Source organism: Anopheles moucheti, chromosome X (genome assembly GCF_943734755.1).
Source record: "Anopheles moucheti chromosome X, idAnoMoucSN_F20_07, whole genome shotgun sequence".
NCBI classification, from domain to species: domain Eukaryota; kingdom Metazoa; phylum Arthropoda; class Insecta; order Diptera; family Culicidae; genus Anopheles; species Anopheles moucheti.
The window spans coordinates 2,240,045-2,311,325 of record NC_069142.1 but is presented as its reverse complement, the minus strand read 5'-3'; the positions used below and the strand labels follow the sequence as shown (position 1 = coordinate 2,311,325).

The 71,281-nt window shown below is 42.6% G+C and overlaps 5 protein-coding genes across 5 annotated transcripts; 4 read left to right on the top strand and 1 right to left on the bottom strand.

Moving 5' to 3' along the window:
* The first annotated feature begins 15,924 nt into the window (after positions 1-15,924).
* LOC128307052 (glutamate receptor-interacting protein 2) lies at positions 15,925-29,298 on the top strand. Its single transcript, XM_053044768.1, has 10 exons — positions 15,925-16,013; positions 17,452-17,930; positions 21,599-21,721; positions 21,807-22,004; positions 22,085-22,275; positions 22,359-22,660; positions 23,037-23,203; positions 26,692-27,499; positions 27,574-28,528; positions 28,858-29,298. The coding sequence occupies exons 2-10, from the start codon at positions 17,582-17,584 to the stop codon at positions 28,963-28,965; spliced, it is 3,201 nt and encodes a 1,066-aa protein (XP_052900728.1). The 5' UTR covers positions 15,925-16,013; positions 17,452-17,581; the 3' UTR covers positions 28,966-29,298.
* Positions 29,299-30,441: 1,143 nt separating this feature from the next.
* Positions 30,442-32,385, top strand: LOC128307130 (pancreatic triacylglycerol lipase-like). The gene is made up of 5 exons (XM_053044862.1): positions 30,442-30,511; positions 30,591-30,856; positions 30,940-31,095; positions 31,179-31,960; positions 32,029-32,385. Exons 1-5 carry the CDS (start codon positions 30,451-30,453, stop codon positions 32,330-32,332), a joined length of 1,569 nt encoding a protein of 522 aa, XP_052900822.1. The 5' UTR covers positions 30,442-30,450; the 3' UTR covers positions 32,333-32,385.
* A 1,829-nt stretch (positions 32,386-34,214) lies between these two features.
* On the top strand, positions 34,215-36,291 carry LOC128307222 (pancreatic triacylglycerol lipase). The gene is made up of 5 exons (XM_053044979.1): positions 34,215-34,344; positions 34,436-34,713; positions 34,791-34,952; positions 35,048-35,696; positions 35,885-36,291. The coding sequence occupies exons 1-5, from the start codon at positions 34,215-34,217 to the stop codon at positions 36,289-36,291; spliced, it is 1,626 nt and encodes a 541-aa protein (XP_052900939.1).
* A 571-nt stretch (positions 36,292-36,862) lies between these two features.
* LOC128306466 (guanylate cyclase soluble subunit beta-1) lies at positions 36,863-63,914 on the bottom strand. Its single transcript, XM_053043990.1, has 11 exons — positions 63,843-63,914; positions 45,644-45,717; positions 43,208-43,308; positions 42,596-43,135; positions 42,085-42,423; positions 41,907-42,018; positions 41,675-41,834; positions 41,512-41,594; positions 40,894-41,440; positions 40,675-40,832; positions 36,863-38,517 (listed from the first exon to the last, which is right to left on the bottom strand). Exons 1-11 carry the CDS (start codon positions 63,912-63,914, stop codon positions 38,385-38,387), a joined length of 2,319 nt encoding a protein of 772 aa, XP_052899950.1. The 3' UTR covers positions 36,863-38,384.
* On the top strand, positions 39,520-40,665 carry LOC128306472 (uncharacterized). Its single transcript, XM_053043999.1, has 3 exons — positions 39,520-39,841; positions 39,906-40,119; positions 40,185-40,665. The coding sequence occupies exons 1-3, from the start codon at positions 39,520-39,522 to the stop codon at positions 40,663-40,665; spliced, it is 1,017 nt and encodes a 338-aa protein (XP_052899959.1).
* Positions 63,915-71,281: the final 7,367 nt, after the last annotated feature.

Sequence of the window (71,281 nt, the reverse complement as noted above, 5' to 3'; positions counted from 1 at the left end):
TGTGACTATTTACACTGTATCGTTAACGCAACTGTCACTAATAAACATGAATTATCTTTTTCTTCATAAAGCCTCTCTCATGGAACACACAGAACAACTCATGGCTATATTTTGGATAAAATAAAACAACTATGAAACAAAATGGAAACACTGGACAACCATTTCCATCATAACAGCTCTCTATTATAATGCTTATGCATTCAACAACGGCGAATGGATTCGACGCAGGAGACAAATATACTTAAAGCTGGTAAGTGTTTATACCAGGAATAAGAAACACCTGGCAAGCTTGTACTCATTACAATTTGTTCTTATATTTTAGAGTCTGCCATGCGACAGTATCACATTTTTTTCAATTACTTTGGATAAACACCGGAAGCTGTAAAACTGGAAATTCCATAAAAACGTTAACTACCAACATGCAGAAGAAGACAACAAAATACGTACAACATAAATCGAAACGCGTTATCTTGCTGGTTCAGCAAAGAAAACTATTTTGTTAACATTTCTGTTACCACCGCATATAACAGAAAGGTAAACGAGCACAAGTGGGGCTCATTACAAACATAGTTGCATGCAGGACAAATGTAATCCAAAGGCAACACTAAAACCATTACTAATGGTTTAGCTAGATGTCTGCAACTTTAGATGTAGAAAAAATGTCTCATTTCTGTCTGCGCAGAAAAAGGTTCTATCCATAAATTTATATTCATTATGTTCTATCTGGTGTGAACGAAGCTGAAGCTATATTTACTCAATTTCACTCTGGTTGGGTTCATATCTTGAAGAACATTTAATAATACTTCTTCTGCGAGTAAAGGTTAAGAACATTTTTGATTGACGAGTTTCACCCGGCTAATTAAACCGGAAAGGCATGAGTTTCGATATTGCAAAATTTGCTACGTACAACCGCTTCCTGATATACAAAATAAAAAAGGAAAGGACGTGCGAAGTAAACTGCTTGAATACATGAAGCTTGCGTGCATATCGAAGAACTTTATAACAAAAATAAGAACGAAAATATTGGCAAGCTTGTAAGCTATCGAAGGCAAATACCTGGTCAAAAGACAGCAAACGTTTTCTTAATTTATGAATGCTACAAATTTAAAAAGAGTTACAGGAAATATTATTGCCTTTTTTCTTATAATAGAATTCGCTCCATCTAGAAAGGCTATAAAGGATCAATTGTTATTTAGAAGGAAGAGTAAGGAAATAACATAGAACAAACAAACATGACAATACTTCAAATTGTAACAGAGCTAGAGCACCTCATGATAATCAATAACGAGCAATTTTGATTGAAGTTTGTAAGAATAAGCAGTGGAAGATGAACTCCACTTCCAATCGAAAGATCAGTAGCAAAGAGAATGGCGCAAAGTATTCATGGGTTTCTTTCGACCACGATATCAACAACACTCCGGTATGCCATCACTTGTGTAGCTCGATTCAGATAATTATGAATGAATAAAATATGGAGATATGAATTATTTACTATTATTTAGTGAGATTTTTTATTACAACGAGAACTCATTTGATTGTGATATTTCATTTGTGATATTTATTCGATTTGAGATGAGCATTTTTATACAACTTTGAAAGCATCCCAAAACTAGTTTTTCGGAACAGTCTAAACTGTAGCACCATACTTTCGGATTTTACTACGATCCCATCGAGCAAAACCGTCATGCTTTCTCGCTTCGGCAGGTTTGCTTGTAGATCAGTTAGAACGAGAGAGTATGACAAATTTTGTTCCTGGGGATGTTTACGGAATGACAACAGCTTAGAAATTATGTTGAGGAAACTTTTTCATTTACTTCAACCATCCCATATCAATGTGCTTTACATAATATGGTAATATACTTCAGGTTTTTAAATTTAATAGTGGATGTGAAATGACGATGCGAATTCCTTCCTTCTGCTCTCGCGTACCGTAGGCTGTCCATGACATATTCAACACGGTAGCCTATCTACCTTCATTTACTCTCCCTCTGTCTCGTGATCCGCGTCCTCATCATCCTTACTTATTTTTCGTCCGCTTTGCATCGCCAGCACCGCCTGAAGCGTTGTCCTGCTTCCGTTTGGTAGTTCCCTCTGTCTGGTTCGGCAAAAACTCGGAGTCCTCAAAAAACTTAAACTGGAGATCTTCTGCCATCGGTGTCTTGGTATTGGGCTTGTAGTTTCCTATTACAAGAAAAGCATACGAAGCAATGTTATTACCGAGAATTGAACTATTGCACTTATTGCACATTGCGTACAAAGCATGATGGAAATACCATTTGCATGGTTTACGACCAAAATACCCACCATCCATTTTTAACTGCTTCTCGAGAAACTGTCACACTTAATATCAATTGCGGCAACTGCAGTGTTAGCTGCTGAGATGTTTTCACTTTAGAAGCCAATGAAGCAATGGACGGCACATTCGTCATCGCCATTGCTTTCGTCGTCACCAACACCATCACATCTCGCGACAACCGTTTGCGGGCTTCATATGTGTGTGTGTGTGTGTGCGCATATGTACTACTTCTGACTGGAGCATCAGCTTCAGGTGAGTTGGTGTGTTTTTGCCAGGTATGCTCAATTGCTTGATCTTGCGAGAGGAGCATTCCATTCTATTCCATAATGAGATAAACACTTTTATAGCGTACTAACCCAACCTTCGCTCCAACCATCTTATTTCGTCTGGGGAAGAGGCATGTGGGATGGGAAGCGATACGAGTATTTATGGCTGGTTACTAGTCACTCGGAAATACCGAACGCGAGATCGGAAATAAATGATTTGTCCCCGGTTTTGTGGTACCTCCGGTTATGGAGGCAATATTCCCTTCGCCCCTACTGCCACATGCTCTGGGAATGTTGCAGAATTGCGAACTAAGCATGGCGAAAGAAGAGCGTGTAGTTTCAACATTGGAGAATATTTGACAACTATTGCAAATTTGATCCAAACAATTGCTATTTTTTTTAAAGCTATTTGAGGTCGATTGTTGCACGAGTGGTGATGGAAAGTGATGTGACGTGCCGGAACGAATTCAACGACTTCAAACGACGAACAGATGATTCAGCATTTGCTCCGCGCATGTGCGAACCAGTTACAGTTCCAGTGTTTCTCAAATGATATTGTATTATCATTACCCTGTTTTTGTGAACGCTTAGTATGAAATTGCACATGAAATGAAATTACGCTTATATGATACTTGTTGGATTAATTAAGGGATGACAAACGAAATGATGTTCTCCCATTTATGCTTAAAGTGGCAAAATAAAGTAAATAAAATAAATGAATAAAGTTGCTCATTTTCTATCCACAAGAAGAGCGAAATTTCAAATGGTAGTGATTTTTTTTATACAAACGTTATCGTCACTGTGAGCTAGACGCATGTAATATTGTATTCAATGTTCTGTGATTAATCGTTGAATGTCGTACTGTTGAACCCAGATTAAATAGATGCGCAGCGAGTAAAAAACAAAAATTGCTAAAAATATATTAATCGTGGGAACGGGCAAGGTCGTATAGCCTTATTTTATCAGTTGGACAGTCAATCCTCCGATGAAACGATCCATAAGGGATTTTCCGCCAGTCCTGTGGTGTGAGATCGACGCCACTACCAAGTACACCGAAGAGATTTTATTTCAATTAATTTATTACGTTAGTTTGCCCTTGGCTATACTAGGTGTCTTCTAGTCTAGTTCTAGTCTTACAACAATATTTCATGCTTAAATTATCTTAATCCTAACCGCAACGCAGAACAGAAGAAATTAACAAAAAAAAAATAGATGGCTGAGGGAAGATTAGGAAGTGGATGACAAACAGGATCGAAAGGCAGACAGGGATATGTTATTATCAAAATGATGGGCCGAGGAATTAAAAATGTTGATGTCTAAAAGGAGGGAATCTTTAAAGCTCACCGCTGAGCGACGTGTGGCTATGTGGGGGACGGTTACGAAGTGAGTGGGAGGAAACATACAGTGGGATATTCGAGAGTAGAACTGGAGTGGAACAAATGAGGATTAGGAAATAGAAGGGCGATCTTAAAGTGATGCAAGGCCAAGTAACCGGCATCTGTCCTTGTAACAGCTCAGAGCAAAGGATCCAACACCATTGGTTTCCGGAAGGCAAATCTATTGAAGGACCTCTGCAGACGCTCTATATGATTCGGGGACCAGAGCACCGACCAAAACTCCAGAATAGACCTGAACGCTGAAGTAGACAGTCTAGACAATATACACCCGGCGCTCAAAAAAAGACGGAATGTCGGCCGCATGTAGCGCCTATATGCTGCCCCTCGTATCAAACGGTAGCTTAACGGGGTCAAACATATGTATCCACCATACAAACACGTGTGCCATCATTCATTTGTAAGAAGGTTACACATTTTTGAAAGGCGAATGTAGTTCCAGAAGCTCAAAGGCTCTATAAATAAATCTCCGGTGGTCCTTGTTTTTGCCTATTCTTTAACCCGTTAGTTCGTGCTAGACGCATACGGCTCTGGCTCCGGCTTGAGGATTACACAAAAATCCGCCAAGTAGGGCACAACGGAGCACTCGCCTTACACCAACTTCATCTTGCCCTGTCTGCCCCGTGACCTCACATTCGGGGAGACGGTAAGTAAACTCCAAACGGTTACCGAGCGCAACGAGGGGCTGCTTCCGTTGGTCTGTATGTTCGTCTGCGCTTCAAGAGAAAAGATAGCGTGCGACGAGACTCCTAGCAGGCAATGAGGATCAACCGGATCTCGCTGTTAGAGACGCTGCCAAACGAAGGTCAGCGTTTAATATTCCTGCAAGAAGAAAACAGTGAAATGTTTGCCACCAACAAGGACGAGAAGGTTAATGCGCTGCGCCGCGAGCGAGGCCAACGTTTGTCGCAGAGAGACCGACGAAGCGGCAACCAACAGCATCTCTAGCGAAGCGGCGCGGACCGAAGATCACCAGCATCGAAACCGCCAAGAGCGCGTTGGTTGTGTGGAGAATTACGTTGTTGCGAGAGACTGCCCGTACCGCTCGCATAAGTGTTAGGATTGTGGGAGATTTGGTCGTTGTGTAGTACCTCGGGCCGAAGGAAAAACGTTGCTAAATTCCGAAACCATGTCTGCGTTGCGACACGTGTAGGGTTTTTGTAAACTGCACGTAGAGACTTTTGTAACGAGGACATTGTAAAGTGCCACGCATGCGCGATAGCCGCAATATAACCTCATGAGGGTAAACCGGTATCCTGGCTGGCAGCGAGGTATCCATGGGGCAGCGTGGACCGATGGCGATGGTATATTTGGTAATAATAACGGATTGGGGATCGTAACCGGTTTTATTGGTCCTGATACCTTCTGGCAATTTCGTAATGCTGATCTTAACTTCCCCATGAAGTGAACGTACCTAATAAGCTTTTTTACGCGGGTCACATTCGCGACCAAAGGTCATCGACTCACTTACAGAGACCTGCTCATCTGCGGTAAGGACCTCCCGTGAGCCCTGACGCGGCTGCTTCTCACTCCTCGTTGCAGTTCTTCAAATATGCACCGGCATCACGTCTCCTGCGTCGGCGTTGAATGATATCAACCACCCAAAGTCCGACGACTCCGTCGACTCCTTCTGGCGGTGGTGAACCGCATAATTATATGTACCCCAATCGCAAGGTCTAGCCTCTAGTCCAGCATCTAGCGGTAGGATAATTTTTGATAAGATGGAAAAAATGAATATTTTTAGATGAAAATTAAACTATTGAGCTAATAAAAACACCTAGAAGTTCCAGGGATACAGCATATTTCGCTTGCATAGCCGTGTAACCGGGCCGATATAGCTAGTGCAGTATTTGATTTTTGCGAAGACGGTATTTGCGAATTATGGTTGGGGTTGCGAATTTACTTGGAGACGTCCTGAACCATTCGCACCATTCGGAAACAGCTCAAATCGAAACTTGACTTTTTTTTCCCCTCACAAAGCTGACAGACACAACCGTTTGCACCGTTTTCCCCCTTCCACTGTTTCGCAAATACGCTGTACAGGGTTTAACAACATGCAGGATATGGCGTGCTGCAACTTACTGCAACGCACACACGAAAAAGATTAACGGTTTCAACGGTGAAGAAGATGGAAAAAAAGGACTTTAAAAAAAAATTCGCATGTCAAAAAAACCCTTACTTGGGCTCGATGTAAAATGTCTGTTGTCAAACCCTGCAAAACGCTGCAAACGCACCGAAAATATTCCGACGACGAACTAGTGCATTGTTTATCTCTTGGTGTTTTTGCTCTCAGCGCATATTCGTCGTTTTGGTGTGCGTAGCATACGTCAAGACGCGAAGCAACGATCGAAGTCACCCATTCAAGATCAGTTGGCGGTGGTGAACGCGTTTGCAAAGAAAGGCTCTCGCTGTCTGGAGTGTTCGAGCGTGTGGAAAATTTTCCAAGCTTTAGAAATACTGAAAGGACGGTTTTTTTTCAGCCCAGTGTACGTGAAATAATTCTAATTCCTCGAAATGCCTGGTATGTTGTATTACTGCAGTGTGCTGGTTTGCATTTCCATTAACACTCTTCGTGGTTTAAAGGTGCCCCCAAAGAGAACGGTGTGCCGCGCTTTACGCCCCAGTGGAAGCCGGCAAAGCCGTATGAGCTGCAGTTTCAGTTCTTCGAAGATCAGGAACTGCGTAAACCTTTGCGGGTAACGATCGACGGCACGAACAAGCGGTCAAGCAATAGCCCCCCGGACATGGCGAGTTCACCGAAGAAGATGAAATTGTGAAGGTGATAGAGTACGGGATGCGGGATGGTGGTGCGCGCGGAGAGCTGCGAAGACGTCATGCTGGAAGGATGGAGGAAGCGTTTTGGTTGCCCTGCTACACAACCCCTAGCGAACGGAAGGAGTGAATGAACCGTGGTGGATGATTCATGTTGGAGTGTAAAGGGAATGCGTAGCGCCTAAATTAGTATGGCTGAGGTATTCATTCCTTTTGCATGCAGTTACGTCTTGTACCACCATAAACAAATAAATAAATAAAACTGCACCACCGTGTATGTACGTTTCCGGATTTATGTTTTTTTTTTGGGTTTGACCTTAACATCGCCATTGATGGGAATCGTCTGCGTGTCAATGATTTCTTATCTCGATTTTGTTCTTCATCTATTCTCACCCAAAGAGAATAAATGTTGGATCGAACGGGGAACGGGTTTTGCGAGACAGATAGAGCTTTCTAAGGTCGCGTTGGTTGTAAAGCTGGTACCACAATATGTGGATGGATAGTAAGTTCTGTGTGACGAAAGCACATACAAGAGTAATGAGAAATTTTTAATCTAGAAAAATCTAGCATTACCTCAGCCCGAAAACATCCTCCCACCACCACGTAGGTGGCGTTTTTTTTTGACACTTTGCCATACCCACAGTAGGCTTGTTTTAATTCGAACGTTGAACGTTAATTTTTTTCAAACGTTGTATTCTAACTATGAAGAACGGATGATTTAGTCATAAATAAAGATTGCTCCGCAAACATGTAGCGAACGAACTGCGAACTGTGTCGTTCGTCTGCCGATACGTTCGTGTGACGTGACAGTTTGTGGGCGATTCATTCATACGCTTAGCATAGCCTTTCTCTTTTCTTTCTTTTAAATGAGCAATTTCTTGGGGTGGCCCGGTGGTATGAAGGTAACGGAGCCGGTCTTCACACGAAGATGGTGTAAAGATAAGTCGATAGGCCGTTCTAACGAAACAAAAAAAAAAGAGCAATCTCAACTCGATGGACAATATTATGCAAGCTCTGTTCGAAATGGCTTGCTACACCCAACCTACACCTTCTCCTAGCTCAAGTGATGCTACTTTCTTAAAAATGTTCGACAATTGGCAGGAACAATTCTGTAATGAATTCTGTTGAATGAAAATGACGAGTCAATTAAAATGAAAATGGTTTATTAGAAATAAGTTTTGCGCTTTATTTTCGACTGCTCGGTCTCACTGGCCGAACTAGTGTTCGGAAGATTCGACGAACCGATAACTTGAAGGATTCGATAGGATCGGATCGAAAATGACAGATTCTTAAAGGATTCGATCCGATTGGAATCCAAAAAGGATTCGATTCGATTAGGGTTGTACAGGGATTGGATCCAATTGGGATCCAAAAAGGATTCAATCCGATTAGGGTTCAATGGGGGTTGGATCAGATTGGGATTATATAGGGGATGGATCCAAATGGCATTTTATAGGGATTTTGTTGGAGATAGACCTCAACCAAAGTGCTTTAGCGCAATGACAGAATTTACTGTTTGTTAGACAGAGTGAGATAGCATGCTGTTTTGCATTTTAGGATCCTATTGGGTTCCATTTGGGGGGGTCGATATTTGCTGGTTGGGAAAGGTCCTGTTTTTTGTGTTATTTTTTTTTTTGTTGGAACCAAGCAAGCGCATCTTCGGACTGACGTTGCTCTTGTATGGTGAAGCATTATTTTTCGGTAGCATTTTTTACATTATGTAATGTATGGCATGGACAGGAAAAATCTTTTGTTTTTATTTCCTTTTTATGCCAATTGATTGGCCAATAAAAAAATATATTAAACTCGTTTTATACACCTCTAATAATTGTCAAAAGCATTATGTTGTGGAATTTTCGTAAAGTACTTAAATAATTGTTTTTGATGTTTTGCAATTTTTTCGATAAAAATCATGTCAACTTTGAAGAGCTACAAGATGAAAACGGCTTTGAATTGAGTCGACCTATTAATACCTATAGAAACTAGAAGAGTTGAAATAATTTTCTTCCCAGCATTGCATCGATATTGGTTAAAGTATTTAAAATTTTAAATGTCAAACATGTTTCTGGATACTCTGGTAGCCGGTTGCCTGGAATATGATGTTTTTCTGGTTGCCAGTGACATGGTTAATACCTAGATACGCTCGTTTTCAAGATAAGCGCTCACGTTCCCTTTGCCAAACCCTCATACTCGCTGTACATTCATACGTACATCCCTACAATACACGAAACCACACTGCTGATGGCACAGCACATGTAAACGACTGTCTATGTGAAATGTGAATGTGAAAAACAGTTTGACTAAATTGACCAGATAGGAACAGGTTAACGTTCCAATTCTCGAAGCTTTAAAGCGGGGGTAAACCAAACACAGACAAAAAAAATACGCCCGACACGTGGAAGAATCAGGGAAGAGGGAGAGAAGAAGAAGCCGTGTGAGACGAAGCATAATTTCTTTCATTTTTTTTTACTGCTCTGCTAAGCAGCGCCAAAGAAGCGCTCATTATTTAGACTGTATAGACAAAATCGTTCTATATTTTCTTACTGCGATCGTACGTCATACATCCATCGCACACGATGTAGAGTTATATAAATAATAATAATAATCATTACACTTTGTCATAATTTTCGGAATCAATGCTAATTCCACCGAAACCACGAAAATGCACATACAGTACAAACAATGTCCGGACAACCTATTTTTTATGAATCCTTTCTGCTATTATACTGTATTCACTGCCGCTGTCGAACAGAAGCACGAAAAAAAACACGGAACTGCGAGAGTTGAATTGTCCTCTTGTGTTTTCGTCATGTATACGGTTGCATCTTTGTTTTTTTCCTTTTGTTCATTCTTTCGCAACGTGTCCTTACCCGAAACACTTCATTCCTTTTTGCTCCGTGCTTCTTGCTTTACACCCAGCAGGTCGATGCTCCGTCCTGCTGCACTGGAAACAGTTGCGTCCTTTGTTTTTAGTAGGACACCCAGCAAGTTTGTGTTCACTACTACCGCAATTAAAACAATCAATCCCTTCATTTGTTTTATCCTGCTTGATTGTTTCCTTCTTCGGCAGGTAAACGTTATTATTGGCTCGAGCTTGTTCTTCAACGTTCCTATATCCTTCGTTTCGTATAGCGACGCGTGTTCTCTGCCGAATTGTGCGAAATTCACAACGCCTTTGTGAAAATTTCACAACAATTGTTGTATAACGTTTCATCAAATTGACAACAGTTTTGTGACAACTAGTTAATTCAGCCCGGTCACAGGGCTACGCATGGAATCTCTGGGATGTATGTAAAGGTGTTTAATAGTTTTCAAATATGTCAAAATAAGTACCAACAATAAGTACAAATAACGAGGAAAGACAAATTCGAACCCGGTACATAATTATCAAATAATATGTACACTGTACTAATTAATGTTGCAATTCAAATATATTCTTCTACTACTACCACTGTTTCATAATTTCCTTTCCTGTTTAATTTGGGTTTTGTTTGTATTTTTTTTTTCTTTCCGATTCGCACGCCCTGATTGGGATGATCCAGAGTAGTGTGGTGATCATACCCACTAACTCTACTGTAGCGTGCTGTTGCTTTCACTGTGGCTACCACAATTGTCGCCACTTTTGCTGCTGCATGCATTTTTTGCGCACAGTGTAATGCACCAATGTGCTCGTTATCATTATCCTGTTTAGAGAATGAAAAGGAGCCTTATGGCTTCCCAGCATTGTCCAATTCGGAGACAGACAGGGGGCAAAGGAAGACTCTCCACATCTCAGGCTGTTCTGTGCCATTTCTGTTACCGCGGATCGTCAACGTGATGTAGAAGATGTTTACGTCGGCGATATTCAGCCTGGCACTTTCGGCTGAACCGTCTCCTCCGTTCAGCTGGCGTCTCGCCGGACGGACGTGGACGGTTCTATTCGAACTGATACGTGACGGATGGGATGTGAGAACGACGGCGACTGGGGTAGCATCCACAGCGCTGCAGCTACCTGCAACTTTCGAAAATGCATCGATGGGGTGGCACGTTCACGCTGATGATGTTCAGCCTTTTGGCCGGGTCTCTTGCTGCGGGGTACAGAACACGGCTTCACTTCCAGGCAATGAAACCATTCGCTTAAAAAATAATGCGATACAGAGTCCCGGAAAGCAAAGACACCGAAAAGCATACCTGTCTATGGAACCTCAACTACTCTGTACTGTAAATTGTAAAGTATATGGACTATAACTTTTTGCAATTTGCTTAACAATTTGGGGAAATAGTCAAATACAATGATAACATAATACGTATCGATATTACGGTAAAAGCCGTCATACTGGAGGAATAAGTAGAAATGAATAGCACATATAGCAAATACAATGATGCAATGATTTGTGTAGAATTAAATAATACGTCCTTGTATATTTGTTCATTTCTTTTTAACATTAATTAAATATTAAAAGGCGAATGGACTTGAAATATACAGATTTGACACCTTTGAAAAATTACGCATAGCAATTTGAAGTAGCCAAGACACATCAGTTAGCAAAACGTGTTCTGTAAAAAATCCATATGAATTTTAGATCATCCTAGACACGAACCACTTGGGATCAAAGTGAACTAAAGCAGTCAGGAGTAGAACGAGATAGAGAATTAGATGAGGAGTGGCGTGCCCAATCCATACACATCCAGTTATTTTTGTGATAATAAAAACTTCAGAAAGATCAGAAACTATCACAACATAAATTATCACCAAACCAAGGTTTTTTTTTATCGCACATTCGATTAGGTAAACAATGTAATTTAGAGAGAGTTCATCAAATTGCGCAGCACGACAACAGGAATTGCTACCAACATTAAAATATGTTAGAACGCACTTGTGAAAAATCACATACACGTGATACATGGGTTAGAAACGGATAATTAATTATATTCTTGCAAAACAGAACAGGGGGGCAAAATACGCTTATGAGGGTAATGGATTTTTTTTTTTCATTTTATTTTATTTATTTTTTGCCAGATCAGTTACAAAATTTAGTTCCGCGAGATACAGCACTCTTGCTTTTCAACGACTATATCTTCTTCATTATTTGTACCTTTAGGTATGTTAAATAAACATACCTTTATCCACTGTACATAACCTGTATATAACCTAAACTATCCTTTTCTAACCTTTCATTCGTTGATTTACGTTCAAAGGAGGAGGATTTTGTGGAACACGGCATCATGACATTACTATGGCTACAACTGCAAAGAGGTTTGATAAATTGGTTATTTAAATATATGTAACATCCTATACAAGCATCACTTACTTTTTATTTGCAGTGTCACTTCTACAGGGAAAGCATGAAATTAGCACTTCAAGTCTTCTTCACAACGACTGCAACTACAAATAGGTTTGTTTAATTCATAATTTTAAATGTATGTAACTTCCTTTACCAACACTACCAACCTTTTTTTCTTACTGCGTTACTTCTTCGCGCCACGTCATGATACTGTCACATCGGTTACTACTGCTAACAGGTATGTTTATCAAGTAGTTTTAAATGCTTTCGACTTCATTATCCATTCTTCATCAACATCTTGATTTTCGTCCACATGGTAAGGAAAAAATACGCACCAAGCCTTCATGACGTCACGCTTCAATACAGAATGAATTCGTTCCGCGTTGAGATAAAACATTTGGTTCGGAGTTATCGGGAGGAGATGGAAAAAGGTGGATTTTTCTTACCGATATTGGGGTTGGTCAGTGGAGGATCAATCCCCTTGGAGGCCCAGGGCGGAATTTTTAAAGGGGGGCCTATAATTTTGCTAAGACATTATCGGTGTTAGGGAGGTGTACTTAAAACATGATTTAACAACACCAGCAAAATCTCGAAAAGAAAGATCCCTTGCGTACACCTCAGAGTTCTGTTGCGTGGCCCTGTAAATGGGCCTAGTAAGCTAGTCTTTATATAAACGTTTGTATGCGCTAAGGAGAACTACAACGCCACATTTTTTACGATTTACGTACATTTACGAATCCTGATTAGTCCAACGCCTTCTACGATTTTTTGCCCAAGGTACAGTTTTCAATCGGTTTACTTTACGGTAACAATCAGAGAAATTTCTTAGAAACCTGTTTTGCTCATGTTGATGTTTTAGGCGATGAACAACACAATTGTTTTAGATTTGCGATACCAGAAAAACATGTTTTTCAAGAGGTGACACCTGCAGTGTGGAATAAATTAGCCTATCACTATTGCATTGCACACTATCAAACGCGTGAGAGCGATCGCTAGTGTAAGGAAGATGGATGAAACTGAAAGCATCCATCATCTCGCTCAAACTTCCCATCGACTGGTACGAAATTCCATACCAACCAGCTATTTCAGATTGCCGATACCAGGAGAGCATCCACGGAAGAGGTAGCACCTTGTACAGCAATTTTGCTCGAAAACCGCCGAAAGGTATGCAATGTTTAAACACTAACTTTCCCTTTGGTCGTGAAAAATTTCTTTGAAAACTACCAATTTCCGAATGTATAGTACCAGGAGAACATCCACGAAAGAGGTAGCACCTAGTATAGCAATTTTGGTCGAAAACCGCCGAAAGGTATGCAATGTTTAAGCACTAACTTTACCGTTGATGGAGAAAAATTTCTTCGAAAACTACCAGTTTCCGAATGTATGGTACCAGGAGAGCATCCACGGAAGAGGTAGCTCCTGGTACTGCGCCGTAAGGTATGCAATGTTTATACATTAACTTTGCAACCAACTTGCAATGCAATGCGCCGTAAGGTATGCAATGTTTGTACACTAACTTTGCAACCAACTTGCAATGCAAGTTTGGTGCATGCAAGAAACTTGCAAGATGGCGCCCAACTTTGTACTTGCATGCAACAAACTTGCATACAAACTTGCATGCAATCTTGCATGCAAGTTTTCGCATGCAATTTCTTGCATGCAAACTTGCATGCAAGTTTGCATGCAAGTTTGTATGCAAGTTTGTATGCAAGTTTGCATGCAAGTTTGCATGCAAGTTTGTATGCAAGTTTGCATGCAAGTTTGTATGCAAGTTTGCATGCAAGTTTGTATGCAAGTTTGCATGCAAGTTTGTATGCAAGTTTGCATGCAAGTTTGTATGCAAGTTTGTATGCAAGTTCTTGCATGCAAGTTTGCATGCAAGAAATTGCATGCGAAAACTTGCATGCAAGTTTGCATGCAAGAAATTGCATGCGAAAACTTGCATGCAAGATTGCATGCAAGTTTGTTGCATGCAAGTACAAAGTTGGGCGCCATCTTGCAAGTTTCTTGCATGCACCAAACTTGCATTGCAAGTTGGTTGCAAAGTTAGTGTACAAACATTGCATACCTTACGGCGCATTGCATTGCAAGTTGGTTGCAAAGTTAATGTATAAACATTGCATACCTTACGGCGCAGTACCAGGAGCTACCTCTTCCGTGGATGCTCTCCTGGTACTATACATTCGGAAACTGGTAGTTTTCGAAGAAATTATTCTCCACCAACGGGAAAGTTAGTGTTTAAATATTGCATACTTTTCGGCGGTTTTCGACCAAAAATTGCTGCACTAGGTGCTACCTCTTCCGTGGATGCTCTCCTGGTACTATACATTCGAATACTGCTAGTTTTTAAAGAAATTTTTCTCGATTAACGGGAAAATTAGTGCCCCGGTCCTGGTGTACTTTCGGTTATACTTTAAAGTCACAAAGTCGATTTTCTTCTTTGCATTTAATTAATTACATAGAAACAAATGTTTTGTATAACCAAGGAAGATATTTTTTATCAATTTTTTACCTTTTTGATTAATTTTTTTGCTATAAATTAACTCTGCTGTTAAATTCCCAAAAATCGCACAATTGGCAAAAATTGTTTGGGGCCCCCAACACGATAAGGCCCTAGGCGACCGCCTACTCCGCCTACCGTTTGATCCGCCGCTGGGGTTGGTAGTTGGTTTGGTTCCTTCTTGGAGCATTTTGTAGAGATTATGAGGAATTATGTCGGTAATGACAGCTTAGTTTGAATATTTTAAACAATGAAGATTTATATAAATGTTTAAGTGAAAACGCGTGTGAACGTTTCGTTTGAGGACTGAATTCTAATGTTCGAGCTCTCGCCTATATATATTTGAAGTTCAGTTTACTCTGCTATTGAAGTTTGCTCTCAGCAAATTACAGGGCTCTTCACATTACCCAGACGATATATTACAATGCTATTTGTGGAATATACAATTGTTAACAGCTTTTTCCATTACACATACGAAACAAAGCTATTCAATCTGGGATGTGAAAAATTCGAATGGTTTGATGTTTTAGGATTTTCTACAGTAAGTTTAAACATTTAACAGAACCGATGAGTTAAAGCTGTGCCCGATTAATGTACAGTTTGATAGATTTACCGCAGGAAAGACATTCTTATTATATCTGGTCACTGTGTAAGTCAACCCTGTATTCTCAAACAATTCTCTCGAGAAATTGATTACATTCCGCCTCGAGCAGCGATTCTCAAGCAAATTTTTATAGCTATAAATGTAACGAAGTATGGAAAAAATTAGAAGTCTTTCTGTGTCAAGAATGTGACCTATAAAGAGACATCACGAAGACGAGAGAGGCAGGAGGATTTACCGACCGTCGTGAAGGAAAGATCACAATAAATAAAAGCTCTCAACTCAGTTCAATGTCTCCCCTTTTACATAAATATTTATACAAAATAAGAAAAAATCTTCAATCAAGTGTGCTTTTCATTTAAAATATAAATAATAAAAATAATAATATAATTCTTTTTATTGAAGTTGAGTTACACACAGAGAACACAATAGAAGCATTATTTAATGTTTTGGTCAAATAACAGGAATATTTGTTCACATTATTTGACTTAGATAATCGAAACAAAATAAAAGTATAAAGTTTATACAGATAACACCTAAAAAGTATTTTACTGTTTTTATGATTGTATTACATTTCAATTTGTGGTAATATTATAATGGTTGAGTAACACAGGATTGCATTACTCTCTGCAAAGAGACTGCATCTCGACAATCATTATTTTGGGGGTTGAAAATCTCTAGCATCCAAAAATAACCCTCTATAGACCAATTCTCTCTCTCTAGGGCCCTTCGCCCGCTCGTGTTTTTTAAATGTTTCTCTCATTTGGTGTCTGGATGGCTGAAACAAACGGGAAAGAAGAGCATTGCAGTTCATTTGAAACTAAGCAACAGAAACTGCTGGACGCAAATTGCTCCGCATTCGTCTGGTTTTACGGGTACGCGCGTGCATGGGTGAATAATTTTTTTGGATCCAATAATTTGTGCGTAAATAGTACAACAAAACAAAAATAATACCACACCACTATCATTCGTTCGGATACGTTTAATTGCACTGGGTGAGCGTTAATTAATTGTTGCGTGTGTTCATTGTGGCGATCGTTGCCAGCGCGGTGATCGATTTCGTAAACCAGCAGTGTATTTTAGAGACGTTGAGTGTTATTGAGCGTATATGTGTTGTATATTTGTACCAAATGTAACAGCTGTAAGAGGCATGGATGTTGTTTTAAACCGGTGGAGGAAGATACACTCCCAGACACAGCAGGCAACACACAGTTGACAGCTGCAGCTAGGCATAACATCAGAACAATGTGCACAATCAAAGTCACCCATCAACCAGAACGCCGTTTAGTGTGCCGCTTCATACTTTTTTTTTCATTTGTTGGTTTCCGTGCAATGCGTGACGGTTATGCGTAATGTGCGTTTTTTTTTATTTTCCTGCGTCGGAGTTGGCTTGCCAGCGCGCACTGAGTCGTTACCAACAAGAATTATCCACGCTGCGTCAGTCTATTCCGTCGCATTTTAGCATTTCTCTTGTATGAATAAGGGGAAGATAAAAGTGTTGGGTAAATTTAGTCCAGATTAATTTTTGAACTAAAAAAAAAGAATTTGAATTTCTGTACCGAGGAGATACATTCGCCACTGCTCTGAGGATTCAGAATCTTTTGAAAGAAGACTCTTGATTTGAATCACTCCTCACTCAAGATTCATATGATTGACTCTTTTTAAAAGATTCATTAAACACTACACTAGAAAACGCAGTTCAATTTTAAGGGGGATCCATTAGACATATTCCCAAGAAATATCTCCAACACTTCCAATATACTTCTTTATAAAATAAAACAGAAGCATTATACAGAGTAACAAATCCACATGTAACATGGTGCTTGTGATTGTTCGCAGGAAGATCGGGTTTGGGGCTCCAAACATTGTTGTCTTGTTTCTGGCAGATTTGTCTATTTTAAACATATAAATTACTTCCCCCTCAATGTTCCAGACTTGAAACCCACTACACTCTGCTATTACCGCTCTGCGCACGTTTCGGTTTCGGCTCGAGGTATATACATTTTTCAAGCACTCTCCCCCCGCGATTCATTAGTAGTCTTCTGCCCTAGGTGTTACGTAGTTTTCAACACTGTAAATATTGTTTTTTTTTGGTTATGGCAAGGCAATCTGTTGAAATTTTTGCGTACGCTCACGTGTGACGTAGTCTACGCACTGCGAGTCTCGCGCACATGGCCTTTAGACGATCTTCTTTTACGAACACAGCTTCAGTGAGCACCGTCGTGGTGGAATTTGCATTATTTCCTTCGAATAAAGCGCTCGTCGACAAATTCGTTTCCACCTTTCGAATCGAACTGGGCTGAAGTGATTTTTGAAGAGTCAAAATTAGAAGAATGGTATTGCCGTCTCGTTGACCAGTGTTTGTGAAACGGCGCGCAGGACACAGGATGCGATAAATGCACAGTGAAACGTAGTTAGAAATCAGGCAAACATCATCCTTAGACAAGACGTTCTACCCCCCGGGAAGCAGTGCGCCGGTTCGAAAGCGATGAAGCTGTGGAAGTCGAAGAAAAGTGTCACCACCGCATCCAGCAACGGCACGACGAGCTGTGTATCCAGCTCGGGCAGCACGCTTAAGAATGGTGGCAGCATGCTATCGAAAACGTGCAAGTTTAGCAACAGCAGCAGCAACAGCAGCGGCGGCGGCAGCAATCAAAGTAGCGGTAGCAGCCACAGCAACGGGCACAGTGGCAGCGCGCTCGATGACAGCAGTGCCGAAACATCCTTCATCAACCAGGGCGGCAACATACAACTGGCCGGTGAGCCGCTGGCGGCGGGCGGTGGTATTGGTGTGGTTTCCGCCATGGTTCAGCACTCAACCGGAAACATGTTTTCGGGTAAGTTGAAGACAAATCGAATGCCTTTAATGCTTCAAGACCCTTCCGGACAATCGGCGGGAAGCGCGATTTACATAACCGTGCAGCACACGACGAATCTACACGAATTGGTTTAATTTTGTCGAATTTTGACCTTGGAATGATAGTAATGAACAAAAATCATTGGATACATTTAAAAAATTAAAAGAGCGTGTGAAATATTAAATTAGCGTGTCAAAAGAGATGAAATTGAAATTAGGCAAATTTATTTGTTTATTTTTATAGTTTATAATTTATTTATGTATTATTTTTTGATATTTTTATTTATTATTTATTTATTTTTTATTTTCATTTATTTATTGAAATCGAATAAACTAAAGGCATGAATAAATACATCAAAATTGTGTTTTAGTAACTAATAATGAACAAAAAGCGATAGATACATTTATAAAATTATTATACTTGCGTGTCAAAAGAGATGAAAATGAAATTAGGCAAACATTAATTTGTTGATCAAATAATAGTGTTGTCGATGTAAACACCCGCATTGAACGGTTAACGTTTGCGTTCGATAAAAATTACACACATATTTAAGTGTTCATCACAAAGCGGAAGCTAATTGAGCAACGAGGGGCAGCAAACAGGCATATTGCAAGCAGTCAATTGAAAGACAAACCAACATAGACCTTCGTTGTGCAGAGGAATCGGTCCCAGCATAACGTGCTTCCGCCGATCGTGCACGACAGCCGGTTGTGGCTCATAAATGCGTAGGTGTTGGCCCACTACCCACGTTGTTTTTATTTCCTCTGCTTTCCCCCTGCTATGTTCTCGTGACCAGCGGTAGCGCAACAGAACTCTCCCGCGATGCAGGGGGTAGGCGTTTGTAGGGGTGGAAATACGGTAGCATCATCCCGTGCCGCACTAATGTCACATTATAAATAATATGATCGAGCCAAGGAGGAAGCATGAAAAAGCGTAAAACAAACCCACCCTCTCGGTGGCGCACCACCCGAATCGTTCAGACGCTTCCATCTTACCCCGTGGTTCTGATGAATTCGTGTCCGCGCGCAAAGATTGCGTTCGGTGGCGTTCGAATTGGGTTGAAGTATTTTTACCCCCTGTGTGTGGCGACTTTCGCCTCGCCCCGGTATAGGGCGCGCTGTTGCCGAGGAAGAGCACCCTGGCGAGGTGCATGTGATGTGGCTGCTGCTGAGCGATAATTTATCGGTTCGAAACACCACTTTGCTGGCGGTGTGCGTGTGAGTAAACGGATGAGTCAAATGTTTTCTATCTGTCGTCAGGGTCGAACCCCGGTTGTGCCGCCAAGACATTGTTTTTTGTTTTTCGGTGAGGGATCGATACTTAGATAGGTTATTAGGAGAATGTTGTTCACCAATTTCTCTGAATTCTAATTTTTTGTTGATGAAAATCTTAGTTTGCATTTTTTTCTTATTTGAAATAATTATAAATTAATATAGACTATAACATCTCTAAAAGGCCAGTAGCTTCTATAGAATACTATATGAAGAAGATAAATTGTATAGCAGAAGCCACTAGACGTTTAAAAAAAGTTCAATGACTTGTATGGAACTGTTCCAGGCGCCTTAAAACTACTAACTATAACTTTTAAACTGATACGAATTGCAATTAAACTGATTTCATCTCATGCAAGTAAAGATATGAATACTTTACTTAAAAAATCGTTTACAATTTCTTTACAAATTTGAGTTTTGTTACTTTAGACTATATCTCTAATTTCTTTTATTTCGAAATAAAAAATAAAGAAGTGTTATAGTTTTTTGGTAAGCACTGTATACTTATTGCAAGTATCAGCGTTATCTGACGGAGTTTCCCCCACCATATTAAAGTGTGAATTTAAATACTAAATTGAATCTGTTTCTAACATCAATTAGGTCTGTTGTTACACTAGATTAATCAACTATTTAATTGCAAGAAATTCTAGTGAAGTCTGGACGGCAAAATATCATCAATGCTGCCCAGTGATAACATCACCCAAGCGAGAACTTTTAACAAATACTCGTCTTTGGCACATTTCCATCTCATCGTGGCTCGTCTGGACGCCTGCTGTGGCTCCTAGAAGGCATGGCGCCAGTTGCCTCCCGGCACACTCGGCGGTTGCTCTCATAACGCCCGTCCAGTATTGTCGCCAGCTGGACGACGTACCACTCAGCCCAGTGTTTTCATGCTGTGTTTGGCCCTTTTTTTTTAAAAAGCAATGACCGAACCGGAATGATATGTCCCGGTCTTCGGGCTCCAGTACAGTAGGTTTTTTGTTCCGTCTTCATTCCCCCGCCACTGTCGGCATCGGTGGAAAGCGGAAAAACTCTTTCGTAAGTGTGCGCGTATTGCGCTCCGGAGAAAGGGTTACACTTTCCATAAAGATATTGCTTTATTCGCATTGCTCATACAGTTGTGTGTGTTTTTTTTTGTGTCTTGCGATTTGGAAAGAGTACATCTACCAACGATTTATGTTGCCCGCGGTTAGAAGCTGCTAGAAGGTCCCCGGGATAAGGAGTTACTCTTTGGCGTACTCTCTTCCAGCTTACGCCGAGAACGACGCCGTCCGTCAGTTTGGGATGGGACGCGTAACGGGAGGGATGCATAATTATAAATAAATGGCTGGTGCGGTTGCAGATTATACTGCACTGCTGCTTCCCTTCCTTACGACGGGTCAATGCACTGGCATTAATCACCCGATCTAATGATACGAACTGCACACAGAGGGAAGTTGCTTGGATATTGACTGGAAGTGATGTGGATGTTTGGGTGGATGTCTATTGCTTTTATCTTGATGTTTATTTACTCGCACAAACTCTGAGACGAGTGCACCGAACGGAACTAAACTGAAAGGGTGCTTAAGAGCGCTAGCTTGAAGCAAATTGTATCAAAATTTTAGTATTGTGTTTGGTAATGTGTAACACATATTATTTAATTTTAACGAGGGACTTCTCAAGGTACCTAAGTTTTGTTATTTTTTCTTATTATTTAAAAGATCTAAAAACCGCCAAACTAAGAGAAACTGCTTGTTAAATACCCAGTCAAACAGCAAATTCCTCCACAACGTCATTAAATTATCAACTACTGAATCGTCAAGAAGAGGGGGGGGTTTTCGAAAATAACACATTCAGTTTCTTCCCCCATTTGATTTGTTTGGATGGGCGTGTTGGAATGCACGATCCGAGGAAAGCCATCAATGCGTTGGCCTCAATTTCCTTACACCAAAATCACAAATTCAGACGTAAGCGTCAACAACCCAACCTCGTGTGCATCGTGCTTGTTGGGTGGACCACATTTAAGTCAACAATAACGATAATTAACTTCACAATGTCACTCGCCAGAACATTGACGAAAACGCAGTTTTCCTACATAAAGAGGAAACCTACTGGAATTGGCATAAACAACAAAACCACTGTTGGGTCCAAAATACAATATTGAAACGTTTGTTTGTGTACTCTCAAAACCACAAGTGTTTATTTAATTACGCAGTCACGTAGTGCAGATGCCACCCAGATTCTTCTGTTTTATTCTAAGCATGATATTGTTACGTTTTTTTAAGACCACCCTTTTCAACATCCCACATGAAAATAATGTAGAAATTTTAAGTTCATAGAAAGTCATATAACTCTCATGGCGTTACAACACTTGTATTTCATTCTTCAATTTTTCAGCAAGTGATCGCGCTATGAGTCCAGCACAATCGGAAGATTCGGGACTGGCTGCGGATCGTGGCACAACGTACGCAACGATTTCGGTACCGCGCGACAATGGACAGATCGGAATCGTTTTAGCAGGTAACGCATAACTACCCGTAACGCACGGCTCGAAATATGATTCATTCCAGCACCTTCTGGTCTATAATGTTGGCCACTTTTACAGAGCGCAGTGATCTCTCATTTCCACCGATGGTGGAATCTATCAATGGTCCGGTAGCCGACCTGCTAGCACCGGGCGATCGCATCCACCAGGTCGACGGTGTATCAACAATCGGGCTGACGAACCAGCACATCTTCAGCATACTGTGTCACGGCGATGGTCCAGCAATCATCGAGATAGAGTATTCGTTCCCGGAGTACAGTGAGTAGCAGCCTGTGGCCAGTGATTGCGAAAAACGGACCCGAGTACGCAATTTGCTAACTAACCGTTCCCGCTGCCAGTTTCACAGAACAGTCTCTGCGTGACGACGAAGATCGCCCAGATTACGGTGGAGCGGGAGAATGGATGCCTGGGTTTGACGCTTCGTGGTGGCGGCGAGTACCCGCTGGTCGTGACGAACGTGCGCATGAATGGGCCAGTGTTCAAGACGGGTCAAATCAAACCGGGCGATCGTGTGCTGCGCGTGGATAATGTGAGTTCGTCAGGGATCGTCTATAACGCTTTGCCGCTTACGTGGTGGTCGCCTATCTTACTCACTGCGCGCTGTATTGACAGGTTTCCCTGCTTAACAAGAGCCTTGCAGAGGCGCAACACATACTGAAGGATGTGCACGTGTCGGGCTACACAAACCTCACGATCGAGTACGACGTGTCGGTAATGCAGACGGTCGAGCTGAGCATGGGACCGTTGCTGTTGGAGATCGAACGACCGCTCAATGAAAAGCTGGGCTTGATACTGAGCAACTACTCTAGCGCGGTCAACCTGAACGATATCTACCACAGCAGCTACAAACTGAATGATGTGCAACCGGATGGCATCTTCATAGCCAGTATATTACCCGCTAGCATTGCCGATAGGTAAGTAATGTTGAGAGTAGAGGTACTATGGTAATAGAAGTTTAGATTAGTTACAAGAATTGCCCCTTAATTTTATCCTTCTTCTAGGACCTATTATTAAAAAGTCGTCTTATTGTTTAAATTCTTCCCAACATTTGTTTAAAGATTTAGAGTTGAATAACTTCAGTATATTAGTATCACTAAAAGCCCCTCATTAGATAGGTCAATCAGATACCAAGAACATCAAAATCATTTCATCAGAACAGAATCAGATTAGGTAGAGCATCAAAAACATTTTCGAATAACATAAAAAAGTATGATAAAGTTCGGGATTCCTTGAAGATATCTATCTTGAATATTTTAAGCTTAATCTCACCTTGAACTGTTTAATTTGCAGATGTGGTGCCCTAACCGTTGGAGATCAAATACTATCGATAGACGAAAATGTGGTCGATAATGGTGTATGCTCGCTGGAGGAGGCCACCGCACTGTTGGATGCGAACTGCATCAAGGGATACACCCAATTGCACATACTTCCTGCCCATATGTTTGTTCGGCGTCGAGGTACGTATATGAGAAACTGTGCAGGCGTGAAACAAATATCAGCGAGAAAGAGAGAGAGAGATCTGTTCGTGGTTCCGGTGTGTTTTGCAAACCTCCGTTAAAAGAATCATTTTAATTAATGCGAACCGTTTGTGATCTTCGCTAGAACTGCACTGCGTTTTGACGGGATTTCACTGACATACTCCATCCTACCGGGTTCAGCGTCTCATTTCATTGCGTGCCGTACAGTTCAGGTTCTGTTTTCACTTTCGTTTCGTGACGTTCCCCCCGTTCGCTGGGGGTGAAAAACGAACTGTAAGAAGATCGTTCACTGCTGCATTCGCAGAACGGCAGAACATACACGACCGGAAATATAAAGATACGATGACACTTACAATTTGCCATATGTGGGAAGTCTCCTGCAATTCTATTAGTACTTTTTTAGGTTAGGCCAATGAGTCACACATTCCAAAGATCCCTGAAGATGTCTCCAAGTTTTATTACCCACCCTAAAACAGCAATGCTTGGAAATTGCATTAGAATATCGGTGTTAGTGCTCAGTTTCAAGCCAAATTTGATTGGAAGAAGCGACTACAACACAACCACCATTTCATTGACATAATATTTCTGTGCCACATTCACGGGCATTTACGATGGCCATAAAACGGCCGTATGTATATTACGCAATTAAAACGAGAAAAGAACGGCTCATTAGAAAGTGAAAACGAACCATCGAATGCTGGCCGAAATGGTTTATGTGTCATAATTTTACGACCCGCACCGGGATGGGTCAAACCAGTTTCCAAGCGAAAATATGGAACCCGATCAGGGTCAATGTGTGCCGTTTGGTTGTTGTTGTGCTTCCCACGACGATATGACGCGGTTATTATTTAATATTGTTGTTGCCATTACCCAACACACAAAAAGGCTTACAAAAAGACGACACTCTCCAGAATTGTTTGGTGTGCGATTTTTTAACCACAGTAGAGTGATTGAGTAAAAAAAATATAATACAGAGAGAGAGAGAGAGAGAGAGAGAAAGAGAGAGAGAGAGAAAGAGAGAGAAAGAGAGAGAGTGATAGTAAAGGGACATCCGCGTGTAGGATGTCGTGCCCAAGATCATAAACGCACTTTGATGTAGACGAGCATCGTTTGTGCGCGCATCTCAGTGGGTTTTTTCTTCTTTTTTTTTTTGGTGGGACAGCTTCGTCGTCCCTTTCGGGACAGCACGCCACATTACGCTACGGTGCGATGTTATTTTTAGACTCATTATAATTTGTTTTCTTCCACTAGCGTGATATTTTCTTTCCACTCCGTCTCGGGCGCTCGGGTGTCGCTTTTCCTTCTTTTCCCTGCGGTGCGAATGTGGAAGCCCTCCCCTCCCCCCCTCTTCTTCCCTCACCATCACCTCTTGTCTCTTGGGACTGTCAAACGTAGGATGTAGGAGTCCAATGTTTGCCCCCGCTAAATGATCGCGGCAGACAAACGCCACAACATACGATTCCGTATTGTACGTTGGCAAGTAAAAGAAGCGAGAAAGATGGCTCAGGAAGAAAAAAAAACCTCCGTGGAAAGCGGCATGAAAAGCGAAACCCCCTACGGCAGGGAGGGTGGGTTGTCGAAGGCGAGACCCACACTCGCGCCACTTACCGCGGAGCGTGCGCGCCCGCGTTGATGCTGCGTCACACTGGCGGGGACCTTTTATTTAGCCCGACATTTTCCGAGAACGCCAGCGCGATTTGGTATTGCGCACTGTCACCGGCCGCCGTTGGTGCGTAGGGGACTCAAGAAGAGAAGGGCGGATGGGGGAAAAAAAAACTATCTATCCATGAACCACTCATCGCATCGATTTAGATGAAACGGCAGGCCGGGGGGGGGGGGGGGGGGGGGGCAGAAATGGTAGGCTGTTGCGATGGAAGTTGCGTCGTCGTATGACGAAGAGATCACTCGGAGTGACAGCTGCACGGTTAAGGGCTCCTTAATGCGCTTGACGAGGAATGACATCGCCCCCGGGTCCTTTATGAGAAGGCGTCTCGGCGGGATCCCGTTTGGGGCAATAAAAATGGTAGTTTGGAGTGCGAGCGGGCCGCAGCTAGTAGGTGGGGAGAGGCCCCCAGAACGTTACGAACTGGTATACGCTGCTAATTTTATCTTTCGGTCGGTGTATACCGCCACGACTCCATGTGCTCACCCATGGTGAAGGTGAATCTGAGCGATACTTCAGGCGTGTGTTCTGTACGGCTGCGTTGCCTTCGAATGTTATTAATTATTTGCTATTAATTAGACGCGGGAATGGCATTAAGTCAGAGAGAAAGTTAATGCTGCCAGCATGATTTAATACACTGTCGCTAGTTCCTGTAGGGACGCGCTCACCTTTATGGTCTCACTCGTCGTTGCGGGTTTAGATTGTGTGTAGAGAAAATACTGCGTTGGAGATTTAAAACACAACACTAATGTCTAATGTTATGTGGATGATGATTATGATTATGATGCTCACCACTCACCCCTACATTGTATAGAGAGGGTGGAGAATTATCTGTTGTTATTCAACCATTCCTCGCACAGAGAGATAAGGTTTAGAAGACTCTCTGCTTCTCTAACTCTACAAATGGTTGGCAAACCTGGTGCAAAACTATTCCACTCAATGCAGTCAATAAGGTCGATGTAAACCCTTCCGGCGGGGTTCTGAAATCCCAGAGCAGTACTTCAACATTGTCCCAAACGATGAGCCGAATAGCTTTCCAGATTTAAGAAAGTCTTCAGATATAACATTACAGTCCATCTTAAGACAATCTTTACGCGTTTGTCTTTGTATGGTGACATAATTGGAATAATACGATTACAACTATAATCTGGAGAGTTACTAGAACAGCAAGTAGTAAACAGGTCGAGAATACCTCTACAGCGAGATGTAGCGGTAAAAGCAAAGAATATTTTTAGATTGTCAACATACTCAACGATCCAGAGCACGCAGAAGGTAGAAAAGTATGAACGACCCGACCGTATATCTTATAGCCTACACATAAACGCTAATAGTTTAACAATTTATTATGCTATGTGTTAGTTTTATGTGGTAGGGAGACATTTCCTTCTCCCACTATTAGGATGCACCTTATGCCGGGAGAATTCGGTATGCATGTTTTTGTTCTTTCGGGATCTCGTAGAATTCTCCCTCTTTTCATTCGGACTCTATGTGACTATGTAGGTCGGTGACTTCAGCGTCCCGATGATATGCGGTGGCACACATTCCCTCTCGCTTTTCCAGTGTTCGGAGAATGATAGTCGGCGTCATGACGTGGTTGCCTGATATTTGCTTGGTGATCTCGTCTTCGTCGCCGTGAGGGTTGATAAGTTTCTAAGTTTGTGGACACTGTTCAATTATGGTAGGTTTATTCTCTTAAAATCTCTCGAGAATTCTTCAAGCTATTTGCACGACTGTTTAAATTAACGGTTCAAGGTACTACGCTATCTGCAGAATTAAACTCCCGATGTAATTTTGTTAATTTCAGGCATTTCGTGCTCCAGCCCCCGTTACGGCTTCAACACGGTAGACTCGCGTAAAAACCTCGCAAGCAACAAGCACAGACGATTGCTGCGTAAGAGCTCACTGCCGCAAACCACCGAAGATGGACTGCTGCATTCGACCGTTGGCCTCTGCCGGGCGGAAAAGATCCACATCATACTGGACTGTTCGCAAGGGTCCGGCATCTGTCTCGGTCCGAAAAGCCCGTGCGGACGGGGTTTCGTGATCGCCCAGATCATGCCCGACTCCGTAGCGGAGCGGTCCGGCTGCCTGCAGAAAGGTGACCGCATCATCGCAATCAACAAGATGTGCAACCTGGACGTGAACGCGGTGCGGCAGGTATTGGGCGACTTTGGCCCGATAACGGTGGCGAACCATTATCACAACCAGGCGCAAACATCGAACTGGGTGGAGCTGGAGATTGAGTTCGATATGGCTGATTCGGTTGTGCCTGCTAGTGGTGTGTTTAACATAAAGCTGCTGAAGCAAAGCCGCTGCGGGCTCGGAATCACCGTGAACGGTAATGCGCACGGTTCGTTTATTATTTCGGAGGTAAAGCCGGGCAGTGCGGCCCACCGGACGGGTTCACTGCGGGCCGGCGATCTATTGATGGCCGTCGATAACCGCCCGCTGCAGCATTACAACCTTGATCTGCTGCTAAAGGAAAGCAAGAACGAGTTTATAACGCTGACGGTAAAGCGCAACTCGTTGCCAGATTTCTTATTCGACGCTCAGCAAAAGTCAACCGGCATCTACGGAAATACGGAGGACAGTGCTTTTACGTATGCAAATAGGTAGCTAATGTGAAGCAGGGGTGTTGCATCTAGAAGATATTGTTAACATTCCTTGGTTGGGCTTTTTCTTGTAGGTACACCGATGCGACTATGCTAAAGATGAACAACAATACAGAGTCATACCAGATGGATGATCAGCTTCGGCGTCCTGTGTGGTCTAATACGCCTTCCTACGATGGAGTTGGCACGAGCCAAAGTACCGGTACGCTGAAAGCTCCTGCACAGTCGGGCGGAAGCACAGAACATCTACCGCTGCCACCGGCCCACCTGCTCAGCGTGGATAGTGAACCTGCCGAGGAGCGGTATGACGACATCATGCACTACAAGATGGTTTCGATGAATATTAGCAACACAAACTACGTCGGTTTTGGCAGTGCCTCCACTGCGTCACCCGACAATACAATCTCCTATGCTAACGAACAACCACCACCACCACCACCGCTACCAGCAGCGACGGAGGAACCAAGGCAACATGTTTTCACCGTCCGCTTAGAACCCAACGGTGGTCCACTCGGTATCACACTCGCCGCTAGTGAAGATCTGCAAAAGCCCATCAAGATCAGTGCCGTGGCGGATGGTGGAGTCGCGCACAGTGTTGGCCAGCTGCAGGTGGGCGACTGTCTGCTGGCAGTCAATGGTGAAAGTGTGAGCGGGTTGCCACTCACGACCGCCACCAAACTGCTGCAAAAGTTTGAAAATGTCGTCGATCTGCAGATAGCGCGATCGGAACCGGCGAGTGGGCTAAACACACCGGAACGTACGGCTTCGACGGCGGTGTACGCGAAGGTGCAGCGCAGACCGCGCAGTCCGTCGATCAACGATGCCGCATCGAGCAACTCGTTCGGGCAGGGTTCGCACGCCAACTTCCAAACGATGCATGTGACGCTGTTCAAGGATCGCGTGTACGACGATTATGGCTTTTCGGTGTCGGATGGGCTTTACGAGCGGGGCGTCTACATCAACCGCATACGGTCCGGCGGACCGGCAGATTTGGCCGGTCTATTGAGACCTTTCGATCGTATTATACAGGTAAAAGGGGAGGCAGAACCATGCGGTATCTTACAGGGTATCCCTCAATTTTTTGACAGTTTCCTAAGGTTTTTTGATTACGTCCCAGGTATTTTTGAATCGGTCACGAGATTTTTGACCGGCGCCGATACCAATACACCAACGGACCGCCCCAATCAAAAAACCTCGTGACGAATTCAAAAATGGTGGGACGGATTCAAAAATATATGAGACGCAATCAAAAAATTGTGGGACGGATTCAAAAATTGATGGGAAACTGTCAAAAAATTGCGGGATACCCTGTAACTGGAGAATACTTAGTCACTTATGCTTTCCCCACACGCACACAGGTAAACGGAACAAAAACGCAGGATTTTGACTGCTGTCTCACGGTGCCATTAATAGCTGCAGCAGGTGACAAGATAGAGCTGGCCATACAGCGTACCCACTCGGAGTAGGCGACTACACTGGGTGTAGAACAACGGGAACAAACTGTATGCCACCCTGTGGTTCACGCACTGTAACGCAGTTTTGCTCCTTTTAATCCTTCCATTAAACGGTGTTTATTCCTTCTTCTCATCTTCCTCTTCCACTCTTTAACTCTCTTGCTCTTCTCCCTCGCTCTCATACACAACCCGTTACTTATACACTCATTCTCTGTCACCGCAATACATGTTTCCAAACACTAAAACGACAAAAAAAAAATACATTCAGCTTTTGACTAATATGGCGTATTAATTTAAATCTCTTTAGTCACCACTAACGTATTTAGTGTTACAATTTAATTTAACAACCAAATGAACAATTGACAATAAAAAAAACCGAGCAAAAAGACTAAACCTGAAAGGAAAGATTGCTGTTTGTTTGTTGTTTAGAACGGCACTGTGCAAAGTGCATCTCGCTCCGTACCGGATGTACAAAGGGTTCTATTGACGTCACTGGGGGTGTGTTTAACACTTTCTTATCAAACGTATCCCAGGAGTTCGTTTACAAATACGCCGCAGGCGCCAAAGGCCTAATTATATTGCCAGCCGTGCTTTGCATAATACTTCTCTGAAGAATATAGTTTGTGGAACGATTTTAAAAATAGTTCCTCGATTGACTCGCGTGTATTAAAAACACACACACACACAAAATGTTAATCCGCTTTGCTGTTTTTGTGGCTTTCGGTTCTAGTTTTTACCGGCCTGGTGAAAGAATTGTCACAATTAGTGCGGACACGTATCATTAAACAATTTCTTCCAATTAAAAGAAAAGCGCACAATTTCTGGTAAGGTTCAAAACCGCGTGCTCCGCTCCGGTTTGGCTTCGACAGCATCTTCAGTCAGTGGGGCATCTTTCTTCATCGTCTGTTTATCGCTCTCTGCGTCTGCCTCTCCCATCGAACAGAATCTCTACAGTCGCTTTTCAACATGCGCAGAATGCCTCAACCAAACGAATTCGGATGAGCGTAAGTATAAATGCTCCTGTTGCGTTCGGTCGTTCAAAGCTATTTAAATCGCTCTCGTCCGCCGACGGATCAGTAACAGAAATCATCTCCGGCTCGGTGCAATACCCTGCAAAAGGGCTAGTGCAAAGTAACCAGTGGAACGGGCAACGCGGAAGTTACTGTTTTGGGATTTCATACAGAACGGAACGTATAAAGCAGCATTAAGTGTGGAACTGGCTGGTCAGTAGTCAGTAGGTCGCTCCGCGTGTAAATGTTCGAAATCATTGTGCTGTGAAGAACACTAATCGCCGATTCGATCATCAATCAATCAAACCGGTTGGGAAATAATTAATCGTTAACGCAAGGTGGAACAGTGCATCACCGCACTCAACGGGCGTGGTACTTTTATGTACAAAATATCCCTATAGTATACTCTGTGCGGAATTATCTAGTGTTACAGTTTCTCCAAAGATCGTATGATATATAAGACGACTGCCTAAAGATGTCGTTACGGATGGGGTATTTGATTCATACTATGTTACTAATAGGCAACTTTACCAATGAGAATGACGAAGGTATAGCTGTTGTTTTATAAAAATGCCTACGAGTTGCAATAGTATAGTGAAAATTTTATAACTTTCATGGAAATTCCAGGATGTTTTGGAATGTTTGGATGCTACCCGGTCAACTCACCCTGGACCAGTGAACGACGACCTATAGCATTGCTTCCGCAGCATCCAGAAGAGCTCGGTGTTCGGTTTGTGTTCTTCAATACACGAAACAGAGGGATACCTCAGCATCTGAACAAGTACTCCTACTATCTAGACATACCGGAGATCATAAAGGAGGCGAATATCAACAAGGACGAAATGGTTTATTTCATCTCGCACGGATTCCTGGAGAAAGGCGCTACGAAATGGGTAAGGGACGGCACTATGACGCATTACATGGTTTCTGCTCATTTGTGAGATTGTTTTCAAAATGACTTCATTTCTCGCGCTAGATTGAAAAAATGATGAACCGACTGTTGGACAAGGATCCGGGATCTACCGTAATTGTAATAGATTGGGGCCAAGGGTCCAATCCACCCTACAATCAAGCGGTTGCTAACATAAGATTGGTGGGAAACATTGCTGCGCACTTCATTAAAACGATGAAGGTAGGCTTGGAATATGGCTAGATGGTGAAGAGATCGTTTGACAATGTTTTTAATTAAACTGCTGGTTTGCGGTTCTTCCCCAGGATCAACTACAAATGGACAATCTGGATAATGTGCACATGATTGGCCATTCGCTAGGCGCTCATCTGTCGGGATACGCCGGCTCTACGTTGAAGAATAATCCCAACCTCAACCTAACGATCGGCAGAATAACGGGTCTGGATCCGGCCGAACTGGCCTTCACCGAGACGGACGTGATGGTTCGCTTGGATCCGAGCGATGCGAAGTTCGTAGACATTGTGCACAGTGACGCAACACCGTTCGTGCCCAACATTGGGCTCGGACTGTTCGAACCGATCGGGCACGTCGATTTCTATCCGAACGGGGGCTTCAATCAACCCGGATGTGAGCGGCCGTTCTTCAAGCAGAACAATCGCTTCGTCTCGGATATGTTTCACTTCTTCAGCTGTAGCCATTCGCGAGCGTACGAGTATTTCACGGAAAGTATTATCAACCCGATGAAGGTGGTGTCCTGCGGGTCGTACGATAGCTACAACGCGGGCGAATGTTTCGACTGCGGTGCGGACGGTGCCCATTGTCTCGACTTTGGCATGAACAGTATTGGCGGGTACAGCAAGCTAGTGTCGCAAGGGAAGATCAACCCGGACAGTGATATGCCGGTACAGCTGTACTTCAAAACGGACACGAAAGCACCGTACCTGAAGCGAAATGTGAAGTTTACTATTAAAATCTCCGGCACGAAAGAAAGCGTAGAGCATGGGGCTGAGATCGGGAAGATCTTTTTGTATTTTGATGGAGACGATAGTACGGAACCCAAGCGGATCTACTTCAATGAAGCTCCGGTGTAAGTATGGTAGACAAAACAGCACTAAACGTTGACGATCTCACGTTGTACTTCACCTCTGCCCACAGATTGTTCGAACCAGGATTCAGCTACTCCAGTGTCATCGCGGTCCACAGCAACAGCAAACCAATAAAGGTCAAAATGGGCTGGGAGTATGTGACGAATCTGTTTAATCCGCTCACCTGGCGGCTCTTGAGCGCGCCGCGCGTTTACGTCGATCATGTGGATATACAGTTTCTAACACACCACACACCACTGAAGCTGTGCCAAGCGCACAATGTGCCCATCTCTACCAACGAAGTGAGCATATTATCCTTGGAGAAATGCACAAAGCAACAAAGCACTGAACAGTCAGACTGGATAAAACCGTAGCTACTAGAGCGTCGGATTACGTTTAACCTAATTTTAATTTAGCCACTGCTCGTCCACCCTTATCAATGCAATGTATTGTAATTAACAAATGTATATAAAACATATAAATATACACCGTATATATCAATCGCTTCAATCTAACCAAACCGGTCTTGTTTGTAGCGTGCCGCGGTCGCGACGCGTTTCAAGGTAATCTGAGCGTGTTGCGCACTTGATAAGCAGCCAACATACACGAGGCGGGCAAATGTCAAAATCCGGCTGCTGCCCTGGTTTGGTCGCGCATCCACCGACCGATCGCACCGGGTGCGAAGGGCAACTCGCGTGTGTTTGCAGGAATCGCTCTGCTTATCCGTTTAAAGCCGTGTTTACGAATCTGCTTCGCGGTTTGAACTTTGTGTCTTTAGAACGCCTTGCCACGCTATCAGTGACGTGAATGGCTGCGGCCATGCGTACGCGAACGCCGAAGAACATGAAGGCAGCACGGCATAGCGACGCTTTTGAGTGCAGATGTTCTTAGATTTGCGACGGAACGTGTGGTATGTGCGACAGCGTCATCAGCATCCTTTATGGTCGGCCGTTTTTAGACCTCTGCTAGTATTGATTAACAGCTGATATAAATGGGGTTACACGTGTATGATGTGTTGCAGTATCACTTAAAGTTCCAATGTCCATACTAAATGTTTTGTAGTGTCAGTATAACTTAATGCCGCAGGGAATAGTTGGCTGGGATGCCATATGACCAAGCCATATCTGAAGTCGAAAACATCGGAGATCTGAAACATGAAGGAATGTCAGTGTCTAGGATCCTCCATATACAAACCGTACAGAAGAATGAAGATCTTTCAATCTCTTTTAAGTTGTGGATGAGATGATGCGAAGATATCAGACTTCAGCTAAGATATAAACTCAGGTTCTAGATAGGGAGAAATTCTTGAAGTTGTTTACTTAAGTCTTCTTAAGCTATTGGCTGGTGGATTCATAATAAGCAATAAATATAAAATCTTCTGCTGAATAGTTGTCGTCCAATTGTCCAATAGTTCGTCTTCTTCATCATCAAGCATCTTAATGGAATTGAAATCGTTATTTTTAGACATTAACGGTTCACACTGTACAAGGCTCTTCCAGAATAGACGTAGACGTAGACTAGTTGACGGTAATAAAAAAAACTCATTTCAAAATCGATAAGAAACAGTTCACCAGATGTGGTGCCTTGTTGTGGTTGCGTACTTGACACCATTGTTGACATCGAGCTACTAGATTACATGCATTTATAAGACGCTTGTTTTGTTTGATCCGGATGCATGCTCACGCCTCGTCAAATGGTAATCGCATGGAACTAGCTGGAAGAAGCTGGTTCCTGTTGCAGTACATAGTTTGAAGATTGCATACAATTTTAACTCCGTTTACGTGTGTAGCAGGTTGCGTGTTCGTTTTTCAAACTCGTCACTCTCTCTCTCTCTCTCTCACTTCCATTGGAAGCTGCCGCTGTTTCCAGGACTTGGACACCAACGGGTCGTCCGTTCGCTGAAGCTATCCTTATCAGTGATTCTTTGTCTCCGAGACGTCGAGTGATGCGGAATCTTCCATGTGTTTTATTCGAGTGAATCTCTCTGTCAGCATTATTTCCTTCGGAATCGGAACAGCTCAATAGGCTTTTTTTTGCTGAGACTTAGCTTGCTTGGCGGAGGCAATGTACATTTGGTAAACGGTATGGTAAACGCCCTTCGCCTTTAGTCGGGCGGAAGCCATTCATGTGGTCGGTATTAATAACGAGTACAGTTTGTGTGTCGAGTGTTCAATTTACACTAAGCAGCGATCAACCGAAGCAGAGGTGTTGTTTACCGATGACAGTGTTTGCAAACGCTTCGCAACACAATCAACCATGGAGATGAGTAATAGTACCGGGATTTTACTCCAAACGATACTGTTCATGGCCAATCATGAGTATAACAACTCGTTGATAAACCTTATCCACAACAAAACGCTCAGCGCGGATAGCAATTTGACAAGCGGTAGGTGTCGGAACAAGTGAGATCAACTGTGAAACGCTCTGTATCAGTACAATGTGTCTTAAAACCTCATCTTTGCTTCTTGAAACCAAAGGAGAATTCTCGCTGGCCGAGGATGTGCGCTGTTTCGGTGTGTATGGGTGTTTCCCGATCACCTATCCATGGATCGATGAAAAGCGCCCGGTCGCTTACCATCCACAATCACCCTCGCAGGTCGACGTACGATATCCTGTGTTCGTAAAATCCAACACCGATCATCCAAAGTTCATCGATATCAACAATCCAGCAGGCGTACGTCATCTCGGCATTAATCCGAACGGACGTATCTATTTCATTACACACGGCTATATTGAGTCCGGTGATCGACCCTGGGTAAGGAATTCCTTAGACTTCTGGAAGAATTCCTGAGTTTAGAAGATTTTACCGTGATTTTTTTAATATGCAAACAGATTCAGCAGATGGTGAACGCACTGATCGACAATGATCCGGACCGTACGGCTAGCTGCGTGGTGATTGATTGGCGGAAGGCATCGAATCCTCCATATACTCAGACCTGCGCCAATATTCGGCTAATCGGCGCAATAACGGCGCATGTGATCTACTTGCTTTATGTAGGCTGAAGACTGTAGGCTTTCGTCTACAGTTGAGACCAAACATACGTTCCTTCCGCGTTACATATGCACATTGTTGTTTACTCTGATTACAGGAAGAACTTAACTTGAAGAACTTGGACAAGGTGCACCTGCTGGGCCATTCGCTTGGTTCCCATCTGTGCGGTTACGCTGGGTATCATTTGCAGAAGGACTTCGGCATAAAGCTGGGCCGAATCACGGGTCTTGATCCGGCCGAACCGCTGTTCTCCGACACGGATCCGTTGGTGCGGCTGGACCGGAGTGATGCAAAGTTTGTGGACATTATCCATTCGGATGGGTCCGAGTGGGTGAGCAAGGGTGGTCTAGGGATGTACCAGCCGATCGGACACGTGGACTTCTATCCAAACGGTGGTTACAATCAACCCGGATGCAGCGATCCGATGAACAAGTTCATTCGCAAGCACGATGAGTCATTTTTCTGGGGCTTCCAGGAGTTCTTCGGCTGCAACCATCTTCGGTGTCACCAGTTTTTCACGGACAGTGTTCAGCACAGCTGCCCGTTCATTGGTATCGGGTGTGAATCGTTCGCTCAGTTTCTGCGCGGTGAATGTTTCGAATGCGATCGTGACGGTCACTACTGCATCGAGTTCGGCCTGAAGGCTCAAGAGAGCTATACCAGGCTGATCGAGAATGGTGTTATTACGAACCCGAATGCTCCGCTGAGTGTGTACATGATTACGGGTGCAGATCCACCATATTGCCGTAAGTACCTTAAAACGTCGATATTCTTGGAATTCTTGGACCAATCCCTCGTAGCAACTTTCCGGCTACGTAGTATAACTATGTCCAGTAAGCCAGAAATGGCAGGCATGACCTAGAAGGTCGTTATACCAAGAAGAGAGATAAAGAGAGAGAATATTATAGGAAATCTCACGTGCTCTTCTTCGCAGGATCCCATTACCGAATTACGATGAGTGTTTCCAATGAAGAGGAGAGTCTTATACACGGCGGAGAAATAGGCAAGATGTCAATCGAGCTTCACGGTGAGGGAGGTGTACGGTCGGGAAAGATGGACTTCTCCAAGGATCCGGTATACTTCGAGCCGGGCGGTAACTATTCGGCCATCTTGGCGGGCACGCATGTGGGCAAACCGCTAAAGGTGCTCCTTACATGGGAGTACCGCACCAATCCGCTCAATCCCCTGACGTGGCGTTTATTAGTGGTACCGCGCGTATACGTACAGCGTATCCACGTACAGATGATGGAAATGCGTTCTAGCATACTGGTGTGTCCGCTTAACAGTGCTCCGGTGCGTGCCGACCAGGAGAATGAGTTTAAAAGTGAATATTGCTCGTAGAACCACATCTCCCAGCCAGATGTTTATCTAACAAGGATTAAGGCAAATAGCTCTAAGGTTGGCTTTATTTTATTCTAATAAAGAGAAATACCCATGAACCATCTTAATACAGTTGTTAACAATTTAACAAATAAGATGAGATTACTAATTGTAAAGAGATAATTTAGTAAAAACTTATTGCTCAAAAGCAAATCTTGATACTTTTATTTTCAAGCTTCAAAGCAGTGAATGAAGCTATAGCAAAGTAAAGCTTATAATGGAGCTTCCGTCACTTTGAACGAATAGCTTTGGAACTAAGGCATGGGAGCGGTCAGAATAAAACAACACCAAAAGAAATCTTAATGATTTTTGTTCAGATATTTATTTTTGTTAATAATTCGAAAGCTCAACTGCAGTTAAAACACTCAAAAATTGAAAATAATATTCAGTAAAAGAAATCCATTCCATCATATTAATCCTTTATTCTAATAAAAGTCCATGAAAAGAGAAAATTAGGATTATAAATGTAAGCTCTAAGTGATTTCAAACAAGTACTTGAAAAGGTATACACTTTAAGAAATAATGTGACAACAGAAAACTGCAATTTGACATTGGTTTGAAATAATATAAGATGATGGCGTTAACATTATGGTTTTAAAATTGTTTTGTATTAATTTGAAATAAAAACATTTTAAATCATTTTCCGCTATGTTGTCTCTATTATCATAATTTAAAGAGTTTAAGATACCGTGAACATTAAATATTGCTTTAAGTTTGCTCTGCTTTATGGGATTGAAAACACTTAAAATTGATATCAAAAAGGTCGTAAAATGATGAATAAAACCAAAACCGAGACGTTTTGCTCTTTTTTTTTGTTTGTTTTGTTTACTACCGGCTGTTAGTTAGGCATGTTGGATTATATTATCAATGACGCTTGTGCTAACATACAATCCGTCGGTGCTACACCACGAAAGAATGTAGAGAGGGGGTTATTTAGACTTTATTTGTGTTTTGCTCTGGTCATAAACATCATTTGTTTTGCTTTACGTTAGGAATCATTTCACAATGAAGCATGACTCGTTTGTTCGTGATGGCGTACCGCTTCACGCACAATTCACATCTCGATTGCTATAGCGTATTCATCAATTTTCATGTGTGTATGTGTGTGTATGATGATAGGAGTGGATGCCAATGAGGAATTATTTTTTAATGAAATTTATTACTAGACATCAGAGTTCGCTTGTGTTACGGGGGGTTATTATTTTTTTGGTTTGTTACGATGCATTAGATTTTTTTGTTCTCTCACGCGAATGTTAGCTTTTTTGCTGGTTTGTTTTGTTTCGGGTTGGCACCGATGTTGCATTCCACTAGTTGTACATCTATCACGATTGGCCCAAATTCTATTAGCTAAATGTTCTGTGTCAATCTACTAAATCTTTAGAAGACTACCATTGGTACCTACATGCTACACTGTTCAACGTCAAAACGATACCGTTTTATAAATACTCTCATTGTACAGCTATCTAAAAAGGCTACAAAAGTACGCACCAAGGCTGTGTAATAGGAGATTTAAATTAAAAAGACGAAAAAAAGAACATATTCTGACTCTAGTCTTCCTCAAGGAAACGTTGTTCACATTATGCCTTCTTCAATAATGCTTCCTGCAGCAAAAGAGTGATAGGAAGGGTAGACAGAGAGCAAAGAGAACTGTAACAGTGACGCCTTTTAAATGTTCCACTTTTTTCTCGCCTTTCAAATGTTCAGTAGCGTGGAGTTGCACAAAAATCTAAGATTGCTTTTTGGCAGAAGGTACAAAACATACATCCCTACACTATAGCATACACACTAAAGCATACGGAAAATGGATTCCTCTGCCGGTTTAGTCGGTTGCTTTACACGATTTTGTCACGATCATTACAACAAACAGGCCGTGAGACAGGCATTGGTTCATCAAAACATCTATAAACACACCGCTGAGAAGTAAAAAGCTATCAGGTTTCGCTATCGGCGATCTTTTACATCGTTAGTTTGGTTTGGTTCCAGCACACATTATGGTTGTATTTTTTTTTGTTTGTTTGTCTCACAGAAAGGAATGTTGGACAGTTTGGGGAAAATTATTTTGCTGCCGGTGTCCCTTTGCGTGTTAAAAACCAACAGTCCATCGGTTCCGGCTTTCCCTTCATTACCACAGGGCCACGGTACTCCAGATTGAACGATGGGTCGTGATTGACAGGGTCACAAAGCAGCCTGCAAAGATTAATATAGAATACAGAGGGAATAAGAGTCTACCGTAGGTGTTGGCATTTTATTGTGAAGATACGTCTAAATGGCGAAAAACAAAAATTAGATGTTATAGTTATGTGCACATAAATACTTAAGGCCATCCAGGACACGAATTAATGAAAAAGTTAATAAATCTTCATTCAGGTGTCAAAGTTCACCTGTCAGAGCTGCAAATTTATAACTTAAATCCTCAGAATGAGAGACGTCTCTGAAGCAAGGCGCTATCCAAAGTTGACAAAATCATCTTGAAGTCACTGTTGATTCCAACTCTAGTGCAACGAATTAGACTTGCCAGATTCAGGTAGTCTGGAGAAAAGATTTGGAGATAGCTCAGTGACCAGAATGACTCCGGACGATAAAGCCCGCAAAATAGATCTGGATATTGCAAATACCAACCAATAACATGGAGATCTATTGAACATAATATTATTCAGGAGATACTTTAGATTCCTAGTCTATCTTTGTCACATCTGTTACGACTATATGTGAGGACATGTTTTAAAGTTATATCATCTATAGGCTACACCCACACATCGTGTCAAACTGTTCAGAATCGATTTTCCATCCGAAGGCCATCCACGCATGATGTAAGAAATGCGTTCCCATTGCTAGACCGCTCCTGTAACCGTCAGACACGAACTGCTGCAATCAAGTGCCTAGTTCAATAAGTCTGGAACCGTTGGAAATTTCCCAAGGGGGATGCCAATTCCTTGCGCTGGCGTATAAGTAACACCTGTGCCGAAGAAGCCATAGAGTTGTCTAAGCACTTTTTGGATATTTCCTGCATCGTTGTGTTGGTGCGATAGGTTGCAGGGCTTCACGGTGTTGTGGCTGGTTTCCAATTGTTGGAGCCATTGGTACGGTTCTAGCCGGTCAGTTTCCACCAGTCAAACACCAAACGCTACACGGCACACACTGCATCCTAGTCTTTTCTGAATGAATTATTGATTCGCGCGCGCAGTTTCGATGGAGTACGTTTTTGATGTCTTTTTCGAGGAGTGCTTCGACAAGATGGCGCGCAGTGGACTGATGTCGCGTGCCGGTCGGCGCGATATCATCAGCCATCTGAACTCGGTCATATCCGGCTGCATCCAGGGACGTCAAACAGCCTCCACGCAGCTAGCGGTCGGTTTGGCAGTGACGTCCGCTATCGATTACCACAACCGGATGAAGGGTGACAACTATGAGGTGTGCATGATGGGCAAATACCACAACGTACTGTACATCGCGCTACGCATCACCTGGGACTGGGGTTTGGAGGATTCGTACATTGTGAGGAATTTGTTAGGTATGTGCGCGGTGTTGTTTTGCTAGTTTGGTCCAAGAATTCTTACACAATTCCTCGCCTTTAGATGAAATTTTCAAATGCGAAAAAACCTTCGAGCGGCTATTTCTGGGTGCACTGTTTGGTTGCAATGCGCCTCACTTCATCGCCGGGTGGAAAAGTGATTTTAACGATCAGGACGAAAACCTGCGTGCGGTAGTGTTCTTCCTCCATCACTCAGCGAAGGCACGAGCTACATATCCAACCTACTCGTACGCCTACCAACGGTTGCGCCAAACGAAGTAAGTCGTCTACTGCTCTAGATCATTGCAATCAGCTTCATAACGTAGAACTCCTACTTTTGCAGATTTATCGACGTGCCCATCGATTCGTGCGGCAAAGCCACTCCGTTGCGTGTGGCTTTACAAGCATCCGCGCCGGATATTGTGCTGATACTGTTGCGTCACGGTGCAAACCCCTGTCCGGATGATGGTGGCGCTAGTCCGGTGCTCAGCTTGCTGGAGAAGCTGTCCGAGAGCGAGGACCGCTGCTATCCGTTCCAGCTGGTGTCCTGCTTGAAGTTGCTGCTGCGCACGATCGTAATGGTGGAATTGCCCTACAAGCCCCACCTGTATGCCGTGCGGAAGGAGATGTTTCACTGCAAGTACACCGCCTTGCTGGAGGATGGTTTGCTGCCGGCGGAACAGGTTTACGGTATACCATCCCTGAAGCACACCTGCCGCTGCATCATACGGGATGTACTGCGGGAAAACTTTCAACTACCCGGTAGCATTGTGAAGTTGCCGCTGCCACGCAAACTTCAGAAATATATAGACCTGCTCGATTGATCAACTTACTTGTACGTGGTTTCGCTGATGTTGATGTGACCCGGCACGCCCGTCGTCTCCGTACGGCTGGTTAGGTTGACAGTGTTGCCAAACAGACAGTAACGTGGCATTCGGTTGCCGATGACACCAGTCACGACCTCCCCGGAATGGATACCGATGGTGATTTTCTACATAATGAGCACAGAGTAGAGGTTCTTGCCAGGAGAGTTTTATGTTTGATGCACTTACCATCGCTTCCGTGCCCATCATAACGTTCTTCGCCATATCCAGCATATCTAATGCAAGCCGCGCGATACACTTGGCATGGTTTTCGCACTCATCCGGCAACCCGGACACGGCCATGTACTTGTCACCGACCGTTTCCACCTTGTAGATGTTCGAGTTACTCTTCGAGTCGGTCAGCTCGTCGAAGATCGTGTACAGCTCGTTCAGCATCTTCACTATCTTCATCGCACCCTCGGCATCCGTGTTCGCTGCACAGTACTGGCCGAAGCCGACAATGCCGGAAAACATGAGCGTCACCGAGTCGTACCGTTTCGGTGCGACTGGCCGCTGATGTCGCAGCTCGTTCGCGACCGTTTTCGGCAGGACGGAGTAGAGCAGTCGATCCGTCTTCTGCTTTTCGCTCTCGAGATCGCGGTACGTTTGCTGGAGTCGGTCGGTTAGTATTTCCAGGTTGGTGGTGAGCTTGTACTCCGCTTCGAATTTCTCACTCAGCAGCACCAGATCACGCGAGGCATCGTGTAGTGGGATGTCGGAGATGTGTAGACCCTTCCTGCAAAAGGCGTAAGGAGTGCGGGATGGGTGATGAGCATATCAAAGCGAAGTTCCTTTCCACGTACTTACTTGGTTAAATCATCGAGATTCATTACACTAGGGTAACATTGAAATAGTATCAGATCAGATCCCGGAATATACATCATTTGTCCCTGAGGAGTAAGTAATAACGGTATGTAAAGCGTAAGTGCATTAAAAGACATCTGCTGCCTGTAGATATCTCTAACACTACCTTCAGTCTTAGATATCTCTCGCTTTTGGACATAACGCCCGCCTTTGTCTTTAGGACGTAGATTGTGTTAATGTGGGCCAGAATATTTTCAAAGCTCAGCTGAAGATGGGGCCGAACTGCTTCGAACAGTGCTAGCAGAGGACAATTCTTTTCGTAGATTCTATAAAGGTATAGAGGAAGGTAAGGCGCATATTCCATTTAACATCTGGTTCATTCACCCATTTACACCTACCTGGGAATGACTCTGGAAACCGAACGTCCTGCCTGTACGATGTGCATGTTTCGGTCGAACATCAGGTGGAATGGAAAGATTTTGCAGAACGTCATCGGCGAGATCATTGGTTCTGGAAGTGTTTTACAAAACGAGCGTTAGTGTCGTTAGACGTCCCAGCTGTACTAAATCCTGGTACCTTTTGCCACCAGCTGGCACACCGCCTGCTGATCCTTCTCGTCCGAACGGCGTGTCGGCGTCTTCGGACCGGATATCTCCGTTATTAGAAATTGAAAATGGTCCGACCGCTCGACGGTCGCGCTCGGGCCCTTGCTCGCCTTCTTCCACTCCTCGTGACCGTGCGTTTGGCTGCTATCACAATTGGTATTGGTGTCTTTACTAGCTTTGCTAACCGCACCGCAAAGCGGTATACTATTGCTTCCATTTTGACTACTGCTTATGCTAAGTTTATTGCCATGACTGGACGCCGTTTCGGTAGGTTGCTTGAGCGCAGAGTTGCTCTTGGAGGTGGCTAGATCTAGCGATGAGCGATGGTGCACGGTTCGGGGTTCGGGCATACAATAGGGTGGATGAGCGGGATTGCGCGGAGATGAAAGTAGATGCGTACAGAGAAATGGGCTATGCATTAATAGGTGGTTCTTCCGGGTTATGTACAAGTACTAGCGGGCGAAACCGCCGTTGAAACCTACTATTAAGTCTATTCGAAAAATAAGATTCACCGTACGTTTTGGAGGCTAGAATTCGCTTGCACAGTCCCAGGTTAGCTAGTTCCGGTACGGCCGGATCGAGGGACGTTATAGGAACTGGTTGGACCGGTGCCGCCATTGGGATCGAGTGCCGGGATTTCGGGGCGGCCCCTTGCACCGCGGTCGGTTTGCTCGGTTCCACCTCGATCGGGTCGCCCTTGCGGCGTATAATTTTGATCTCCACGTCCACACCGTGCAGTTTGGAGGCGACGGCTTTCACGATCCCGATCACGATGTGTTCTAGCCCCGGACGTTCGGAGTAGTAGTGCAGCACGAGCTGACCGTTCGTTTCGGTACAGCGGAACGACGGTGCCCGCATGCCGGGGTACAGCGTGCCGAGATGGTCGTGCAACGCGTCCAAATTCTGTAGGAAATCGCGTGGCGTCGCGCCGAGCACCTGCAGTATCTTGTCATAGCCCGAGTCTTGGCAAAACTCGAAGAACGTTTTGCCAAACAGCTCCAGTATGTCACCGGCTGGGATGTCTGCAGGTAGAAAGAACGGTCAAACGGTCGGGCAGACAGGTGCCTAATCGAGATCAGCTACTAAATACTCACTGAGTATATCCACAGCGGCTTCTATCAGATTGTACGTTATGTCATCTTCGTAGATCTGTCTTACCAAAAATTGGCCTTCCATATTTACCTGCGCCTTTTTCCTGGTATTGGAGGACAAAACAAAATCAGGTTTTGATTGTTGAATCTAACGAGAGTTAATGCTTGCTGTCGCACTGTAACATACAGCCTTAGCTTGATACTTAATGATTCTTAATGAAGAAGAGCCGGTCTAATAGATTCGTTAAACTTTAAGGAATCATCAACCGTTGAGTATTCACGAATGTTCAGAATATAGACTCATAGTCTTTCATTAAGTTGAAAAGTTCATTAAAATTCATGATACTTAATTAGATTCACCCAAAACTTCACAAAATCGAATCGATATTATTGACGTAAAACAAATAAATAATTAAAAACGTAACATAACATAATGAGTTGAAACACATTCTGTGCAGCTCAATGTTAAATTACGGTTTAATGGAATTATGTCCCGATGATCTAGTCTGAGGTTCCAAAGGACTTGGATTTTATCTTGAAAGATAATCACTCGTTTTCATCTCGTTAATCAAATTAATATTGTTTTTTTATTGTCAATTAGTTAAACACAAGGAAGGGTGTTGATGTAGCAGTGTAAAATCCGGTGCCCACTACCATGGAACTTCTCAGCCGTTCCATCATTGGACAATTAAGTGAACATAAAAATCCAACCCTCTCATAATGGGCGATGGTATGAATTTTTATGTAAATAGAGAAAATTTACGATTATGATGAAAAGCATAGTTCGCACCATGACCATGTTTGCCCATCCTACGATAAAGAATTTTTATGTGAGGCTTTGGGCCACTCAACACCACTAACGGGCGTTCGTGCTGCTTTATCATAACATAGATAATAAAAAATAGTATCGGTCATTGTGTTTTACTGTCATCGTGAGCATCGTCGTTTAATTACGACAAGTCGGTGAGGTATAATTTAAATAATGAGCTTTGGGCATTGAATAACTCTGCAGCTAAAAATCATTGCAGTGCGAAAGACAACCCGGAGGGGGGTGAGTTTATGGTGTGCAAGTATAATTAACAAACGGAACGATACTATAATTGACCACAAATGAAGTGTTGTTCTGTGAATGTAGAGGAAAAAAAGGATGTACAGTACAACACTGGTCCGACTGTAACAACCCGTGTTCGTTGGCTCATTTCGGCGTTAATATAAAAGGTACTAGTTTATTAATTAATGGATATGGCAACGTTGTTCGAGGATGTAAGCATCAATGCTTCCATCACGTCGCTTGGCCCTTGTTATTGTGCCAGAACAATGCGAATTATAACCAGCGCTTGCCGGATATTTAATTCTTGGACCATGACCATAAAATTGCATCAGCTTTGGTCGGGGTTTTGCTCGCTATAGCGTGTTGGGCGAACCATTACGCGGCGAGGGTTAAGTTTTCGGCGTGCAGATTCTATTTCAACCCGGGACGAACGCAGTTTGATGCGTTGCCAACATATGAAATCGACCCGCAAGGCCTGAGATACCGGTGCAGGCACCAGCGCGTCGAATAGCTTTGTCCACACTTTGGCGCAGCGAAGTTTTTGCAACTCATCAACCATCACCATGCGAATAGTCATCCAAGTTGGGCTGGTGCCAAGTATTGCACTTTTCGTATACGAGTGGTGTATTCCACTTTCAGGCCCAATGGATGGAATGAATCACAGCTCTGCTCGGGCACAGTTAAGCGACATCCACACCAAGAAGGGGGGAAAAAAACCTTGAGAGAAGGTTTCGGTTCCCCAAACAAAAAAGACTAATAAAGTAAAAAGGAGAAGAATAAAAAACATTGAAAAAGATACAGATTGCGTGAGAGGGGAAAGGAAATGATTGGGACATCTTTCCAAACTAGGTCAGCTGGATTTGCAAGGAATCCAATTAACTCCTGATGGCAAAGAATCATACAGACACGCCAGCAACAAAAAAACAGTCCGGTTGCACTGTTATTAACAATTTCTTCACATTATTTGTACATCTGCTTTGAGCCAGCTTTCCGAGCAGAAGAAGTAGCTGGGTAATAAAAAGTGATTCCATCCTTAAAACCCGGTTCAAGCCATTTTTTTTACTGCACCACGCTTGACCGTCAACGCCAGCCAGAGATGCCAGCAGAGCAGGTTGGGAATAGAAGATGGATTAAAATAAAAAAAATAAAAAACACCCCTCCAAAGAAACTACAAAAATATTCAAGAAGGAACGACAGAACAAAAAAAATCGGTAACAAAACTTTCAGTATAACCAGAATTCAATTGAAAAGTTTGCGTATGTTCGTGCACGCGCAGGGGGTTGCGAGCAGAAGGAAAATGAAGTGTTATCTAACAATAGACTTCGACCACCCCCACATGGGAGGGGTGACCATCCATCGCTGTAACTCGGCGTTTTTCATGCACTTACTTTATTTGTTCCCATATATTTAGACCGAAGTTTTTTAAAACTAGTAGCTCAAGCGCGTAGTTCACGAATCCGTACTAGTGTTGTTTGCCGAGGACGTCGTGTCGTGAGACATGTGGAGAGAAAAGAACAGCAGTGAGGTTAGCAATGAGGTACCGAGCGGCACACGCACCAGCACCACTGTCTTATCAGCTCGCATGTGGAATGAGGGGTTCGCAACCAGCGAGAAGACTTTTCCGATATGTCGACACACATGTATATATGCAAGCAATTTGATGTTGCAGGATTAATGGGTTGAGCGCCCATCTCTGCCTTTTTGACATCTATTGGTGCTGGAGTCGCTCGGACCATTGTGTGCACCATGTGCACTATGGAGCCGTTTGCTTACCATTTTGACTGTAGAATATTATGCGTCGATGTGTGGTTGGGTATGGGTGTGTGTATGTGTGTGTGGTGGACAGTTGTCGTTCGCTCTACGGGGTTGTCCCTCTCTCTCTCTTCTCCACCTTTGCAGACAAATTACGATTTAACGCCGTGCTCAGGTGACGTGGGTCATTTATCCGATGGGTAGTCGCTCGGCGTAGTTCGACACGCTGCTCCAGTTATACGCCTCGCAGCAGGAACGTTGCCGTGGCGTACGGTGTGCGTACATCTAACTGGGCGATCTAACTGCTGCACCTGATGGTACCACGCGGCCGAAACCTGACCTGCGTCAGCCTGCGTGCCTGGTGTAGCTGCTAGTGGACACCGGATTTTTTTTTGTTCACCCTCTTCGCACCTTCACTGATCAAACACCATTTGTTCGTTACTCGCTGTGGACAGAGACAGTGCGGTAAGTTAATTTGATTGATCTGCGTGTGTTGCAGAGGGCGGGGAATAGGAGGAAGGAAGGCAAGGATGTGTTAGACTGCTGATATGACAACGTTCCAACGTTTGGCCCGGTGCCTTCGAATGCCGATACACTTGTTTACATACACTGCCACCAGCGGTATTAGCGGCCCCAGGTGTTGGGCACCGCCATTGTTACTCAACCGACCGGCTTCACTGGCGAGGACAGGCCGTCGCATACGTGTATCGATTCGAGAACCGAAACACACGACCCGCTGGTGGTAAGCCTTTGCTGTTCTAGCTCACCATCACCCGCACACCCGGATAGTACTCTAATGGTGATCGATCTATCGGACTGTCCCCTTCCCTACACGCAACAAAACGACCCGAGTGATGGTGCAAAATAGCAAAGTGGGTAGGTACGGTTCACAGAAAACCTTGGAATGGGCGAGAGATCTCCACCAATAGTCGCATCACAACGACAGGCGGATGTCTCCATCTATTGATTGCGTTGTAGTTTGATTGACGAAAACTGTGGAATGACTCGGATGGCATGGACTCGCGCGGAGCCCTCCTGGGCAAGAACGTGGACCTTGTTGATCGGTGTGCCTGATATACTCGTGAGCCTGCTTCTCAAACTCAACCCGAGGTGTGAAGGAGGAAGGAAGTAGTCCCATTTCCTTGATTTTTTAATTTCCTTCTAGACACACCTTCATGCACCACTTTGCCTTCGGTTCTCCTATCTTTAAACAGTGCAGACGTTGATTAACCGCCCACCAAATCAAGAAACTCGTCGGATGTGAGAACTCCCATGAGGAGACGATGATATGCAGGTAGAGCGCGGAACATTATTATTCCCCAACAAAAAAAAAAAAGAGCACACCAATCACTAAACGATTATCCTAACCTAGAGTACATTGCGAATATCGTACACCGAATATCCCACACCAGGTAACAGTGCTCCAGTGTATCCAGCTGGTTTGGTACTGTGGTTTAGCGCGGCAGCACTACCTGGTCGCCGTTGCTTGGGTGTTGATTGACGTTTTCGCCCCCGGGGTGTCACTAATCCGAGGCGAGGTTTATCTGTATCAAACAGTTTCTTCGCCTTTTTGTGGTCTATTTAGCGCAAGGACAAACAGGTTTTCCAGATGTAAAAACCCAAACAAAACCAAAAACCACTGCAGTTATTGTAATTCTTGTTTGTCACTTGCTTTGATTAGAACGTATTGTACCGGAGCACAAGGAACTGACTTCGTCCGTGGTTTAATCTGGTAAGGAGATTCTCTGTAACGTTTAACGTGATTCGATTTTTATCTTCCAATATCTTCCCTCCCGAGAGATGCTAGATTTAGATGGTTTCGTTCCAAGGAATTCCAAGTCTTTTTTTGTTTCGTCGTTCTCATCGTTCATCCACCAACACTCACATTACCACTGTCGTGTTTGCACTCATTCCACGCTGTCTGTGATTTTCCGCTTTCATTTTCCTCATGCTAGCTGCCTTTTGTTTTTGCAACAGTTTTAACGGACTCTTCACGTTAAGCGAGCTTAAGAGTTCTGTCCGTTATCCGTTGAATCGGCCCGACTCACGTCTTGTTACGTACGATGGCTTCAAGCGACATCGTTCAGCGCGTGTGAGCGGATGCTGGAGAAGCAGGAAATGGAAATGGATGTAATGTGTATGATGGTGAGTTTCACGAAATTCTACCACACACCCGAATGGGGAGCGGGAATTGACAGACAATCGTGTTCAAAGGAAGTAATGCTTCGAACAACTTCATTCGGTTCCCGTGTGTTCTGTTTGTCCCGGAGTTGAGCACACCAGCAGCATGCTGTTCTTGGGGTTTGTGCTTTTTTTTTGGGGGTGGGAAATTTTTAAGGGGGAGCGTAAAGGAAGGTACACAGCATTACTGATGAACGTACAACAACACACACTACAGCATCAATCACGCACCTCGTATACAAACACACTCGCATTCACCACTGCCTATGGATAGTAAATCAGCCGAACGTTCTGTAACATAGTAGCACACGGTAGTTAGAGATACTGTTCTTCGCCACCTCGCCTGCTCCAGAGCGCTACGGTTCTGTTCGACAAAATCGTGTTAAGAGAGAGGCTGAAATCGAGCGGATCGATTTGCTTTCTTGTGTGGTGGCGTGTGCGTATATCGCTTCCGTGTTACCGCTCGCTTCCGATTTGTTTGCAATCCCGACACTGACTGGTGGTCGGTTGAAACGGTGAACCGTTTTAAGGTATTCGGCTGTTTTTCCTGTTTTCTTTTCCGTCTTCTTTTTTTTTGTTGGAAACTCTCTTTTACGCTTTCCACTGCTGCCGCTGCCGAACAGGACACACTGGTAAAGCACGAGAGTAATTTTGAGCGCAAAGAGCGAGCTTTTGCGGAGCACTGGAAGAGAAAATTCTTCAAGGGGTGCGTCAATGGCAGACTCGCTGGATGGGTTGGAAAATTAAATCGATGAAAGGTGGTTGTCTTAGCTAAGGGAAATGGAATTTGTACCCTGCATTCGTTACGGTCGCGACCAACAGAGGGAGCTACAACGCTGAAGGTTATTTCCACGTAACGTGTTTGTTCAATTTTCCTAACGCAGCAGGAAAACTGTTATACTGCGTTATGTATGCGTTACATAAATCTTGAAATATTTTCACTTTTCCGGAAGTTATGTTTCATCGAATGATGTTTCATCGATAATTTTCAGCTCACATTTCTTGGAAATCTTGAAATCTTTAACATGAGGTATTTTTTAGTGAATTTATTTCATGAACGGAAATAACTCGAATTACTTTTAGAAAACATAATTCATTGAGGGAAAATTTGCTTAAAGTTGGAAAACAATGATATTAAAAAGAACTGGGTGAGCAACGAAGCGTTGATGCTTTATTTTATTTGTTTTAGATTTTTATTAGTATATTATCCTTTTTAATGCTACGTTAAGCTTGCTAGCTATATTCTATCTTAACTAAAGTTTACCGAGTTCATGATAATTTCGTAAATATTTAATGAGTCTTCAAACTACATTTAGCAGACACTTTCATATTTTTCTGTGTTTGTTTGAGTGTTTGATAGATTTTACTCAATTTATGAATTCATTTCATGTATTTGTTTTTAATTACCTGTACTTCCTTAACATGGCCGAATAGTCAATAAGAGAGTGGTACTACTGATGATTGGTCCGGACGGATTTTGGTCCGGTACGTTCCTATGAAAACCGGTTTGTCTATAGTGATTCCTCGCTTATTTTCATCATTCCGGTAATCCTGTGAATTTCATATGTACTATGCCATGGTGGTAGGTTCAGTATTCTTTCTAATATTCTAATAATATTCTAATATTCTAATTTCTAAATTTTTTCATATTTTTTAATTACATCACTTAAATTTTTGTTGATTGTGTTTGGTTCCTTTCGTTTGTAGACTTTTGCATTTTATATCGAGCCACATATTCCAGTTCCAAAAGCTCGGAATATCCTGAAACTTTCGCGTTTACATATTAAGTTTAAAATGAAAGTCTTTGTTGTAGCTTAGAGCGAGGCGCTGCTGTAGGTTTGTGCTTAAGACTGACAAAACTTCAAGTTCAACATGTTACGCACTCATTCCTTTTTACTTAAAATATGAAAGAAAACGATAGAAAATGGTTGGTCTTCAATGTTACGTTCACTATTATGCAATATCATATAATCCTGCAATGCCGGGTGGTGTACGTTTTACAATAACACACCTTATTTGAATAGATGTTTTGGCGATTGGTGCTTTGTCATTACTATCATGCAACCCATGTATCACTTGCAACGATAGTAATGACAAAGAACCGAAGCTGAGTCGTGCGGGCGCTTTTATAACCGAACCAACCGTAACCGATGCGGTGCATAGACGGTGCATTGTTACATCATCAAAGAGTTGACCGCCAACAATTAAAGAACAATTAAAGACGGTAATAAAATAAATGCAAACTCCATGACCATGACTCAGAGGGATTGTGCGACAAGTTCGATAATCAATTAAACGTCCGGTATGGAAATAAATCTCCACACGTCATGTTTCCTGGGCAAAACAAGCTGTTAAAAAGGGAAGGGCGATGAAACTAGCGGCAGCACTCCACTGCTTCCATTCAACGATTCCAAGCAGCTAGCGCATTTATTCTCGGAACCAATTGGACATATCTTTTACGACCACTTGCTCGTAAATTATGTAAATGATGTTATACAGATCATTATATCTGCTACCACAGACTATAAAAGCACCCGCAGGGTGCGAATTAGCTTGTCAGTTAGCTGGAGGTTTAGAGCCATACAGAGCTCTACACAGCCGTCTAACTGATGCCTCAAAACTTTAAATGTCTGAATTGACATCAGATGCAAAACTGGTGAAAGTTGCTGCAATGGTGAAGTTCACTTAATAAAAATGATGTTAGCAAGATAGTTAGACGTATTTAAGTTTTGTGTCTTAATCTTCATTAGTGACACAACATTTTCAAGAGGTCTTATTTTACATGACTTTATTTACCAATAGCTGGAAAGTCAATCCTGCATACAGGAGTTTGACCCGAAAGGGATTGTGGACCGCTGTCCCTGTGTTGTAAAATCGGTGAAGCTACCAAATAAGCCACTCCTGAACTTAAATGAGGAATTGCACACCTTGATAGAATGTCTCAGGTGTTCGCGATCTGTCAAATTCTATCTTAAGGCTTGGTTCATTTAGAAATGGGGCACTTTGCACAGCGGGTATCTTTTATACCATTAATTAAATTGAAAAACTTTGTATGAATGAATCATAGGTTTCAATATAATATATTTTTTAAAAAAATATAAAAAATATCACACTACGCTTTTACGAAGAAATTCTCGGACTTTTCTGTTTATACCGCCCATCAACCGCCGCACAGCTGCTTCAGTCACTGTCCTGGCCATTAAATTCCACCAATTCTTCATTTGTATTATATCCTTAGTTAATGCACCCTTTTGCTTTAGTTTTTGTTTCATTATTGCCCAATATCGCTCTATTGGACGGAATTGGGGTCAATTTGGTGAATTCAGTGGTTTTTGTATAAATTTCACACCATTATCGTTGTACCATTGTAGCACGTCCTTGCGATAATGGCAGCTTGCTAGATCAGGCCAAAACATTACTGACCCATGATGACCTAATAAATGGCAAAATCAATCAAACAAAGTAAATCAAAGTGCCCCATTTCTAAATGAACCAAGCCTTACACGATTGAAGTATTAAATCAAGACACTGAACATTCGACAGTATGCAAATCGTACATACGCATCGGTCTAAACTGCATAGCAGCTCAGCATTTGAAAGATTTCGGGACGGTAAACATAAATATCAAGAGCTCTGAATGGCTCTAGAGAACATGTTGACTGTCAACTGAGCTGTACCCGGCTGGCCCTTTTATACTCGGACGTGAAGACCGATGGGTTAGCAATAAAATAGATAATTGCATGGTGACAACAAATACAATTACAATGACAATGCCGATACATGCGATGGCTGCATATAAAATGCACAGCAAGACTCAAGGCAAAACAGATCGTAAATATTGGAATGTCTTCAAGCTGTTCATGTGCTTCATGAAGACCACGCTCTTAACTTCAACGTTTTATGACTTTTGAGTTATGCGTTCATTTGAATAATTGGTTCTCATTATTGTCGCGATTACCAACACTTATTGAAACACAAATTGATCTTTTGATGTCTGGCGGATCAGGTCTGAGGCAAACAGGAACGAATGAGAATTCGTGTAATGATTCATCTCGCAGTCCATCGAATTCCATGCCTGAATCGCTTACCGCTGGAGGTGTAATAAAAATGCTCGTATAACTACTGTTAATTATCTCCTGGCAGTGGCTTGCTTACCTTGCAGAAATGAATGATCGTGAGAGCTGTGGAGAGGTCTCTCAGGCAGTGGATAATTGCTCATTTGTTTTACGACCTTTACACATTTTAATCCATTGCGTGGATAAAGCGGCGAAGCAATGACAATGATTATGATTCACCAGACTAACATCTGAGTTGTTTGCTAGGCCGGTTGGACTTCACGTTCGAATGTAAAAGGCCCATAAGCGCTCAGCTCAGTTGACAGTCAACATGTTCTCTAGAGCCATTCAGAGTTCTTGAGAAGATGTTAGTTGTCCCGAAATCTTTCAAAAGCTGAGCTGCTATGCAGTTCAAGCCGATATAGTATGTACGATTTGCATACTGTCGAATGAGCAATTGTACGATTTCTTTAACCATATGATTTGTATTGGAATTGAGGTATTGAGATACTATTTAGAGGTATTTCTTCACAGAATCGCTGTTCAAAGCCTATCTGGTACACATTCTGGTATCATTTTACGTAAGTGCGCTCGAAAATTATCTGACGCTGGGGCTATCTAGAACGTCAAGTTATTCTTGAACTGTTCCAAAAAAGGTTTAGATTATATTTGTACAACTAACCTTGATGTCTAAGTGACTAAATCATAGCGCAATCCCATCTCTATTCCAAATTTATTCTACGATTGAAGGTATCGTGCCATTGCACATTCGACAGTACGCAATAAACATATACACATCGCTATAAACTGCATATCAGCTCAGCATTTGGGAGATTTCGAGACTGTCAGCGTGGTATGTAGAGCTCTGCATGACTCTAGAAAACCCTGTTGACTGTCAACTGAGCTGTGCTCTGCCGGTCTTTTTATAGCCGGACGTGAAGACTGATGGGTTAACATGGGTTAATAAAACAGATAATTGCATAGTGAGTCATAAGACACGCGGTTCCATCCATCGCCAGTTGCGCACGCTTGGAATAAAAACGGTACCCCACTCTCCCGCTACATCATCGGTGCGAGAGAAGTTACCAATCGCGTTGACAAGCTTTCAAGAGATTCCGGTGGTTTAGTGGTAGCGGCGCCGATCTTTTAACTGTAGGATCGGTTCAGATTCCCTTTCCGGATCAATCAATGATGATGTAATGAGTTAAGATTAGCTTTATTCAAACTAGGGAGCTTTCGTCAAACTAGAGCAGCAAGTACGGCTCACATAAATATCACATAAATATTTAAATGCTTTGAACAGGCGTAGGATCGACAAGAAATTAAATATTTGAGCATAACGGAAAAGCAATGAACTGAACTGCAAGAAATGCAGTGAACTAATCATCTAACCGCATATGTCCTTAGGGACTAGTGTCAGGAAACGGAAATACCATCTAGAACTTTTGGAATGTATGGCTATAATTAAGATAATTCATGTTCTGTTTTACTAACTTCCTTTGCTTACAAATCCAGCAAATGTTAAAATTTCTCAAGAATAAGATGTTTGTATTAGAATTTACAGAATCTCACTGATACGTTGCCAGGTGATAAAATAATACGATAGTAATGACAAAGAACCGAAGCTGAGTCGTGCGGGCGCTTTTATAACCGAACCAACCGTAACCGATGCGATGCATAGACGGTGCATTGTTACATCATCAAAGAGTTGACCGCCAACAATTAAAGAACAATTAAATAAGGTAATAAAATAAATGCAAACTCCATGACCATGACTCAGAGGGATTGTGCGACAAGTTCGATAATCAATTAAACGTCCGGTATGGAAATAAATCTCCACACGTCATGTTTCCTAGGCAAAACAAGCTGTTAAAAAGGGAAGGGCGATGAAACTAGCGGCAGCACTCCACTGCTTCCATTCAACGATTCCAAGCAGCTAGCGCATTTATTCTCGGAACCAATTGGACATATCTTTTACGACCTCTTGCTCGTAAATTATGTAAATGATGTTATGCAGATCATTATGTCTGCTACCACAGACTATAAAAGCACCAGCAGGGTGCGAAATAGCTCATCAGTTAGTTGGAGAATTGGAACCATACAGAGCACTTATTACCCATCTAACTGATGCCTCAAAACTTTAAATGTCTGAATTGACATCAGATGCAAAACTGTTGAAAGTTGCTGCAATGGTGAAGTTCACTTAATAAAAATGATGTTAGCAAGATATTTAGACGTATTTAAGTTTTGTGTCTTAATCTTCATTAGTGACACAACATTTTCAAGAGGTCTTTCTTTACATTACTTTATTTACCAATAGCTGGAAAAAAATGTAAAAAATGTATGCAAAAATCATCAAATTCGTTTATAAACATAAAAATATTATAAATTAAATAATTGCAGTGCTGGTTGCAGTGCTTGCCACGGTGGCGCAACGGTCTTATTTTAAAAACAAAGCTTTTCTAAGCTTTAAAACTTAAAGCTCTTCAAGATGGTCTCAGGTCAACGAAACTAAAAAAATGGCGACTGAACCCAACGGGCGAGCTTTCATTTGTATCTCTGCGTTTCACACACCACCAACTTGGACAATACTTTTCCGTATCGACGCATGCTATCTCTATTTTATGTTCATCAAGCATGTTCGTAAGACGTAAGTTCTGGTGTTTCGACGTGAGAATGTTTTTTGTGTGAATTAAAAAGGGCGAATAAAACTATTAAAATTATTAAAAAAGGCATCCAATCAAAAAAGCCAACAATTTTCAAGTGACTTGAAAGTTAAGCCACGGAAATCGGAAAGAGAACATTGAGAAAAGTGGTGGATACTTGACCAACGCGTCATCGAGACGAGCTGGCGCTGAAAATATATGATGGCTATTGCGGGATTTTGGTAAGTCGTTAAATTCAATATATTTTGACTAATTCACTAATCTACTACTTCCTTCTATCAGTGTAGATTAATGTTATTTATTGCAAAGCGATTGTCATAGAGGGCATCAAGACCATGAATACTGCTCAAGAAAAACGAAGCGAAAATCACTAATAATTCAGAGCAAGTGGAAAATATTTTAATAAAAGTAATTTATTTATAAATTTCTCCAGTACGACGGCTTTTACTGTATTATCAATACCGTTGTGTTGCGTTATGGACAATCTTACAAGGTATTTCCTCCATACAATTTGCCTTAACCCGGGCATACTTGATTTATTTAGCCGTAATTTAAGTAATATTAAATTATTAAACATATCATTTCATTTTCCATTTGTTTTGTAAAGCTTTTCTCTAAACATTTTGTTTTGTAATAGCTAATTATCTTCATTTAGCTTTGCAAGTTATTCATTATACGTTTACCATCAACAGAATACCCGGTGGTTAAGCTAAAACAAATATTGAAAACATTGTATCACAGGAAAGCTCAAATAAAAGAGCCTTAGTTTTTGAAAGATAATGTAAGCTTAATTTAACAAGTCTAATCATACTAAAAATGAAAAAGCATTTTAACAGGGCAGCTTAAAAAATTGTCTTTAGATTTTAAATAATAGAAGCTCAATTGTACATGTCTAATAAAGTCATAACAAAGCTACACACAATTTTCAGATTGCTCGCGGCCGTCCATGGAGGCGCCCGGTAGCCTATGAAACTGAATACAGTAATTTCCCGAGTTACGCGAAACACGAGTACCGCGAATTCGAGATACGCGAATCTCAAAACTTGACAGTTCGTGTAATTTTGTATGTAGAAATGAATATTGCATTTGTCAAATTTCAAAATTTCTCAAAAATACGTTACATTTTATTAATTTAAATAATAATTTTGGTAAAAATATACTTTAATCATTGAAAATAAACGTAAAAGTAACAATTATTAATGTGTTTCGGAACGTGAAAAGCAGAAATCGATCTCTGAGTACTAAATATAAGCGATATTTTTAAGGGAATTCGAGTTACGCAAACTGCTCTGTTACGCATTATTCGCGCAACTTGGGCAAATACTGTATATTATCGTGCTGTATCTTTATAAAGCTTCTTTTCTTCATCATTCACCAAACGGTTTAAGCTCGGCAAAGTTACTTGACTTGTATGAAATATTATTTAGTAGGCGTATTAAGTTCTATTTATTTGATTGTCTGAAATTATACGGTTGCGTCCGTATTAGCTTGTCGCTTACATGATAACCAATTTTTCATTTTTGATTATTAATATTTTATCATCTTTAATTCTATGTTGGATTTTGCTAACACCACTTTGAATTTACTAAAAACATCTAAGCTATAGAAATAAACCGAACTGTTTACAGAAATACTTCAACTTCAACCGCTGATGAATTTTATTGAAATGATAGCCAAGTATATAATACATGTTCTGAAATGCATTTGTTAGAATAAAGAACAGAATGTATATTTTGAGTAAAACATGATTGTCGCATTGCTGCAGTACAAAGCAAACGATTTTTTGAAGCACTTCTACGCATGTATTGTATTCGAAGTTGTCGGCAACGTTGTATGCAAGTGAGTGCAAAGTTCACAGATGGCGCTACAATCATCAAAAAGAGTTCGATGGGAAAGCTTAATTTGTTTTGCATTATGTTGTGTAATCAAAATGATAAGTTCAGTAATAATCTATTAATACGCTAAACGGTCAATGTAAACTATCATCAAATTATAGTTAATTAAATTACATTTCATGTAAAAAGCTTTTAAATGCTTTGGTAATGTTAAGTTTCTGCATAGGTTTATTGTTCGTATTAAAGTTGTATTCAATTTTTGGAAAAACTTGACGTAAAATGTGAATAAACTCATTTTAATATATAAAATGTTTTTAACGAGTTGTTTCACTCTTTGTTAATTGAGGTAACCAGATTGAAAATAAGGATAGGGGCGCTAAATACTGCGCAATTATTAGTTCGAACAATTGTGAAATGTAAATATTGTTAAATTGTCTCGTAAAAAGAGTGTTTAGTAATAGTCAACTATTTTGCTCTTCACGAATTAGCTAACAGGCATGCACGAATGAAAATTGGACAGTACAAACGGTAAAGAAAATTGCAGGGTTGGACATGGTAGTTTTGCATCGATACTATGTTTAAATTATAAGGATTGATTTTAAATGCATTATTTCCGTCAGTTATAAAATTGATACATGATTTATTTAACTACACAGCTTACAGCCCCTAATTATTTTTAGAATTTGGTGGACTATTTTAGAAATAAGCTAACTTACTAAGCAAAACTCGGTTGACGAATAAGCATTTTTATTTCTCTGTTGGAATTCCTCGGAATGGTTGGTAGGTGCCTTACGCATTCGTGCTGCATGCATAATAATGAAGAAAGAAATATAATCCAGCATGTGGGTGAGTTAGTTTTTGCCTGTCTCGCTTAAATAACTTGTCCATCGCAAATCGATCGCTTCTGGCGTGCGGTTTCGCGCAATTACATCGCAACCCAGTGCTTTTACGAGATTTGAACAGCGATTAAACGTACAAAAGCATTTCGTATCTTTTACGAGCGCCCCATGCGAGTGGTCGTAAAAAATAAAATTATTGCCCGATTGGCGCGCGCGCGCCTCGCCATCGGGCCTCGGAAGCTTCACAGCGCTGCGATGGAAGATTCCGATCGTGAATTAGTAAATACCGTCTCCAGATCGATCCGGGTCCAAACATGCAGCTGGACACGGCGACATTCTAGGAATGTGGATCGATTTGTGCAGACACGGCGAGGATGGGACGCGCAGCGCAAATATGGCATTTTGTGCTGATAAAAGCGGCCAGATTACATATTGGAATTTAAGATGGTTTAGACGGCCGAACAATTGCGCGAAAAACTCGTACCATTAAACGCAAGCGCTCGCAAGTGCTTAAAGTACCGCACTCGACTACAGTGAAATGGGCTCTAAATGAATGTTTGAAGATAAAAAAAACAGGTTGCTTCTTAGCAGTTCGGGTGTCTTGAACAATTGACGGTAGAGTAGCGCGAGTACAAAAAAAAGCAAATCTTTCTATGCGTTCCACAGCAGAAGGTCGCGTAATAAACCGAGTCGCGTACCATTCGAGCATCAGTCAAGTGTTGCCCAGTGCAGGCAAATGAACTGTGCAGCGACTGAAGTCCTCCCGGGTCGCAATATTTTTCACCACATGTGGGCGAATGTCCTTTGCGCGCGTAACCTGCCGCACTCGCGCTTATTGCCAGCGATTGTTTGCAGTCCTTTGGTGGACGAGTGGGGTCCTTGAGCTCACGGGAGCCCTCGTGTACAGGGAGGCGAATAAAATAAAATAACCGCACCACCCGGAGTGAACCGGCGAGTATGCCACTCGCACACAGCTCATATTACCGGTGGCTTTCCGCCGTGGAGTCGCTCCGAGTTCCTTCGCGGATCGGGTGTCGAAAGGAAAAGTGCACCGAACCAACGAGCCGGCAGGGTGGAAAATTTGGAAAATGGAAGGAAACCCCTGGAACGAAGTACAATAAAGGAAAAAATGTTACAAACGCACATTGTGTCGGTGCGCGAGCCCCCGATTGTTGGGTGGGACTCCCTACCGCACCGCAGTATATCGATTTACCCCGACGGATATCAAAGTTAAATGAACAAATGTTTGATTGGGAACAAATCACTCACATCACACATTTTCCGTGCACACCGAAGGGGGACAACGAGATTTTGGATGAATGGTTTGTGTCAAGTGCGTTGTTTGCGCCTCGCCAAAACGCACGCAGCTGTGCGGGAGCTCTCGAGGACTCGAGGACTCGGGTGTGTTTGTTTCCCTCCCTCCCTCCCCGGGAGACATTGATTTGATAGTGAAAATATGTGCCAGCCGAATAAATGCATCGAAAATGAGCAAACAGTAGGCAAACGTTTGTGACCATATGTATTAAGCGGTGGCGGGTGAGAATCACCCCTCATTGTTTTTACCGTGGCTAGGAGGTTTCCGCGGCAAGTGGTTGAGTAGGTAGGGTGTTGTTAATATCAATTACAGCTGTACAGCACGATAAGAGTCGTCGTCTAATAGAACGTCTTCAGCAGGGCCACACACAGGGCCAGAGAGATCTGCCCAAGTGGTTGATTTATACCTTATTTGCAGATAATCTACGTGTATCGTATGCAATGGTTTGGTGTTTCTACCCTCTTCTTGTGCTGCTGCACTGCAAGGCTGGAATGCTGTGAAATTCCGGATTCCTATTTCGGGATATCTTAATTGAATTTGATGCAACACGCCCAGCTGATTTCTCTATTAATATAATTATGATTATAGTTATAATTTAGAAGTAAATTTCTGTTCTGATGTATATTTGGTTATTAAGATACAATGTTATGTAATAATTTTGAATTCATTCCATCTGTTTGCAAAATTAAAAACTGAGTTATATTTCTGAGGTATATTTCGTTATTAAGATACAATATTATGTAAAATTTTTTGATTCCATTTAATTTCTGTTGCAAAATCAAAAACGGAAATTGCATCTGATTATTATTGGAGCTTATTTGAGATCATCAATTTAAGGATTTAACATAGCAATTAGACATCTTCTTGAGAAGGAAGAATTGAAAGAGAATTTAAATTAAATTCTATTCAAATTCTGTTATAAACTCGTGAATATATCCATAGTTATACTCGGAACTTTCGTAGCTATAAAAAACGATTTAAAATTTCTATTCATTTTGGGTAATCAAATGGTAACAAATAATAAAAAATCAGTTGTAATTTGACAGTAATGTCAATTTGAAAAGGAATTGGACCCAATGGGTATATGACGTAAATCGTTACTGCATCCTCAGTTATAGCATCCTCAGAGTAGGCAACATTATGTGATGTAAAGGAAGTTCTTTCCTGAAGGGTTCCTATGTTCTAAATTTTTGTTGTAAGTTTTTTTGAGGGAAGTAAGCAAGTAAGTAATATTTTTCAATAAAAATTGTTAAATGTTCAAGTTACAATAAAGAATATTTAGAAATGCTAAGCATTAATCTAAGTTTTCTCTATGTTATAATGTATTTTACAGATAGTTAACCTATAAAGTCCTCAAAACCTTCAAGAAAAAGTCAAACCACCGTTAAAAAAACCGTTCTTGTCATAATCGTAAACTTCTATTACATGGGCATATGACTCTAGAAGTTGAAACCCAGAGAGGAGTTTATGTGTTCTTCAATATGATTGAGCAGTTGGGAGTTTTGATTTGGGATCTCACTCGAAGAATGAAGAAGAAAAACTTTTGGTAGTTCAGAAAATTACTACAGTTTTGTTGTTTGATCCATTTTTGCCGTTAAATATTAAGACTTATTTATTTTAATTTATATTATGACGGCAATGCCGTATTTTCAAATATTTTGACTTCCTCAAGGTATTATGAACAGAGTTTTTGTTAGACGAGTAATACACAGTTACATGAAGCTTAATATACACTGAAAATAGTATCGATATTCTCTCAAAATAATCAATAGTTTTTAACGAATAATTCAAGAAAAATCCTTTGAGTTGTCTTAAAAATGTCTTAAGTTGTCTTAAATGTTGTCTTAAGTAAAACAGTGCTTATTTAAGCGCAGGGCAAATTAACCAACTTTGGCGAAAGGCAAAGGAAGAGATTAATATTGCCCATAATTTGTATGTGCAGAGGAAGCTAAATTGAAACGTGGGCAAACAGATTCATATCCTGGCATTTAGAATTTAGTCATTTCACAAATTGATTCCTCAATCCCAAAACCATACGGCACATCAGACAAACATCATTATATTATTAAACTGCGTCGGTAACTAGGTTAGATCCCCCCCGCAAGCGAGTAGAAACAAACCCTCTTTTGCTGCGCTGCAACCACTCGCTGTGTGCCGGAAAAGACACATCAAAGGAGACGAAACTGTTGTTCGCCCGCGCGCAATGTCTTATCATGCCGACGCATCGTATCCTTCCGTTTCGGCCGGGGTGTGTGCAGAGCACCAAACCCAAACGGTACAGCTAATGATGTTTATCGCCTTTATCGCCGTCGGTGCAGTCGGTTGGCGCATTCCGGGGCATAATTAGCGTTGCAGGATAAAATGGTAGGTAACTTAACGAGGTGCTTCTGCATGGACGTGGTAACCGAGGGCGCAAAACTAAACGCAAACCGTGGTTTGCCGTTTAGGATGCAAATCGTGGTAATATATCGTGTGTACCGGAGGGGAAAAAAAGGCTTTTCACCCACACGGACGACGCGCCCTTCAGGCGTGGATGAAGATGGCTGTTTATGGGGCAGAGAAATATTTAGTGTAAGTTCTAGCTGCTAATGATATTGAAGCTAAGCCCACAAATGTTATTTCTAATGATGATAACGACGGTAGAGCCAGAGCCAGAAAGAATTATTAGCAGTTTAATAGATGGGCAAGGTTCTACGAGAAACAGATACATTTTATGGTTGTAATATGATTTTCTTCCTTGGTGTTTTGATAAACAATTCAATGAAACTCCATAGGGATAATTTTCAAATTTTAACTTAGTTAATGTAAGATCCCTGAATGTATTCTACTTACAGTTTGTTACAAGCAAAGATTTCTCATTGGAGCGTTACTTTGGCTATTCGAAAGGGGAATGTAATATGTGACAGAACCAGAAACAGAATCACTTCTACAAATGACCGTTTATTTTTAAACAATTCCCATATAAAGAAGTTGCTCTTATTGAAGGGTTGAAATTAAAACAAACATAAATACTATCAAAGTCATAAAAATCAGTATTACTGTCTGCTTCTTGGTGTTGCTAGTTGTTAAACGCTGCGATTGTATGTTGTATTTGTTTGCATACGTTACTTCTTCATTGCTCCATTGCTAAAATCGTGTACATTGCAAATGGTAAGTACTAGATAGCAAATATTAGAGGAATAAAGAGAGAGAGAAAAGCCAAAATATCGTTAACGTTTGCCTGATTCGGTGGAAATTTTCTAAAAACTGCTAGGGCACTGCCGCAAAACTTCTCGGTAACGTGGTGCCGCAGCGCAATGACTCGCAAAAGTCGCTGTTGGCCCGGGATGTAGCCGGCACACAGGCACACGTACACAAACAAAAAAACCCCCCCGAAAAAAAAAAAACAGTCCCCGAATGCCGTACGTAATACCAGCTGTGTTTGAATTCGGCCAGGGCACACAGGGGTTGAAAACATCCCATGTCTATTCGCTCAAAACCATGCCATGCCGTCCGTCCGCCCGTTCCCACCGAACTCTTATACCGAGACACAAAGAAACAGGCGCCTGTATGTGTGTGTGTGATTCTGTGTGTGTGTGTTTAAATTTGAGTTTTTTGTTGTTATTGTTAGTTCTGTTGGTTGTGCGTTCGAATTTCGGTTGGTTCGAGCGGGATGACCGAATCCGGGTGTATACGAACGGTGGAAAACCTTGGAAAACAACATAAACGGAGCGAATCCGGTTCCAGTGCTGCAAGCTCCTCCCTCTCGGGAGGGGTGCATTCGGGAGGCGTTTCCTATTGGCCCCCTTGCCAACTGGTAAGGGGTGAACGTGACGGGGGTGTATTGGCGGAAAACCCGCGTTAGTTCGTAGCGTTTCTTTCCTGCGCGTTTACTGCTGCGAGACTGCTGAAACGGGGCGTCAGAAGTCCTGAGCATCCTTATTCCTCTCTCAAGGCATCTACATACACGCGGTGAAATCTCCCAATTCCCCCCAAACCGCCCTCTCCCCCAAAGTTCTTCCCATCCTTCTTGCCATGGCGCTTGGCATTGGGGGGGGGGGGGGGGGGGGTTGCTTACAACCCACCCCCCAGCTCGTGCCCTTAGGCACAACAATCGCAAGTACGAGGCGTACGAGTGGCAGCTTATATTTCTTTCATTTCGTTTGTCCTTAGCAGGATGCTGCAAAGAACGAGGAGAAGAAGGGGGGAAGGATGGGAATGGGGGAGGGTGTAGTGTGGGAAGTCGAGAGGAAGAGCAATGTAAAGACTTCTTCCATAGTCACCAGTCGAGGGCTTGTAAATATTTAAAAAGGTTTAAGTTGAAAACATGTTACACGGCGCGCCAGTTTACCCGTAAAGGCCCTCCAGACGTCTTATCGCTTTTTACGGGGCCCGTGTTCAACAGAGCTCCCGTTTGCATTTTGCACGGGCTGCTGTATGTGTTTCGCCTTTTTTTTTTGCTTTGCTTTGCCTCAACCACAATAGGGGGTTTCTGCACGGCGAGGGCTCCAAGTATTCTGCCTACATCAGTCATCTTTTTTGCGATCTTTAAAAGCGGCACGACCTGCGATGTGGAACGATTCGGGGATTGTACGTTGTTGCCGTGTGCGCAACTATACTTGGTGAAATGGATGTCTTGGTGCTCGGTGCGGGGAATGGAGCTCTCGGGTTCCTCAAAAAACCGTTCCCCAACATGTCCACAACCCTATGTCAACAGCCAATGGTAGATGACAATGGTAATGTCAGAGCGTAAACGCAGTGGCCTGTAATCAACTGAATGAATACGAATGTGTCTTCCTTCCCCCGTTGGATGGTAGCAAACAATCCCCATTGCTCAAGAGTTTCCAGAGACTCTGGACAAAATGGAATGCCCTGGGCATGGAGATGTTGGAAAACCATGGACATTGGTGAATTCGCGAAAGGAACTGGGAGATGTTTATTGATTTTCATCAGCAAGACATTTACCCCCAACAAACCATTTCCGTTGGACGGTGTGCTCCAGTTGGTTTGCGGCTGGTCTATGCGCACCGCCGCCATCTTGGAAGATATTTCGCACAATGCTGGAACGGTTGGTGCGCAAACATTGGTTTGATTGTCTCGTTATGCATTCATTTTACTAGTACACCAGTAAATATGGCAGCCGAAGTTGAAGATGTACAGTGTGTGCCACATCTGGGACAAAAGATGTCTAAAAGTTACTGATGAACTTGACTGAGTCGACGGGTTGTGGAATTCTCGTTGCTACCGGCGCTTAATCACGCTTTAAATAACACTCGTAATGGTAGTTGGCACCGAACTTCCCGGAGATATTGAGATCGTTTGTACTTTATCAGAATAGTGGCAACAACAACAGCAAACCATTCTGAAACCTAAACAATCGCCAAGGTTTGAAAAGAGTTGGAAACGGTGCGAAACCCGAAAGCAATGAGAATCGAATCGCGCACACGGCCCCGTACCCGGATTCACTTCTCGTCTAGGTTCTTTTTTTCGTTGAGGCTCTGTGGAACGAAACAGAAGCAGAGTGGGGGATTAACGAGCAGAATAATCATCATTCCGCTGCGTAAGTGCAGCGGTTTTTGGACAACCGGTGCCCCGTCCAACCGGTGTCGCAGGATAAGGGGTTTCGCAGGCGCACCAAAGCTAAAAATCACGGCCTGACATCGATAACAAAACAAATAAATGGGAGAGCCCGGGGTTTTGAGAAAAAATAATCGAAAAAAGAAGGAAAGATTAGCCCTGCGGGAATTCAGGGCTTTGTCGCCTTCACCTTCATTGCATGGGTCTGCCCTCACACGCACTCGGTGTAACAACAACACGGGGCAACAACGGCAGCAGAGGCACCACATTCACTCCGATGCTTTGTTGCAGCTCTCGTGTTTACCATCCTTGATGCCTTCGCTTGTCAAAAACCCGTAAGGGCTCTGAGCTGTCACCTTTCATTCATCCACACCCGATTGGGAGTGACAATTAGTTTAAAAATAATTTTCGTTGCGATTACTCGCCGGGGCTCATTTGCTAGCGCGGCACTGTCGGGACACACCCCATCGGGCAGGAAGGCGAGGGGAGTAGGAATAAAAAGAAGCAGAGGAGGAAAAAAAAGCAAACAAAGCTCAATGAGAGTAAGCACTAGGTAGAGAAAAGGTGAGCAGACGAGCGAGAGCAAAAAAAAAGGGAACAAATGAAAGTTATATTCAATTTCCGAATGATGACGTATGGATGACAAACAGTAATAATTGCTTCATTGTTGTGAAACCATTTTTAAGCAAACACGAGCACACCTTTCTTTGCCATCCGTGCCTTTGCTGCATGTTTCCACCGTCCCACAGCCTCCAGTCCGCTTTCCCTTTCCATGATGCCTGATTCCTGAGGAGCGGCCTGCTGCTTCAGGGAACGTTTCGGATTTGTCATCTCGGGCCAGCGGAGAACAGTGGTGACATATGTGCAAATATCAGTTCCCCGGTTACTGAACGGGATTTATGTTCCTTTTGCACCCCACAAAACACATGCTGCGCGTGTATGTTTGTTCTGTCAGCGAAGAATCTGGTGATAATTACTGTTAGCGATCCGAAGACCCTGCGCCAGAGCTTTTTTGTTCCTTCGAGCAAATTTTCGGTGAGAGTTCGGTCTAACCCCGGCACTGAGACGGAAACGGTCATGTGAAAGTTTCTTTATGTTTCCAGTGTATTAGCTCTTGTTGGGAAACGGCTTTTTTCTATGATTTTGTAGTGGTGAGGTTTGATGTTTTCTATATCAGAAATCCTTGGAATTGGAATTGTACGTTGAAATTGAAATATAATTGCAACTGCCATATGAGATTGTTTCGAAACGATCATGTAGGATCAAATTGTTACCCTTCGCGATCATAAATGGCGTCAATTTGCCCTGTACGATCCATTCTCAGCAGTAATTTGAATGATTCTATCGAAACGGCTAAATCAATCTCAGCAGAAATTTCCAAAGATATAACATTGAGGACTTTTATATGTATTGCATTGATGTGCATCAATGTATTGCATCATTATTGCTAGTGTTGTGGATGACATAATTTTGCTGACAACTAGATTCCACGGTTTGGATTTATTTGAATAAATCGGAATAGGCGTTAAGGTCACGCACTCAAATTTTCCTTCTGCTTCCATACACCATCACCGATTGATTGTTTAATCAAAGTTTTATTTTTCAAAGTTCCCACATTTCTTATATTGTTTCGCATATTATAATTTACTTTTGATATATTGCTTAATATGTGAACCGGGATTTCTGGATATCTGAAGCTCACTGATGTCTACTGATGAGGTGCTTCCCGTTTTGATCACATTCAAGCTTCTAGCTTCTATAGTCTAATTCTTGGGGGGCCCTCAGCACCAGCAACATAACAATTACGTTAACTGTCTTTTCTTTGCTCAGTAAACTGTTGTTTGGTGCCTCCATTCACGAGAATTCACAAATCATTTGAGAATCGATTCTGGATATGAATTACTCCTCACGGAAGATTCCTATGAATGACTCTTTTTAAAAGATTAACTAAGAACAACGTTAGAATAAAGTAGAGCCTTATAAGTCTAGAAACTCTAGAAGTCTAAAAAGTCTAGAATTTTCTGCATCATGAAGCTTTTTGAGGTAGAAATGTTGAGGACCTAATACCACAATAAACAGAAATATCAATACTAAGCAAATCCAAATAGTTGAAAATGAAGTGATAGACAATCAATATTTGAAGTTTCTGATGGATCTACAACGCATCGTGCTGTAAGTAGTTGATGAAAACCCAAAGAGAACACACTAATACTGCTATTAGCGATTGACAAATGAATATTGATTCCGCGTACTTATTGCATACCGTCCTCTTTTGGACTTTGCGGTCGAGGTTTTGTGTCTGACGAAATGAAGATTAGTTGTGATGAACTGTGTGGTCATAGACTCGTTCAGTAAGCATAGACTAAAAGTACTAAACACGGATTAATATACGGAAAATTTCTTTTTGTGTACTTTAGTCCCGGTCGAGGTCGGTGGTTCGCCAATCGTAAGCGGTCCACCGACGGTTGGAGGCCACTCCAAGGGTATAACCTTCGCTCTTTTTGTTCAAACTTACTTCCCGGTGCCACCCGGTACCTTCATTGCCGTTCTTTTAACAACTCTTGTCGTGTAAATCGGCAACCAAACCTTCGTCTTGAGACCGTACGAATCGATAATATCGATTTTGGAAGCCACTCAACGCACCAATAACAAACCAAAAAAGCATCCAACGGTACTTCCTGCCGATGGAAAACTCAGCCAAAGCAGCAATACTAGCGACAATAGCAGCTCAGTAGCGCAGCAAACACGGCACCGGGAAATCAAAACCGCTCGGTTCTGATAAAACAGACACAAAAGCAAAGTCGCCAACGTTTTCAACCCAGCGCTGTTCCGTTTTGGGGCGGAGAAGAAAAACCCTCCAGTGTATTATGTGCGCGCGCGCGTCCTTTTCCGGCAGCACCGAAGCTTGGCTGTGATTTTGCGGTGAAACGACGCAGCACATCGGTGTGTACGTCCCGTCGGGGGAGTACTTTGCGTACGATTAATTGAAATAAAATTCATTACACATGTTTTTTGGGACGGGTGGCCCGCTGGGAATTTTGCGTACGGTACGGTTTGGAAATCTTAAATCTTTCGTGGCGTATCGATGAGATACCGCAGGGGGTCGAACAAGTGTAGCGGGGGAGAACAAAACAAAAAAAAAAACTTGGGAGAGCTCTCCTTGGGGAATTTTCCTGTATGTGTGCAGGGCAGGATTTCCTTTTGTTGTTGTTGTTGTTGGTGTGTTTCTCCAGTCGATTCGAAACGGAGCGGAACGTTTTGTGATTACGCTTTTCCAGGGATCAGGTTTCATGCTTCATTGGTGCGTTTTGGAGTTTTCCCCGCACATCACTGCCACTGCACAACATTGGACAGTGGGTTTTTGTAGGCCTAGAAGTCGCTTCAGAAGATGTCGACGTTTTGCCTAATGGATTGCGCTAGGGATTCGTTGTTAGGGATTGCGTTTTGAGCAGGCTGGTTGAGTAGTTGCCGGTGCTTTCGGGCGAAAAATGCATTTCATCTTGTGTTGGTCGTATCAGGAATGTCGTACATGTCAGTCGTTGGATCTCCGGTCGGAGCGTCATCAGGGAGTCCAACTGGGACAACAAAAAAGAGACCCTCAACAAATCTCGGGATGCGTGGCAGGACACGTCTCTGGAATGAGACAGAAGCGTTCCCAAGATTCGACATTCCCGGGCATAGGCATTTTGCTGTAGTAGCTTGTTACCATCGCCGGTGGGTAATTGAATTCCATCGAAGACGACCATGCCTGGCGGGCGGATCCTTTTGTCACGGCGGTGACGATAGACTGGTCGTGCGAGGTGAATTCTCCCTCAAGCGCATCGTAAGGAAAAGCAGGATTAAGAACCGGGTCGCAGTCAAGCCGCCGTGAGCATGGCAGAGACTTCAACGTGTTCTACCACCGTGCACTATTCCCAAGACCCCCTCCCCCCTCGGGCAAATGGTTGCTCACTGCTGTGGAATGCGTAGGCCTCGGCGACGAACCGTCTGCAGCAGCTTCGTTCGACGCAGGACTCGCATTTAATGAACGATCAGCGCTAGAGAACAGAGTTGGGTAAGGAGCGGGAACTCCTTGCTCCTTTTCTACAACAGCAGAGCTCGATAGTTGTCCTCGGCACTGAAACGGATTCGTGGGATGCAATCATGGCTGGTGCGTTGGGTTTTGTTGCAGTGGACGCCTAGATGGGTTTGAATACATGTCGGGGATTTTATACAGATACTGTTGCTGACAATCAGTTGCACAATGAGGTAGAATAATGTAAGGGGTTACTTAACGCCTATTTACTGCGAACGGCTATGGCCGGGACAAATTTTCGGTTCGATAGTTTACAACTGTGCTTAAAGAACGTTTTGTAGGATTTCAAATAATAAGTATTGTTTATTATGCTCCGTAGAGTGACGTGTCTTTGTCATGTGACTGTGCTTACAGCTCCGTTTAATTATAGTTAACACTTTGCACTTTGCTATGTTAACTTTATTCTCCAAGTTATGCTTTTATTGTTCAAGAAGTAATGCTTAAACTTAAGGTACCTAAATCAATTATAGAATTCACTGAAACAGTGAAAGGACACTTTATCCCGGATGTACTCGGCCAAGTTATGATTTATGTCATATGAAATGAGTGTAGGTTCTAACCTTCTTATCAGGCAAATTGAAACATAAATGTGATTGGAGTTAACTTTTATACCGATATTGATCTGAGTACTATTTTAAATTGCTTTGGAAATTGGAATTCAAGAAGTCGTTGAAGTCGTCAAATGAATACATTTGGTGGGAGTATCACAGAGTTCGGGGAGATAAATGGTATATAAATCAGATCTTCTTGTTTGTTGAAAATTTCCTGGAGTAGTTACGGATCTAGAGCATAATTAGTCGATACATTAAGACTAGACAAAAGACCTTTCTTAGGACCATAGATATCCATCCAAGGTTCAAGAGATTTATACATTTTCCTAATGTTCGATGATATCAGGTTGTTTGTTATTTTAGAGTCTTTGAGCTGGGCAGCTACATTCGCCTCTAAAACGATATCAGGTGAGGTTACATATTTACACCATCATAATGGTGTTCTTGTTTGCTCTTGAGAAACACACAACAACCATGCATCAAGGTTGCCTATCCGGTTGGTTTTCCCAAAATTCCACACCTTTCAGCACCGACATTTTGTTTGGTGTCAGCGGGTTCATACCGGAAATGAAACACACCATGGCGACGGACTGTATCGTCAAAATCGTCTTGATGTTGCCAATTTGCTTCCACGCAAGGGATCAACACAGTGCACTCGCCCAGCGTTCTCGCTGATTGATTCATAATTCTTTTTATGGTTGCAAATAAAAATCAATTCCATATGCGTTTCCCGCAGAAACGATCGCTACAGCCCGCTGCCAATTAGCCGCCATAAATCATTCGTTTGCATAACTTAGAGCACACCGCCGCACAACGCCTACCGCCGGTCGTGTAAACATATCATTTCCCGAGCGGCAGCAAAAAGTCAGCCCAAAACGCAAGCCCCTGCACGCCCCGTTCCGTCTCGTTTGCAGCGGCAGCCAAACAATTGCGCTAATGATTTATGTAAACAGAAAAGTGTTGGCTTCAGTCGGCCGCCTACTGAACCTGGGCGAAGAAGCATCCCGCATCCCGTGCGATGCGGTTGGCAAGGAGGATTTTCTTTCCCTGCTTCCGTGTAGTCAGCGTGATTGAGCAGAGTTTCGGAAAGGGGGCGGAGGAGGGAGTGGTTTGGGGGAATAGGAAGGAAAAATGGAGAACCTCTTGCCCATTGCAAGGGGCGACGACAGGGATCAAAGCCTAGATGACGTTGATGATGACGACGGCAATGATGAGGTAGATGCGTGACCGTTTGCAAACCCAAAAGAAGGGTCCCAAATCGCGAGGGAGGAATGAATCCCAAGCGTCTAACATACGGGAGGGCGCGCACCATAACCACGCATAACGCCCCTGGAGAGATTTACGGGCAAATTGTACCATTATGGGGTTTTTGGATTCGTTTTTCGGTGCGGTGAGCGAATTAATTCGATAGGTAAATATTAATACGCACCGAAACGGCACGTCCCGATCCGGCTGTTCCTACGGGAGCTGCTAGGGCTCGAAGCCGAATATCGCGGTGAATGCAATGTGTCGGAAACATTTTCGTTTGTATAAAAAGAGCGTAATAGAGAATAAAATACAAAACATTATTAAAGAAAAATTGATTAAATTTATACTTTCAGGATTTTTTTTATGATTTTAGCGGTCGAGTACTCCCAGTATAAGGTGACCTTTCACTGTTTGGAAGAGGAAAGGTCTTCAAGGGAATGTGGATTTTTGACACATAATGCTTCTAGTTATAAGCAACACAAGATAGCCGTTTCTTACGAACGAAAAATAATAGATTTTTAATATGTATTAATAGTACTTCGTACTTATATTTATCTGTATATCAACATCAAGAGCTCTCAGTCATTTCTGGCTATTTTTAATTTTATTTATCCGTAGCCGTATAGTCAGTCCTGCGTACGGGAAATTGGTCTGGATGAGATTTTGCCTCAGTTCTGTCATGTGAAGACCGCCCCGAGGTATTTCGTACAGGAATGTTAAAAAAATCGGAATTATTATAAGTACTTTGTGGAATAATTTTGAAAAGTGCAAAACGATTTTATTATTTATCTACTAGAGTTTCGATTGTCGAGTCTTGAATCTTCAACGAAAAGTTTCAAACAACTCCCAATAAATTGAAATACCAATAAAAATGAATAAAAACGTTTAGTATAACCAGCAGAACATTTTTAACCAAAGAAATCATATATAAAACAATGCATCTTAATTCATTT

Excerpts from the sequence above, each read along its gene's own strand:
- LOC128307130 (XM_053044862.1), top strand. The coding sequence starts at position 30,451 with ATGGGGTATTTGATTCATACTATGTTACTAATAGGCAACTTTACCAAT. Across the intron at positions 30,857-30,939 it reads AGAAAGGCGCTACGAAATGG|ATTGAAAAAATGATGAACCG; the intron begins GTAAGGGACGGC and ends TTCTCGCGCTAG. Across the intron at positions 31,961-32,028 it reads TACTTCAATGAAGCTCCGGT|ATTGTTCGAACCAGGATTCA; the intron begins GTAAGTATGGTA and ends CTCTGCCCACAG.
- LOC128307222 (XM_053044979.1), top strand. The coding sequence starts at position 34,215 with ATGGAGATGAGTAATAGTACCGGGATTTTACTCCAAACGATACTGTTC. Across the intron at positions 34,714-34,790 it reads AGTCCGGTGATCGACCCTGG|ATTCAGCAGATGGTGAACGC; the intron begins GTAAGGAATTCC and ends ATATGCAAACAG. Across the intron at positions 34,953-35,047 it reads ATGTGATCTACTTGCTTTAT|GAAGAACTTAACTTGAAGAA; the intron begins GTAGGCTGAAGA and ends CTCTGATTACAG.
- LOC128307052 (XM_053044768.1), top strand. The coding sequence starts at position 17,582 with ATGAAGCTGTGGAAGTCGAAGAAAAGTGTCACCACCGCATCCAGCAAC. Across the intron at positions 21,722-21,806 it reads GATCGGAATCGTTTTAGCAG|AGCGCAGTGATCTCTCATTT; the intron begins GTAACGCATAAC and ends CCACTTTTACAG. Across the intron at positions 23,204-26,691 it reads TATGTTTGTTCGGCGTCGAG|GCATTTCGTGCTCCAGCCCC; the intron begins GTACGTATATGA and ends TGTTAATTTCAG.
- LOC128306466 (XM_053043990.1), bottom strand. The coding sequence starts at position 63,914 with ATGGCGGCGGTGCGCATAGACCAGCCGCAAACCAACTGGAGCACACCG. Across the intron at positions 42,019-42,084 it reads GTGCCAGCTGGTGGCAAAAG|AACCAATGATCTCGCCGATG; the intron begins GTACCAGGATTT and ends AAACACTTCCAG. Across the intron at positions 38,518-40,674 it reads ATCAGCGAAACCACGTACAA|GCTGCTTTGTGACCCTGTCA; the intron begins GTAAGTTGATCA and ends TAATCTTTGCAG.
- LOC128306472 (XM_053043999.1), top strand. The coding sequence starts at position 39,520 with ATGGAGTACGTTTTTGATGTCTTTTTCGAGGAGTGCTTCGACAAGATG. Across the intron at positions 39,842-39,905 it reads CATTGTGAGGAATTTGTTAG|ATGAAATTTTCAAATGCGAA; the intron begins GTATGTGCGCGG and ends CCTCGCCTTTAG. Across the intron at positions 40,120-40,184 it reads CAACGGTTGCGCCAAACGAA|ATTTATCGACGTGCCCATCG; the intron begins GTAAGTCGTCTA and ends CTACTTTTGCAG.